Genomic DNA, 72,089 nt, shown 5'->3' with positions numbered 1-72,089 from the left:
GCTACCTGGGCCGCGGAAATGCGCCTTCGGCCACTAGCGCTGTCGGCTGGGAAGTTTACCATCAGTTTGTCCACCAGCGCCCTGTGGTATAGCATCATTCTCGAACCGCTTTCCTCTTCGGGAATGAGAGTGGAAAGGCTCTCCTTATACCGTGGGTCGAGCAGTGTGTACACCCAGTAATCCGTAGTGGCCAGAATGCGAGGGTCACGAAAAAGGCATCCTAACATGAAGTCAGCCATGTGTGCCGGGGTACCTGTACGCAACACATGGCTGTCCTCACTAGGAAGATCACTTTCAGGATCTTCCTCCTCCTCCTCCTCCTCTGGCCATACACGCTGAAAGGATGACAGGCAAGCTGCATCTGTACCCTCAGCAGTGGGCCAAGCTGTCTCTTCCCCCTCCTCCTCATGCTCCTCCCCCTCCTCCTCCTCTGGCCATACATGCTGAAAGGATGACAGGCAAGCAGCATCTGTCCCCTCAGCAGTGGGCCAAGCTGTCTCTTCCCCCTCCTCCTCATGCTCCTCCTCCTCAAGCGCTGAGATATAGACATGAGGTTGCTCTGACTATCCAGCGACATACTGTCTTCCCCCGCCTCCGTTTCTGATTCCAAAGCGTCTGCCTTTATGCTTTGCAGGGAACTTCTCAAGAGGCATAGCAGAGAAATGGTGACGCTAATGATTGCAGCATCCCCGCTCACCATCTGGGTAGACTCCTCAAAGTTTCCAAGGACCTGGCAGATGGCTGCCAACCAGGCCCACTCTTCTGTAAATAATTGAGGAGGCTGACTCCCACTGCGCCGCCCATGTAGGAGTTGGTATTCCACTGTAGCTCTATGCTGCTCATAGAGTCTGGCCAACATGTGGAGCGTAGAGTTCCACTGTGTGGGCACTTCGCACAGCAGTCGGTGCACTGGCAGATTAAACCGATGTTGCAGTGTCCGTAGGGTGGCAGCGTGCGTGTGGGATTTGCGGAATTGTGCGCAGAGCTGGCGCACCTTTCCGAGCAGGTATGACAAGTGGGGGTAGCTTTTCAGAAAGCGCTGAACCACCAAATTAAAGACATGGGCCAGGCATGGCACGTGCGTGAGGCTGCCGAGCTGCAGAGCCGCCACCAGGTTACGGCCGTTGTCACACACGACCATGCCCGGTTGGAGGCTCAGCGGCGCAAGCCAGCGGTCGGTCTGCTCTGTCAGACCCTGCAGCAGTTCGTGGGCCGTGTGGCTCTTCTCTCCTAAGCTGAGTAGTTTCAGCACGGCCTGCTGACGCTTGCCCACCGCTGTGCTGCCACGCCGTGTGACACCGACTGCTGGCGACGTGCTGCTGCTGCTGACACATCTTGATTGCGAGACAGAGGTTGCGTAGGAGGAGGAGGGTGGTTTAGTGGAGGAAGCATACACCCCCGCAGATACCACCACCGAGCTGGGGCACGCAATTTGGGGGGTGGGTAGGACGTGAGCGGTCCCAGGCTCTGACTCTGTCCCAGCCTCCACTTAATGCACCCAATGTGCCGTCAGAGAGATATAGTGGCTCTGCCCACCTGTGCTTGTCCACGTGTCTGTTGTTAAGTGGACCGTGGCAGTAACTGCGTTGGTGAGGGCGCGTACAATGTTGCGGGAGACGTGGTCGTGCAGGCCTGGGACGGCACATCGGGAAAAGTAGTGGCGACTGGGAACCGAGTAGCGCGGGGCCGCTGCCATCATGCTTTTGAAAGCCTCCGTTTCCACAAGCCTATACAGCAGCATCTCTAGGCTGATCAATTTTGCAATGTGCACGTTTAACGCTTGAGCGTGCGGGGGCGTGGCGGCGTACTTGCGCTCAAACAGTGGCGCTAGCGACGTCTGGACGCTGCGCTGAGAGACATTGCGGGATGGGGCCGAGGACAGCGGAGGTGAGGGTGTGGGTGCAGGCCAGGAGACGGTACTGCCTGTGTCCTCAGAGGGGGGTTGGATCTCAGTGGCAGGTTGGGGCACAGGGGGAGAGGCAGTGGTGCAAACCGGAGGCGGTGAACGGGCATCGTCCCACCTTGTGGGGTGCTTGGCCATCATATGCCTGCGCATGCTGTTGGTGGTGCCTCCCCAGCTGATCTTGGCGCCACAAAGGTTGCACACCACTGTTCGTCAGTCGTCAGGCGTCTCTGTAAAAAACTGCCACACCGTAGAGCACCTTGACCTCTGCAGGGTGGCATGGCGCGAGGGGGCGCTTTGGGAACCAGTTGGTGGATTATTCGGTCTGGCCCTGCCTCTACCCCTGGCCACCGCACTGGCTCGGCCTGTGCCCACACCCTGACTTGGGCCTCCGCGTCCTCGCCCGCGTCCACGTCCTTTAGGCCTACCCCTACCCCTCAGCATGGTGTATTCGCAGTAGTGCAGAAACAGAAAGCTGTAATTAAATGTGCCGCTTATTGGCCTGTGGTTGGAGGCTGACTTCGCTTACGGAACGCCAGGTAATAATTTGGCGCAAGCCTGCTGTAACACTTAGCTGGCTGCGTATGATTTTGTAGAACTACTACACCCAGCACACACAGACCCAGAACACTGAGCACAGTGACAGGCAGGCCAAATAGATTTTTTGCCCAATATTTTTTAGAAAAGACCCACTGCGTATATTTAATCAATAATATGTCTTCTGGCGCTGCCTCCACAATTCTGTCCCTGGAGTATTACTGCAGGGCGCAATGCTCTGCACGGCCAATATACAGAAAAAAAAAATGTGCAACACTGCTAAAAGCAGCCTCCACAGTACTGCACACGGATAGATGTGGCCCTAAGAAGGACCGTTGGGGTTCTTGAAGCCTACAATCACTCCTAACACTCTCCCTATAGCAGCTCCAGCATCAGCAGCACTGTCCCTGATCTCTGTCAGAACGCATCTGTGGCGAGCCGCGGGAGGGGCCGATTTTTATACATTATACTTGTAATGCCTTCCCTGTCTTTCAATTGGCCAGAAAAGCGCGCTAACGTCTCAGAGAGGAAACTGAAAGTAACCCGAACATCGTGTGGTACTCGTCACGAGTAACGAGCATCTCGAACACCCTAATACTCGAACGAGTATCAAGCTCGGACGAGTACGTTCGCTCATCTCTAATCTTTATCTCTTTTTACTATGGATCTAACAAAATACCCTGGGAAATACTTAGGGATCTCCTCTGGGTCCAGCATCCCAATATGTATACCTGTGTTCACCTGAAACCCATCATCATCCCAATCTTGTATAGGAGTCATGTCATGCAGCTGAGACATAGGTACTTCATTGACCATAGGCCGCTGGGCAGTAACCTCAGTGCTCTCAGACTGCTCGGAGGATGATGCCGCATGGCTTTCAAGTTTATTGTTTGATATGCAGTTATTAAATCCAAAGGGAAATTCTGTCAACAGCGCAGATATCTGATCAGGTATAACACTACATTCTGAATTAGATCTCATTGTGAAAGGGGAGCGTGGAGGGCTTCTGTGTCTCTATTGTCTAAGTTATCGAGACTCTTATAAGTCAGTCTATTGCAGTCAGCGCATCTGACGGGGAGCTTTCTGTCTCTTGGACTATCTGCCTAGTGGGCATTTGAACACATACTACCCCCCCCCCCCCATTTCCTGGTGAGCCTCCCATGATCCACCTGGCTATTAGTAATTCTCTGGTGTATTCCACAAAGTCATTATACAGCCTGCAGCATGTTCCATGTACGTATTTGTCTTCTGCAGGCTTTACCCTCTGTATCGTCAGCCTGCCTGCAGAATTATCATAGCAGCAACCAGCCAGTCAATATCAATATCATCCAATCCACGCACCCAAACACTTGTTCCAATATATATATATATATTCTTCACACAAGATTAAAGAACATTCAGTACAGGAGAAATCAGACTCATAAATACACGAACTCAAGCACTACACACATCAGACATTCTTCTCACTCGATATGTCCCTGCCTAAATTGACGTGTATCTAGTCTCTATACACATCAGACTCATCAGGTGGCCCGATTATAAGACAGTTTCCACATATAACGTGCTCTGGCCTGTTGCGCCTCACATGGGTCCTAATGAGAAACTGCAGAGCTCCTTATCTAAACAAACTGGTCAGCTTTTACCACAGTCACTTCTCGCAGCCTCCCCCGTTAGAGGCTCATCAAGTACTCACAGGATCATATGCCTTAAAAGACAAGTTGAGCACATGTAAAGCCTCAACATTCACTGGTACATGGCAGATTGCATCACGTTACACACCAAACCAAAGAACAGTGAGCAGAGCCCAGGAGACAGGCAGTAGCACAATGGTTACTTACCGCGGTCTTCCTGTGTCCTGGTCTCCGTCTCTGGAGCGTCAGTGGCTAGGGGTGCTGTTGTGATGCCCGCATTCTCCACCAGAAACTGTTGCAGCAAAATGCCACTAGTGTGGAAGATATATATATATATATCCATGCAAGGTGAAATGTTTATTTCACTATCTGAGCCAGCAGAATGGAATGTGCAGCACATCCAATACTGTTAGCCGTTATCAGAATATGCAGCTTGATAGAAACACACGCTCATAACCTCAGGGCACATCCTTTACCCGCACATAACCCTCAGGTGTCATTTGACGACACATTGCTCATTCCTGCCCCTGCCCCCTCCATAGAACTCGGAAAGATGGCGCTGCTTTTTATCTGAAACCATGTGATGTCGGACGTCCATGACGACAGCAACTCACGCGGAACCGGATGTAAAAAGATCATATTTGAACCACCCAATCCCATGCTTTGATTTCCAATGACGTATTGTTTCCTACATGCCCATAAAGGGCAATTAACGCATCATGCTGTGTAAGATGCTTTTGCCTACTAATAAACAGTCAGGAAGACCTTTACACTGACAGTCAGGCTCTGTGTGATCTCTTCCATTGTGCGCACAATCTCTGAACATAAATCTGGAAGGGTGCAAACATTCTTATTGATTACGCTGTGGACCACAAAATATAAATCCACAACACTAGAGGGCGCAAGCGTGGTGTTACCAGAGAAGGATGTCATATGACGGAGAAATGAAATAACGGAGCCCACACAAATATGGCTTCAGTAAAATATTCCCACCTGACCACAATCAGGCAGCTTTATTGTGGGAACACCCACAGGGAACACCCACAGGGAACACCCACAGGGAACACCTACAGATAGAACATTTTTGCTATTTTTTTCTTTCACTCATATGAATTAGTCCATTTAAAACATTGGATTTCATATTTGCACAAGATTTATGCACATCACATCACACAAAACCCGCAAGAGAATATCACTAATTCGAATAAACCCTAAAATATATAATAACACTGAAGCAGCAAACTATGTGTTGCGGAAAAATGCCACCAGAGGGCGCAAGCGTGGTGTTACCAGAGAATGACATCATATGACAGAGGCATAAAATAACAGAGCCCACACAAATATGGCTTCAGTAAAATATTCCCCCCTGACCACAATCAGGCAGCTTTATTTATAGCCCGCATACATTGGGGTGTTACAATATCATTGGACGGTTTTCCATCCCACATCTGATTGGCTACTTTAGACAATAAACTGCATTCATTGGATACATTCTGATTTTCTTGACAGAGTTTCAAGTGGCGCAGAAGACATTTCTTACAGTTCTTATCTTATCCCAAGATATGTGTCCCTGCTCATCGCTAAAACCACACGGTCACGGGGTTTATCTAGCACATTCCATGCTTAAGGCCCATTTACACAGGACGAGTGTCAGGCAAACGATGCCCAACAATTGTCCCTGTGTCTCTGCGCTCCCATGCTGCTGCACGGGAGCTAGCAGAGCCGGGTGGTTCATGGAGCAGCCAGCAGGGGGGCAGGAAAGTGCAGCAGATTTCTCTCCTCTCGCTCCCCTGCCCCTCTCCATTAAGATAGCACAGCGTCGTTTGCTACTGAACGTCCGCTGTTTAAACTGCCCGATGAGCGATCAGCTGATCGTCGATCGTTTATGCAGCCTAAAATATGAGCGATGAAGCTCATCACTCATCATGCAGTTGAAAAAGCCGCTGTTCAGTAGTGAACGGCCGCTGTGCTATATGAATAGAGGGAACGGGGGAACGCGGTAAGATAAATTATCTATACCTGTGTGGTCAGCTCCAGGCTTGTCTGTGCGTCCGTGCCCAATCCGGTCAGTCCAGACCCATCAGACAGGTATCTTATGTCTCGACCACGCTATACAGAACCTGTCATATTTAAAAAAAAGGAATGGTTTGCATACCTGTTGTTTTGAGAGTACTGGTTAATCAGCAGAGTCAACAGACTGTTCACGGGAGGGTAAAATTTATTCAATTTGTCCTGGTAGACTCTTTGCCGGGGAGAAACAGGTGGTTTCTCTGGGGAGATAGAGGGTGCTGCCAGACGATGTTGGGGTTGAAATAAGTCAACCTGGTCACTCCCGGCAGGGCACTGAGACGACCCCGATTGTACAAGAGCTCCGTCTATGTGTATGTATGTCCTGCTCAAATTGTAAGAAGGGATTGTTGTTGGCAATAAGTACACATTGGTTGGGTTATAGCCAAGATTAATGCATTGTACACAGCGGCTCGTTGTGGGTTCGGCCCACTGGTAGAGGACTGTCCTCAGATCAAAGTCTATAGGTTAAATGTGCATTATTGGATCCCTTCTAGTAAAGGCAGATTGCGAAGCTGTGTTGCTGCTGAAATGTTTGAAAGTACAGGATGTGATATATTGTGCCCGGCATTGGGAGAGAGTCCACTGACCGTTGTCTTGATGGTCAGGTGGTGAGAGAAATATGGAGAACAAGCATAGTGAAGAGAAAGGTTACAAGGCATGTGATTTGGTGGCAAAGAGAAAGGATCAATATGTGACTGTGTCACCTTTAGATATATAGGAAAAGGTGTATAATACTAGCTAGATAGATATGGATGTATATGTTTGTGTGTATATATATATATATATATATATATATATATATATATATATACACACACAAATGGTTAACTGAGCTCGCTTTAGTGAAAGATTGTTTACTTGAAGCTGCAGAGGCTGAGGCCCCCCCCCCCCCCTCCCACTCCCATTGCATTTGTCTTCTTCTCAGGGCCTCGAGGTAAGAACTGAGAGAATGTGATACTAACCTTGGAAAGTAGTTTTGGTTGCTTTAAGTAAATAGAAGCTTGTAATGAATCTAATGAATTATACTGTCTTAGATGACAGGAAAGATAGGAAATTTAAGGTACATTCTTGCTGGGGTCTGAGGTCACAAATGGACACGTCTTGGTCTCTTTCATACAAGTGTAAGAAAGTTATACCCCACTCACATCCTGAAAATGCAGAAAATGTTGCATTGTCAGAAGCTCCTAGCATATGTATTCCTTATGAGTTTAAATGCAGGGAATAGTTAAACTAAAACAACTTTGTTCAGTCTGTGTTTCATAATCACAGAGAGATAACAGTCAGAGTTATTTTGCAAAGGTGGGGGCTGTCATTTTTGGACTTCCCTCTTTGCTCAGGGTCACAGACAGAGAAGGAAAGACACTGGGGTCTGAAAGATACTTACGCATTCTAAAGACACCAGCGTTTAATATAGCATATAACAGCTTCAGTAAATAAGGAAGATAGAAAAATCCAAAATGTACAACAAAGATTATATTACATAACATCAAGACAAACAGTAGTTGTTATTTGTCACATAATTGTCCACAGATTCTCCATGAACTTGTTTCCTCTTCTTCTGCTAATATCTCAGTCACTCAGCAAACTTTTTCATACAAATTGTCAAAAATAGCGCTCATTCACAATCTCATCTCAATAGAATCATGTACTTTATGACATTATAACACTCACCTCAATGCCTTTCAACTGTGTTTCAACTATGTTTGTTTATCACACTCCTTTCCTGTGTATCTGTATGTCCTGGTACACCTTCAAATGGGGGGCTGACGGGGAAGACTTGACCGCATGGATGGATGATAGTTAATGACCCGTGTTCAGACTGTGATGAATGTAAAATGTGTGACGCAGATACTGACTGGGGATAAAAAAAATTCTCCCCCCCCCCCTTCCTCTGCATAAGACTTTACTTGTTCTGATGTAAATTTGAAGACTGTAAATTTTTAATGAACACATAAAGAAGTAGGTATACAGCCATCATCGAAGGGGTGGAGCTAGATGATGTAAAAGTACGTAATGAGTCATCCCTCTCTTGACCACAAAGAAGGGGAAAAGTTTTTTTTTGTCTCAAATTTGACGAGACATTGCAGGCAGGATCAGATTAAAAATGAATTTGCTTAACGGATATCACATTTCAAATGTTGATAGATGTTTGAAGATTATTCTGCACCAATGTAACTCATGTCTCTGTTATTGGCCCAAACATCTTATGGGCCTTATCTGCATCCATCAAATTCTCACCGGATGGATCGGTACGGGTTGAGACCTCAGGTGCTGGTTCAGAAGAGTTTTGTAAACTATCTGCTCTCTTGGTGGAGCTGGCTCATGTGTTTTCCCTGACAGCTGCTGCAGAAACTCAGCTTTCCGCAGGTCCTGACAAATTGTTGGCCACCTCCGAGACAGACATAGGAAAATTGAATGTATCCCCTATGATGGTATATTTGAAACCAGGATACACACCCTGGGTCAAACAGTATCCCCTTAGTTTCCCACAAGAAAAAAATGCTGATTGGGGACAAGTGGGAAACTTGGTTCAAATGGGGGTTTTGTGCAAGGTACACCCTCCAGCAAACACCTCTCTTTTTCAGTCAAGAAGAGACAAAAAGAGCTGTCCATGTGGACACCTACCGCATGGTCCATGACCTCTGCGAAGGGGACAAGGTTACGGTTCTGGACTACCCTCTAGTGGTCCTCACCCGACATGACATCAAGAGTTTACACACTCAAGTGCAACCCAAGCACTTATCTCTGGTCTGTCAGAGGCCCTCTTCATGCCTCATAGCATCCCTTTCCAATGTTGTACTACTTTGAACCCGGCTACTCTTCTTCCAATCGAGTATCCTGGTTCAAATGGGGGAGGAGAATGCATAGGTGATCTAGGTATTACAGATCAGCTATTTAAAAAAAAAGAAAATAATTTTTTATTATCAGCATGATTGTCTAGCATTGATGCAACAAGAAAATTCAGGTTTTAAAAACGGCTACTGGAACCCCTGTTAACAATGCATATTTTGAGCTTTTTGTAGATGGTACCAGGGTGAAGATTGACGACTCCACATCGGATATGCAGTGGTCACACAACAAGATGTCCTAGAAGCAGAAGCATTTTACAGCACAAGTGTTATGGTATCCTACCCGTGATACGCCAGCCCAGGGGACCCTAGATCTCACCCACGACCCCGGTCCCTGCCTGCTTGCCTCACCAAAGGGACAAAATGTTTCAATAATGACTTATGAAAAACCCTATGAACCCTCAATGTAGCTGGTAAATCAAGTTAATAAGCAAGCGGATTTACTACACACGTGATGACAAAGGGACCCACGTAACGCGGCGCCAGTTTCAAAGACAGAACCTTCAATTTGAGCTTTCTAGAAGACAAATATACCTTCTGTCCCATCCTGTAAGGTTCAGATACTGACAGACTCCTCCCACTACGCAACTGTATACGAGCCCCCGTTGCTTCCAGGTTCTTTTGTACTTCTTTCCATACCCCCTGCAGCGCATCTGTGGCGACATCAGCCGCAGGACAGGCAGACGGAGTAGAAATAGCTGTAAGGAAGCGAGGATGCTGACCATATAACAAGGGAATGGAGATATCCCAGAGGAAGAACAAGTACGGTTGTTTAGCGCAAACTCTGCCAACGGCAGGAATTCTGCCCACTGATGAGCCTTTTCACCAGCAAACAACTGTAAATATTGCACTAAAATAAATAAATAAATCTTGGTATTTGTATAGCGCCAACTTATTCCGCAGCGCTTTCAGGTAATTATTACTTATTACCCCCCACCAAGCTGGGTTCTCATTTTACCGACCTCGGAAGGATGAGTCAACCTTGAGCCGGCAACCTTACTCACGCAGGGATCGAACTTGCAACCTTCAGGTCGTAGGCAAGAGCTTACACTCTGCACCACACGAGGCTCATGACAATAAATCCTAGTTCTTCCGCTCAGTCTGACCATTAGTTTGCGGGTGGGATTCTGACGAGAAGGAAAGCAACGTTCCCAGGTTTCTACAGAAAGCTCGCCAAAATTGTGCAACAAATTGAACCCCACGATCAGATACAATGTTCTCGGGAATCCCATGTAGACGAATGATTTCTTCTACAAAAATCTTGGAAAACTCTATTGCAGAAGGTATTTCTTTATTGCCACAAAATGTGCCATTTTTGAGAAATGGTCTACCACAACTAGGATAGTGGTGAACTTCTGAGACTCAGGAAGATCGGTGATAAAATCTACCAATAAATGCAACCACAGACGAGAGGCCCCTCCCGATGACGCCGCCGACTTTTACTACGTGCACAGACAGAGCATCCCTTACAAAGTTGCGGATCTCCCGAGATATGCCTGGCCACCAGTAGTGTCTAGTAAAAAGATCCAGAGTCCCCTCAACCCCCTGAAGGCCTGCAAGAACAGATGAGTGAGACTCTTCAATGACTCTGAGACACAAGGTCTCTGGCACAAACCATCTGCCCTCCGGCACCCCCAAGAGAGCGTCCTGCTGACAATTTTAAAGATGAGGAACGCAATCAGATTCTATAGCTGCCACCACCACCCCAGGTGCCAAGATATTCTCAGGAGCCACTGTCTCACTTTCTGGCGAACCGAAACTCCGTGACAGGGCGTCCGCCTTCATGTTCTTCTCCCCTGGAATATATGTAACGACGAAGTTAAACCTGGTGAAAAACAATGCCCACCTGGCCTGACAAGCTGTGAGTCTCTTAGCATTGGTGAGATATACCAAGTTTTTATGATCAGTATACACGGTAATGTGATGCCTTGCCTCCTCAAGATGGTGACGCCACTCTTCCAGAGACCACTTAATCGCCAATAACTCACGATTACCCACAACATAGTTACGTTCTGAACTTCCGTGAGAAGAACGCACATGGGCTATACCCAGATCTCCAGCTGACTTCCTGAGACAATACAGCCACCGCCCCCACCTCAGACACATCGATCTCAATAAAGAACGTTCGCCGCACATCAGGCTGCACAAGCACCAGGGCAGCAGTAAACACCCTTTTGAGATGACTGAAAGCCTCTAGGGTCTCTGGCGATCATCTTACCAAGTCGGCCCCCTTCTTGGTAAGATCAGTCAGGGGTTGAGCAATAGCAGAATAATTCTTAATGAATTTACGGTAAAAATTTGCGAAGCCTGAAAACTGCTGGAGAGCTTTCAGGTTAACTGGTCTGACCCATTGGGAGATTGCTGCCACTTTATCATACTCCATTTGAATCTCCATGGGTGAAATCACATAACCAAGGAAAGAGACTTGTTTATTACCAAAAATGCATTTCTCCAACTTGACAAAAAGTTGGTACTCATGCAAACGGGTCAGTACCAGCCTCAGGTGCCGCACATGTGAATCCCAGTCTGGGGAGTACACCAGAATGTCGTCGAGATATATGACCAAAAATACCCCCAGGAAGTCATGGAAGACCGCGTTCATAAATCCCTGGAACACAACGGGGGCATTACAAAGTCCGAAGGGCATGACTAGACATTCAAAATGTCCTAACGGGGTGTTGAACGCGGTCTTCCACTCATCTCCCTCTCGGATGCGAATTAAATTGTAAGCCCCCCTTAGGTCTAATTTGGAAAAACAGTGGGCCCCTACCACCTGATTTAATAAGTCAGGAATCAGGGGCAAGGAGCACTGGTTCTTCACTGTAATTTTATTCAAAGCCCGATAGTCCACACAGGGCCTCAATGTCCCATCCTTCTTTTCTACGAAGAAGAGACCTGCCCCGGCAGGGGACCTGGATGGCCTGATATGACGTTTGGCCAGAGACTCTGAGATGTAGGACTTAAGGGCTTCATGCTCAAGCCCAGACAAATTGAAAATGGCTCTCCTAGGAATGGGACTTCCGGGGATCAAATCAATACCACAGTCCCACTCCCTATGGGGAGGCAAAGTCTCAGACAGTTTCTTGGAAAATAGTCATGAAAATCAGACAAATACTCCAGGATAAATATGGTATCTGCTGAACACACGGATATAGTAGCTAAGTGACTATGACAGGACAACCCCCCAATGTGTCAATTCCTGAGTGGACCAATCAAATCGGGGATTGTGCAGTGCCAACCAGGGCATACCAAGCACTACATTAACGGACATCCTTTCCATTACCAAGATCGACAGATTCTCAGAATGGAGAACACTCACATGGGCAGGGGCGTAACTATAGAGGATGCAGGGGATGCGGTTGCACCCCGGCCCAGGAGCCTTAGGGGGCCCATAAGGCCTCTCTTCTCCATATTGGGAACCCAGAACTATGAGTAAAGCATTATAGTTGTGGGCCCCGTTACAAGTTTTGTATCGGGGCCCGGGAGCTTCAAGTTACACCTCTGAACATGGGAGTCCTCCATTGTACAACCTCTGCAGATAGAGGGGTAGAATCAATACTAGTGAAGGGTATGGGAACCTTTAATGCTGAGATTTCAGTCATCAGAGGTCTGACAAAACTTAAATTAATCAAATTGGCGGCCGCACCCAAATCAGTAAAAGCTTGACCGGGCCGAGTGAAATTCAGTAAGCCAATCTGACAAGGCATCAATAACTTAGGGAGTACCTGTGATCCTAGGTGACTATACCAAAAATCGCCTAGGATCTGAAGTTTTCCGCCGGTTCAGACTGATGTTGCAGATGCTTCTGAGGACAGGTCGCTACACGATATCCGGCTTTCCCACAATAGAAGCAGAGACGATGAGTCATCCGGAACCGTTGCCATTCCTCGGGACTTAGCTGGTCCACTTCCATAGGCTCGGCACCAGAAGTTGGCATGGGAGAAATGGGAGCGGGTCTTCTGGATTCCCTAGCTTTACGGGCCTGACGTTCCTCTTTTCTAAATCTCAGCCTCCTGTCAGCTTTGACCGCCAATTCCATCGCATCATTGAGTGTCAACGGGGCGGGATGAGAAATGAGTAGATTATTGACAGTGTCAGAAAGACCCAACAAAAACACATCTTTTGGGGCACTATTGTTCCAAGAGGTTTCACCTGCATACTGTCTAGATTTAGAGCAATAGTCCTCTACCCACTGCTGCCCCTGACGTAGAGACATGAGATGAGATACCGCCAACCCCGCACGGTCCGGCCCATCAAAAATACCTCAAAGTTCCCGAAAAAACAAATCAACTGACTGCAGGCAAGCCGAACTCTTGGGTAAGGAGTAGGCCCATGTCTGGGGGGGACCCCAAAGTAAGGACATAATCAATCAAACTTTCAGGGATTCTGAGCCAGATTAGCGGGGCCGCATCCGAAAATACAATCTACATGGCTGCTGAAAAACAAAAAACTTGCTCCTCTCTTCCAGGAAAACACCTCAGGAAGAGGACACTTGGGTTCAGGAATAGAAGGGGCGGAAGGAACATGCGCTGCTCCTGGGCCTTTATACGACCGGACAGGTCTTGTATTATGACCACCAAATCCTGCAACTGACGTGCGAGGGTACTTATGGCCTCCATTGGAGAACAAAAAACCTGCTGAGCAATTTTTAATGGCCAGTTATTATGTTATGGTATACTATCCTTGATATGCCAGCCCGGGTGCCCTAGATCTCACCCACCACCCCTGTCCCTGCTTGCCTGCACTCCTGGCTAACCCCAGGTGGGCAACTGGGTGGCGGTCACTACTCTCACTAGGGACTGAGAAGGGACGCTGGCGTACCTGATGGAAGAGTAGAATACTGACAGAAAAGGCAGATGAAAATCAACCAACACAAACAAACTAATCAGAACCGAGGCAGATGGAATGACCTAGCAGATGGTAGCAACTGTAGCAGGCAAGCTGATAGAGGCAGGGGACCTACAGAGGCAGACTAGCTAGCACACTGAGGGAAACCAATAACTGGCAGTGACTGCAAGTCCCTGCCAGACCTTTAAACAAAAGCCTCCGCCCAGGGGCGGAGAGATGAAGACAGCCCACTCCCAACAGATCATAATGAAAAGGAGCTCGTGCATGGCGGCTGCACTCACAGGTGCTGGCGCGCACGGCGCCGCGCGCCCCCAGCACCACGCCGGCTAGGCACCCGTGACCCCGGCAGCCAGACAACAAGCCAGGGGGATGCGTCCCGGGATGACCAGCAACCACTGCATGGTAACACAAGTTGTATATGCAATTTCTGGTGTTTAATAATATTGCAGACAACCACATGCCTGAAAGTAAATGGTGTTCCTGTCATTTACTTACTTACATGTGTTTGTCTTATTTCATTACCAGGCACTGGTGTAATGATCACCTAATTGCACTAGTCATCCAGATCCTGTCACATACCTTCAACGGTGCGCAAGATTACAAAGAGCATGCTACACTTACCGCCACTGTGACACAACTCCTCAGCCACTTCTTAGAAAACGCTCAGTGAATGCAAGCCTCTTCGTAGTTGTTGCACCTTTCAGGTATTCCTTCCTCCTACTTCTGTAATAACAACATGTCATTGTCCCTGAGGCCCTGTAGCGTCTGTTCCAGTAGGCAGACAACAGTGATGGTCATACTGATCAGTGCTTCATCACGACTGACCATTTTGATTGCTTCCTCAAAGCAGACTAAAACAGCACAAACATCTTTGATCTGCAGGTTCTCTACAGGTGTCAAGTGACCAACCTCCATACAGTGTCTGCTAATGGCAAACACAATCTGGTATTCCATAATTGCTCTCTGCTGCTGGCTTAGCCTCTGCAACCTATGCAATGTGCAATTCCACCATGTAGGCATGTCACATATGAACAGTTGGGTGGTAGCCCGAGTTATTGCTACACCTCTGCCAGGCGAGAAGCGGTTGGATGTGAATGTTCAAGGTGTGAGCACAGTTTTGTGGCATTTTTAACACTCGGATGTAAACCTCAGTTATTGTTTAGCAAGCATTGCACAACCCGGTTCATAATATGTCAGGTTCATCACATGGGCCAGACAAAGTATGTGTGTGAGATTGCCAAGGCAAAGGACTGTCAGTAGTTTGACCCCATTGTCACATACAACCTTGCTGAGCTTCAGATTGTTCAAGGTCAGCCATTTGTCAGCCTGGGCCTACAAACCACCAGCAGCTCTTTGGTCATGTGGCTGCGATCCCCTAGACATCTGAGTTTACTCCATACAACACTGTTTTCGGGTCGGATTTTGTCACATACGGATATCTGTGCTGATGTGGAGGGTGTTGAAAGTTGATATGAAGAGGTCGAGGAAGAGAAGTAGGAGAAGGGGGCTTGAGGAGGGGACAGACAAGGATGAATGTCCCACAACTCTTGGAGTATCATAAAACATGGACCACCACTTTCATCCCCTTGCACCACCTGCAGAACATTAACCCATTGTGCTTGTAAGGATATGTAACGCCGGTGGCCTAGCCTTCACCAGGAGCTCCTGATCTATGTAAATCTTCCTCTCGCTATACTGCTACTATTCCAGTCCCTAAGGACTCCCTAATGTCATGCAGATTATTCTTGTGCCCCCAGGACTGATTGGGAGGGCCATCTGAAGACTTTGGTGGGTGTCTGCAGCCTAGTTGGATAATGGGTTCCGGTTCTCTCTGTGTCTGCTGCCTGCACACCGAAAGGAGTCCTGAATAAACTCACTGGAGCCCTGAGTGGAGTATCCTTTATCTGGATGGGGGTCTAGTGCCTCGGCTGCAGAATCTGCTGTCCTACTGCCAAAATCTTGGGCCTTGATCTGGATGTCTCAAGCAGTGTGTTCATATCCTGGTGGTTGACCATGATTGCTGGAATCACCCTTGGCAGGGGCACTGGCTATGCATGCCGCTGTACTCTCGGCTCCTTGATGCAGACTTGTCTCGGTGAGCGCTGGTCCTATCTGCTCTCCACTTTCCTCCTGCATGACCCTGAGATTGACTCTGACATCATCTGGTGCCTACAGCTGCTGCCGCCACTGCCTGCCTCTGAGATGACTGCTGGAGCACCCATATTTGTGAGTAGGGGCTGAGCTTTAAATTTTTAGAACCTGTAGTGTCCCAGAAAAACCTTCTGGTCCCCTCCATAAATATCATACATATGTTGTCTCATGTGGATGCACTATGCAAATCTGTCATGTCATTTTCTGTATATGTGTTGTACAGCTGCAGTGTCTGAAGGGTTAACTCCCATAAAATCATTGCCTGTCAGCTCTGCTGCTGAATGTATTTTTCCTACTGTGTCATGTGGTACAAGTGAGGTTATAAAAGTGAGTGTCTGAGAGCGGGAATGTTGAGTCTTCTTCCATCTGTGTTAGGGTAGGTTTCCATCTTACCTGCTACAGAGTGCTAACACAGAGCCACATGGAAGCACCTTCAGCTTCCATGTAGGTGAAGTTGGAGGAAGAGGAGTGACTACCCTGGAGAGTGGATGTGAGAGTAGTGATTCTCTTATAGAGAGAGCGCACTACCCCAGTTCACTGAAAGCAGGCACCCATTCACATCACAGGCGTCTTTTTCCTGTCCGGCCATCCATCATTAGGATCACCGTACAGAGGTAATTAATTGTGACACCAACGTGGATGTTGTGCAGGGTGCATCAAGCTAAGCCGTCTTCTTGAATAAATTCTGCCTGCCAGAGTGAATGTGGAGAGACCCCTACCCTTTTCCTCCTCCAGAGTATACCCAATTTCCAGGACCGGTGACATATAGATAACGTGGAATATAGGGCTGTATTGTTCCTGTGTATCATCCCTACCTCTGAGCTCCAGTCTGTAGTTTCTGCAAGTGAATGATACCTGTAAATGGCTGTTTATTAGGGATGAGCAAGTATACTCGCTAAGGCACTGCTCGCTCGAGTAATGTGCCTTAGCCGAGTATCTCCCCGCTCGTCCCGAAAGATTCGGGTACCGCCGCGGGGCGGGGAGCTGCGGGGAAGAGCAGGGAGGAACGGAGGGGAGATCTCTCTCTCCCGCCCACTCTGCCCCGCTCCCCACCGCAACTCACCTGTCAGCTGCGGCGGCCCCCGAATCTTTCGGGACGAGCAGGGAGATACTCGGCTAAGGCACATTACTCGAGCGAGTAGTGCCTTAGCGAGTATACTCGCTCATCCCTACTGTTTATTCAAGTTTAATTCAAGTAAAGTTTTAAGGGGCCTTTACTGTTCCTAAGAACCCGAGGTACTACACACAAGTCTGCGTGTTATTACTCCACCACCATAGATTAATGGTGTGTGGGTTCTGGTGGCGTCATGAGTGATATTGACTATAACCCCCCTCATCCCCTTTATTGGCACTCTCAGCCAAAGGAGTGTCGAAGCTCACCCGGCAATCTACACTGGTCTTGGAAGTGTGTCATCCCTCCGGGACCAGAGCCTGGTAAGTGCCACCGAGACACATCAGCACTTCACCCTCCCAGCTCTTTACGTTAGCCAGGTGCTCAGGGTCACCCCTCTGGGGCGTTGTAGACCTTTCTAAAAGGGTCTGCTGAACTTATAGCTAATTTTTCTCTGTGTACAATGTCACAGGACATCCTTTGTGTTTTTGAGGGGACTAGCTTTCCAATTTTTCTATGGAACAGCACCCTGTTCTATCATTGTTCTGCCGCCTAGTGGACATTTTGTACTGGCACCTCTATTAATTGCCTTCTTTTGTCCCGGAGAGGTGAATAGCCTGTTGCACATGGCTCTCGATATGTGGGAAGGTTCCTATGTCTTCTATGTGGCTGTTTGAGACTCTTGTGGTGATGGGATAATTATCAAACTCTTTTAGTGAACTCCCCTGTGATGTCACAGGCAGAGGGGAGATCAAAATTGCAAAAAAGCCCTTTACAGAATACAACGGCCTAAAAGCAAATTTTATTGATAAAAGTTTTAAGATGGAGCTACATAACGGACAGGAACGACAAAAAATGACACCTATAATAGCTGGATGTGATGGAGCATAGAAATCCAATATCTAGATGGTTAGCTAATCCTTAAAGGTGCAGCCAAAAATGTAATATTCAGAATGATACGTTCAATTAATAGATGAAGCCCTGGCCTATAGCCAAATGCCGATGAAGAAAAAGACCGTATAGTCTGTTAGCTCCTAGAGGAGTGCTTGTATTAAATAATGAAGAGTGATACTAGCAGTTTTAGGAATACGCTGGCAGGAATTGAACGTCTATATTTAATAGCCACGCATCATGCTTTCAGCAACAAATAGTATTCCAGAGCGTAATGCACAAAGGTATTGAAACTACAGGACATTATGCTTCCAAGGATAAAAAAAATAGTATTATACTCCCCTAAAGGAGTATTTACATTCAATAATGAACCTATAGTCAGAGGTTTCGGTTAAATAAAAAATCCCTCGACTACCCTGATCCAGTAACACCAAAAGCAATGTCTCAACATTCAGACTGAACACTCAAAAGAGCCGCCATATACAAATGGACAGACAAAGTTAACCCCTGATTTAGGAATGAGAACCTCAGAATGGCAGGTTGCCAATGAAGGCAGCCATGGTATTTACAAAAAAGATAACGGAGTAGCAAGGCGCAAAATAGCCACTAATAAGGCCATGAGTGAGATCAAAACTAACAAAACAGAGCAAACCGTCAGCCCCGATAGTGGACTGACGGCATCAAAGAGCATCTGCAAGCATCCTCTATTCTCCAGTTTAAATAGCCACTAAGGACCACCCCTAAAAGGAGCTTAGCTATGAGGTCCACTCCGACAATGAACATGACAGGGGCACAACCATACAGGGCAGAGTTTGAGGCAGGGACTGGAAGGAATGCCCACCACTGACTTCACCCACACGTTCCGACGTCATCAGCGTGGTGACACTTCGACCTGCAACGTCAGCGCCTCAAGGGAATCCCATACTTAGTGCGCTGAACCTCTGATAGTATGCGATAAAGGCTACAAAGGAGTGTGTGCACATGACGTCAGCGTATTATATTTGCTCCGGCCTGTTGCTGCCCCTCCTTTCTTTCTTTTTGGTTCTGTATTTCTCTGATAGCTCCAACTAAACAGACTAAGCTTACCAATAAATTACAGCAGTTTGTGTGACCTAATGCCGTGGCGGATGCCCTGGCCGCTGCATGTAGAGACTCGCCACGTTCCCATTCCAAAGCTGCTGTGCCATCTGCACTTCCTGAGATGGCAGGACTAACAGGGATGTTATTAAAGCCATAGCAGAGTGCCACTCCGCCCTTACCCAAAAGATTGATGCTCTGCAGTCAGATTTTGGCCTACTGTGTGCGGATGTTCCATCCCTGTGAGAGCCTACGGCTGCTGTGGAAGCCCATGTCCCTGATCTAGAGAATACTACTGTGCCGCTGACTCTGGACACCGCTATGCAGCGCAGCAGAAAAGGGTAGATGATTTAGAAAACCGCCTGTGTAGGTGTAATATCAGGCTAAGGGGGCTACCTGCAGGGGGAGAGGAGGAAAACACTTGTGATTTCTCGGAAGCACCTCTCAAAGAAACATATGGCTCCGAGTCCTTCTCACCTCTCTTGTGTAAGCATGCTAGAGTTTCTTTTACTGGAGACACTCCACGTACATTTATTTATATCATGTCCTTTTGTGGCCCCTCAATGGGAAGTTCCATGTGTTACAGTCACGTCCGCTTCAAATGTGCTGTAACGGTAAACCAAAAATGATCCCTCTGTTCACATCACAGTACCAGGAAAACAAACTATAAGTGGTAATGAAAAACAAAGGCTAACTTTCCCTACAGGCTCTAGAAGGTGACAGTCCTTACCTGATAGTGAATGGCCCATTCTGATAACATGAAAGCAACTTAAAGGCAACTTTAGGTCCCAACGTCACAGAAAAATTTGGGAATATAAATTATTATCATTTTTTTTTTATACATTTTTATTGGTGTTTCAAGGACATTATAAAGAAACAGAAAAAGATTTCACATATATAATAAATTTGTGTATATAACTTTTATGACTTTGTAACAAATTCTTATTTTAGCTTCTTTTCATTTACTAATGCATCTGTTGTAGAAATCTCATTTCCTCGAACCACAGATCATACCTAAAGGTTGTCCATAATGTAACGAAAAACAAAACTGGAATAACATCTTCTGGCATATTCTAATCTCTGTTCAATTCTACATTAAAGGGGTTGTCTCGCGAAATCAAGTGGGGTTATACACTTCTGTTTGGCCATATTAATGCACTTTGTAATGTACATCGTGCATTAATTATGAGCCATACAGAAGTTATTCACTTACCTGCTCCGTTGCTAGCGTCCTCGTCTCCATGGTTCCGTCTAAATTCGCTGGCGGCTTGCTTTTTTAGACGCGCTTGCGCAGTCCGGTCTTCTGCTCTGAGCACAAGCCGCTTCAGTGTGCTCGCCGCTACAGCTCTTCTGCGCATGCGCAGACGAGCTGTATCTTCTCGGGAGCGCGCTGGAGCGGCCATTCTGCTACCATCCTCTGTTAGAGGAAGGTGCAGAAACTGGAGCCGCCCAGCCGAGAAGCCCAGCCCAGCAGCCCAGCCGAGAAGCCCAGCCCAGCAGCCCAGCAGAGCCGCCCAGCCCAGCCGCCCAGCCCAGCCACCCAGGTAAGTGATGGGTGACGGACTGACGGGGGTGACGCGTGACTGAATGCCGATGTGGCCCCGGAGCCTACCGCTGTGGCCCCGGAGCCTACCGCTGTGGCCCCGGAGCCTACCGCTGGGCCCCGGAGCCTACCGCTGGGCCCCGGGGCCTACCGCTGGGGAGCCGGGGCCTACCGCTGGGCCCCGGGGCCTACCGCTGGGGAGCCGGGGCCTACCGCTGGGGAGCCGGGGCCTACCGCTGGGGAGCCAGGGCCTACCGCTGGGGAGCCGGGGGCTAGCGCGGAGGAGCCGGGGGCTAGCGCCGGTTACCTGCTGCCTGGCGGTGGGTGACTGGTCGGCCGCATTCAATCCCGGGGTCCGGTCGGCAGCTGCGGGGCGTCTGGTTGTCAGGGAGACACAGCTGGTAGCGTCTCGGGAGCGCGCACGTCGGGCTACAGCAAGCGACGGGAAAAGAGCCGGCGGCCATCTTGGGGAAACTTTTTATAAGTTGCTGAAACGCTGGAACTGTAAGTACAAACCAGCTAGAAAAGTCATTTACAGGGGGGCTTAGTAATGTATGCTTAATTAGGGGGACTGGGCAAAAAAAAAATTTCACTGCTTCCTCGAGTCAACCCCTTTAAGGGTAATTCAGATTATAAGTATCAACAAGAGAACCAAAAATAATGGTCTCCATGATTAGTTGTGACGTGTTATATGGGAAAGGGATAATGTGAAAGCCAGGGATTTCATTTGACTAAGAATGAATCTTATTTGCCATTTTTACTTGCTAACATCTTGGGACTTTTCCAACGTCGTGCTATTGACAGTCAAGTTGCCGATAGGATATGACAGATGATGGTTCTAAGGTTTGTTGGGTATGTGTCTATCCCCAGCAACAAAAGGGCCAGTCCAGGTTTGCTTTTAGCTGTTAATGGGAAGAAGTTGTTTAACAGTTGGAACACCTCTACCCATAGATGAGAGATTAGGGGACACTCCCAAGAGGTATGTAATAGTGACCCTCTGTGGTCGCATTCTTTATAACACTCTGGTGATGTGTTCGGAAAGATGCGTGATAGTTTTGGCAGTTTGTAGCACCATCTAACCAAGGGTTTGTAGAGCTGTTCATAATGGGAAGCACATGCCATTGATTTTGAAGCCCAATTTAAGGAAGATTGCCACTCCCGTAGTGAGAAGTGGTCTGATAAGTCTCTTTCCCATTTTGTGAGGTATGCGTTTTCCCTGAAGAACGGATCATTAGAAAGGTACAAGTAGATTTGTTTTGTGTTATTTTTATAAAGGTCACTTAACCCAAATATTTGGCCCCTTAATAGAGATGGTAAGTACATTTGTGTTATTGGTCGTATGCGTAGGAATTTCCTGATTTTAAGGTATGTATAGACTTCAGAAGGTGGTATTATATACGACCTCTGAACATTTGAAAAGGGCATTAGCTGACCATTTTGAAAGAAATTAGCTATTTCTTTGATACCAGCATTTGCCCAGACAGGGGGGTCTAATTCTCAGATGAAGTACATGAGTGTAGAGATGGGTATAGGGGTTAGCTGGCTATCCTGTGTCATGATCTCTTTCTTGAGGCCTGATTTCCATGCTGGTATGGTCGCTTGTATGGGTAGGGTGTGTTAGGGAAATTCAATCGTCCGTCAATATGCTGTGAGGCTCCAAATCACAGGTGGTTATGGCGGCCGCTGTGAGAAAGCAATGGACACAGACATCATGACCGTGTCTTAAAGCAATCTGCCTTTATTTCAAAACATCTTCCTTTATATAGTATTTTTAAAGAAGAATGGTCTATTGTCAATAAGTGTACATTTCAGCCAGTCATGTGCTTTTACATAGATAGCAGTTAATTATTAAGGCCTTGTCTTTATTGGACACTATTGTACATTGACCTTTGAACAGTGTAACAGAAGATAAGGAAGAATGTAAGATATATATATATACTTTTGCTAAGTACTATTCTCTATTTCTAATTCATGTAACAATGCAATCTTGCCATGCAAACAACACATGGATGAACAAGCGTATATCAAAGATGTTCATAGGAGACAAGATGAATTATATATATATATGTATATATTTTAGGCCCATAGCCTTCAGAAGCGTATATCAAAGAGGTTCATAGGAGACAGGATAAAATATATATATATATATATATATATATATATATATATATATATATATATATATATATATATATGTTTTATGCTCATAGCCTTCACAGGTGTGACTTATATTTTCCTGATCTCGATAGCTGGACACAGCCATAAGAAGATCTCCAGTAGAGATGAGCGAACACGTTCGGCTCCGCCCCTTTTTCGCCCGAACACCGAACTTTGCGAACACTTCAGTGTTCGGGCGAAAAAGTTCGGGGGCCGCCGTGGCAGCGCGGGGAGGGTGCGGCGGGGAGTGGGGGGGAGAGGGAGAGAGAGAGGGCTCCCCCCTGTTCCCCGCTACTGCCGCCCGCGCCGCCGCGCATCTCCCCGCCCCCCGGCGGCACCCGGACACTTACGCGCGAACACTGCAGTGTTCGGCAAAGCCGGTGTCCGGGTGCGGATGTGTCCGTAACGGACACGTTCGCTCATCCCTAATCTCCAGTCATTTATTTGTGACTATTGGGATTCCAAGAGGGGCTATGTTTTATTAGAAAGTGCAGCACAAAGGAATTTTACTTGATCTATTAGGAAGGAGCTGTGATAGTTCTGAAGGTTTGGTAAGCCTAGGCCACCATGTTTTTTTATTTTTGGACATGTCATGGAATATAAAGTGTTAAGTTTTAGAATGCAATAAGTGTATGTTTCTTACCTTGTATTGGACTATTGACCCTTAAATAGAAGACTAAAACCTATGCTTTGTAGTGTCGGGAACTAGGATTTTAAGATAAGAAGTCAACAGACAAATTAAATAAGGCTAAGCTATGTTAATAGAGAAGATACACAACTAGAGCCAAAATATTGTCTAATGTAACAGCAATATTCTGACTTAAGTAATTCTATGTCTGAGATGGGCCTTAAAGGGGTTGTCCCGCGAAAGCAAGTGGGGTTCAGCACTTCTGTATGGCCATATTAATGCACTTTGTAATGTACATCGTGCATTAATTATGAGCCATACAGAAGTTATTCACTTACCTGTTCCGTTGCTAGCGTCCTCGTCTCCATGGAGCCGTCTAATTTCAGCGTCTAATCGCCCGATTAGACGCGCTTGCGCAGTCCAGTCTTCTCCCTTCTGAATGGGGCCGCTCGTGCCGGAGAGCTGCTCCTCGTAGCTCCGCCCCGTCACGTGTGCCTATTCCAGCCAATCAGGAGGCTGGAATCAGCAATGGAACGCACAGAGCCCACGGTGCACCATGGGAGAAGACCTGCGGTCCACCGTGGGTGAAGATCCCGGCGGCCATCTTCGCAAGGTAAGTAAGAAGTCACCGGAGCGCGGGGATTCGGGTAAGTACTATCCGTTTTTTTTTTTTAAACCCCTGCATCGGGTTTGTCTTGCGCCGAACGGGGGGGGGCTATTGAAAAAAAAAAAACGTTTCGGCGCGGGACAACCCCTTTAAGAGCTCTGAGACTATTTGGTAGATGTCAATAAGTCTTATGATCAATAAGTATTTTCACCTTTGTAACAGTAAGCTATGTAACACTAATCTTTGTACCAGGCAACATTTGGATATGCCTTCTTCTTTCTGTATAAGAGTTGGCAATGCTCATAATAAAGTAGAATTCATTGAGTTCTCATGGAGAAGTGTCTTGACATAACATGGAGTGATTTCATGCTATTGATAGATAATTGCTAGCAAAATCTCCTCATCACGGGCTTCAATATCTACCAATTTGGCACCTGGCAACGAGGTCATCAGATCGGTACCGGTGTGGTCCAATAACAGACATAATTGTGAATGCCACTCAGGGTCTTGCATTTTGCCATATGAATGTATTCATTTGTTTCTGGAATGAAGCAAATGTTGTGTTTGGAATAGGGAGAGCTCTCAAGTAGTAAAGAAATTTAGGGAGTATAATCTAAAGAGTAATTCTTCCCATCCATCCCTTCTCCAGGAGTGCCAGCCTACCCAACTCTCCCTGGATTGAGTGTAATAAGCATAAGAAGTTGGTTTGGGGTAAGTTGTTAGTATCTGATGTTAGCACTGTGCCCAAATAAGGAATTGAGCTTGGCCTCCATCTGAATGATGAAAGGGGTTGTTTTATTGTTTTCCCTACATTGATCCCCATCATCAAGGACTTAGTAGAATTCAGTCTATAATACGAGATCAAGCTAAAACTTTCTAATGTGTTGATAACTGCTTTAATTGAGGATTCCAGGTTAGAAATTGTTAGGATTACATAATCCGCAAAGAGGTTGATTTTATGCATTTCTGCACCTACTTTAATACTCCCAATCTCTGGGTCGTTTCTGATTTTTTCAGCTAAGGGTTCTATGGCTGGCAAAAAAATTAGGGGAGATAGAGGGCATCCTTGCCTAGTGCCATTTGTAATATTAAACGTTTTCGATGGTATACCATTAATCAGTATCATGGTGGAAGGACAAGAGTATAAAGCTTTAGTATCTTGTAGGATCGGGCCCGCAAACCCAAATTTTTGCAATATTTGAAAAAGGTATCCTCAATGGACCCTATTAATCGCCTTTTCTGCATCCAGAGAGATTATCAACGAGGGCTTTTTTTGTTTTGCGGCTACACCTATTGGATCTATTAGATGTCTGGTGCCTTCTGGAGCCTTTTGTTAATCCCACCTGATCATTCCTCACCAGCCCAGACATCAAGGGGAATAATCTAATTGCTAATAATTTAGTGTAGCGTTTTACATCAGTATTAAGCAGTTATATTGGGCAGAAGTTATTAAGGTTTTTGGTTCTTTGCCTCGTTAGGGGAGGGTTATAATGATGGCTTTTAAATTTTCCTCAGGGAATGTGCCCCCAGCCATTGCCAAGTTGTAAAAGTCACATAGATGTGGGAGGAGTATGGAGTGGAAAAGTCTTATATATTCATTTGAAAGACCATCAGGCCCTGGAGATGTTCCCAATTTTAATTTAGGGATGCCTGTACTTAGCTCTTGTTCTGTAAAAGGTTTATTGAGATCCATAAGCTGATCTTTTGATAAGGTAGGTAGGCTCAGTCCCCCAATCATTTATCGCTGCTTCCTGGGACTGTGGAGAGCTGGAATCTAGCTTTAAGTTATATAGATTGTGATAATAGGTGACAAACTCATCAACTATGGCGTGGGGATTCAAGACTTTATTGCCAGAGCTTTGGGATTTAATGTGTTGAATTCTAGTTTTATTTCTGCCTGTTTTTACCCGATTCGCCAAAAGTTTACTTGCTTTATTATAAGAGTTGTAATAGTTTATTTTTAGTTTTTTTGCCTTTTTTTCCAAATCAAGGGCCAGGCGGCTGCAAAGAGAGTTGCGTGCTTCCTTAAGACGTGAATGAGTATGCGGTGAAGGGTTGCACTTATTTTCTGTCTCTAGAGTGCTAATGTTATTTAAGAGAGCTTGTATGTTTTTAAATCTTTCTTTCTTGAATCTTGCGGCTTGTTCTATTAGTATGCCTCTTAGGGCTCAGTCAGACGGGCATATTGTTTTTTTGCGCCAAACGCATGTGCACGAAAATTCACGTGACCGAAGCTGGCGTCACGCTGAAAAAAATGCGCTTGGCTGCATTCAAAATTCACACATAAAGTGGCTGAATTTAATAAATGACTGAGAACTGCCTCTGATTGGCTGAGCGCAGGGACCAATCACAGGCAGCGCTTAGCTGTCATTGAATGGCTGAGCGCTGCCTCTGATTGGTCACAGTGCTCAGCCAATCAGAGGCAGCCCTGTCAGCAGATTTTAAATCCCCACCTGCTGAAAGCTCTTCAGAGCAGTTCAAAAGGACAAGAGGCTGGATGCACTTGAGCCCCAGTGTGAGTAAAAGAAATGAAAAAGGAGGGTGGAGCAGTGAGGGTGGTGGAATATTTATGGAGTACAAAGAGCTTTCAATGATTGAGTATTTTGAATGGTGGAGGTGCTGCCAACCAGATGACGCTCCACCAGTGTGGGCGTGAGTGTAGCGAAAAGGATGTGAAAAGAACTGGTATGGAGGCGCAACCCTCTAAGCTACTAGAAGATGTAGATCAAAGTCCAATGTGTGATGGTGAAAGCACTTCTTTTTTATTTTTTCACAAATTAAAAACCAGCAATAGAATACGCGTTTCGGGGAAGAACCCCTTCGTCAGTTCGGCTGGATAGGACAACAGGATGCCTGGGGGTGACACGACTCTAAAGATGTATTGGATGTGTCGGAGGTCCTGTGTGCAGGAGGGCAGGGGGGAAAAGCATGTTTACTATCAGGCAGCTTAGAGCTATAAACCTGCCTTTATTATTATTTAGGTTAGATAGACTTTGATGGCTATTAAGACTCCTGCTTTCTTTTTTTTTTGGGTTGGAAAGGTATATGTCGGGGAATTGGGGATTGGAGAATTTTGGTGGCGAAGAGTTTTTAAAGTCTGTCTCCTGTAAGCAAATTATATCTGCATTCTCTTTTTTGACCTCCTTCCACAGAAGCGAACGTGTATGAGGGCTGTTTAAGCCTTTTGCATTTAGTGAAAGTATTTTCACTGACATTGAAGTGTGTAAAAAAGCGTGCGCTTCGCCATGTGGTTGTCCTGTTCATGTCTGACACCCATCGATGCCAAATGAACAATTCCCCTATGTCTTGGCTGTGCACAGAAGGAAAACAAAAACAGCTTAAAAACAATCAAATAACATGTTAGGAATGTTCTGCTTAAGAGCTCATGCCCACGAACAGAGCGGAATTCCGCCGCGGGAGCACCGTGTTCTTAAACAAAAGTGACAGCGGTTCACAGCTGTTAGTCACGTTTCTCCGTACGTATTTCTGCTGTGCAACAGCGGAAAAATGCACGCGGGAAAAAAACGCAATCTCCCCTCCTACAGTAACCGCTCCCTGGAAAGTTGCCCAACCCTGTGGAAAAATGCATATAGAACAGACAGAGCCCAGTATACAGTGTCTTTGTCTCTCAGATACTGGACATTACTGGAAGCAGTCTCTCCATTATGTTTTGCTTATTTCTTTTCCCAGCATCCAAATTTTTTTTAGTTAGCGTTTTCCTTTTCTAATTTCTTTAGGTAGGGACTCGCAAGAGATGAGGACCCTTGACGCGGGTTGCGGGCTTATACAATATGGCCGTACTTAGCTGATTTACATTTGTATCAGCTACATATGGCCAGATTATAAACTAATACCTCATTACCAGTGTTCCAATATCTTACCGACACAAAATAAAAATCTTTAAGAGTAACGTCTTTCTTTTTTTTGTCGTTGGAGAACACGGGGTCACTGCCTGGATCATCCAGTACGGTTACCACTCCCTGTTTCGTTATCCTTCTTGGAATCCAAGTGGGATACGGGAATAGGAAGAGGAAACCATATGGGAAGATCACCCCTTGTTCCAGAAGTGTTCGGCAACACCCTCTTCCCGTATCCTTCTGGGAATCCTGGTGGGATATGGGAGGAGGCTGTTGGAGAACACTAGGGGTTGTTCACCATATAAAGTAATGTGGATTATTGATGTGTGCGTTGGATCCTGACAGTGAGCAAATCCCAAAAGTGCTTTGAAAAAATTTAAAATTTTATTGAAAAACCAAAATATATTACAAACGTTTGGCCCAATGGAATAATTATTTTTTTTAAAATAAGAACACAAATAACTAAATATACACTTTTAAAACATAGAGAAACTGTTCAAAAACAAAATCTGATATATTTTAAAGATTCTGAAATCTAGGCTCCCGAGAAGGCATCACGTTGCCCGATCCAGTATGGCTGCACTCGCTGGGGTGATGCTCGGGTGTGGCACTAGGTGCTGCTCGGAACGGCGATGATGAAGATGAATGAGGTAGTGGTGTGGGGTACCCCTGTCCTAGAAGATCGTAAATAGCATTCAAAGCATCGACATACGGAGCGCTCTGCAAGTATTGACCCCGGTGATGTTGCTGCAGGAGTTGTGAAGGCGCTGCATGTCGGAGGACATGGCATGGTGTTTGCAACTACACACTGAATGTGATTATGATGATAGTTGTCTATTACAGCGTGGAGCTGTGCTGGTGAATTTGGTGGAGTTGCCATCTGAAGCAAGTAAAGCATAAATGCTTGTTTCCTGGCGCTGCTCTACCGGTACATCGCAAACCCGTTGCAGCTGTCACAGGCAGCATACAGCTGCTGCAGGAATTCCAGCACCTCCCTCTATAACTGGATCGTTAGGTTGGTCCTGTCCTGCTGAGCGGTCCTTGCCCGTCACCCTGGAGCGCCACTGGGAGTCACTGCAGTTTGCACCTCTAGAGGGAACGGACAGCTTCCGACTGCTCCCCCTCCTCTGTCACTGCATTCTCTTCCAAACTGTCACTTACACTGTTGAGAAAGAAGTTGTTGACCCTTGCTACGCTTATCAGCAATTTCTATCTCATTCACCTACCAGACAATACTGCCAGGGGGAAGGGGAGACAGTCTGGGTGGGGGGTGATATGAGAGGGTCAGATAAGAAAAGCTGAGTCTGACCATTTAGCATATGTTCAGGGGTGGGGGGTGAAACAAGGCAAGAAACAACAGGGAAAGGGGAAAAAAAATCAGTTTAGTTGCCCCTTGTGAATACAGCTCTGCTATTACCAAGACATAACGCATTCAGCTCTTCTGCGTCAATAGCAGAGCTGTAGCAGCAAGCCCGCCGAGTACGCTTTTTTGGCTACACACCCATTGCCAAGGTATTAGTGTATCTTGACACCACCGGAAGCTAGGGGTTTGACAGAAGAAACGCCCCTGTCACACCCCTAGCTCCTGATAGGGCCAAGACTGCCTGGTGCTGGTTGTATAGTGTGGAATAAATGTCAGCGTTGCATGCAAGTTATGTTACCCTCACCCTCAGGTCCCCCGCTCACAGCTCCCGGAGTCACCGCTTGGGCTGCGCTGCGTGCATTGTCACCTCCGTGTCCGACGCTCTCCCGGTCACAGCTGGTGTCCTCACTGTTTGTGCTCCACAGCCGCCAGTGTGAGGTCCGTGGATGATGCTCCCTTCCCCCTGAGAGATGCCGCCATCAGCGCTTATTCTCCGCAGCCGTCAGGACTGTCAGATCTGTGCCATGCGTTCCCCCACTGACAGCTGTCCACCTCATCACTTCTGCTCCGCCGCCGGAAAAGACGTATCCGGTGGGGGGTTCGTGGAAAGGCTGCGGCATGTGGTCAAGCTGTGTCCAGCCGCCGGATAACACTGTGTGTGTCACCCCAGCCTTGTTGGCTCCCTGCAGCCGGCGGCAACTAACATAGCTTGGGGGTGGGTTTCACTGTTGTGGAGCAGCGCCACGCCCGGCGCGGCAAAAAGTGCCACAATATAATCTTGCCTCAATGCAAAAACCGTGAGCCATGCTGCGGCTAGTGTCTCGGTGGGCAGGAAGGGTGTGTGATCTCTGGCCGTGCCGTTGCAGCAGGCACCGCTGGATGTATTTGGCAGCCAACTTGTAGTGGCCTTGCAGGACCTGTGTGTCAGCATGCTGTGCAGCCAATCAGCTAGAGGGGGCGTCACCCCCTGTACATCTTGACTCTACCTGGACTTAATGGTGGCGTCAAGATACACTAATACCCATTGCCAATACAGCTATGCTATTCCCAAGACATGACACATACGACGGAAATACGCGTCGAAATACTATATGTGGGCATTGGAACCTGAAAACTATAGAATCTAATAGCTGCGTCCTTTGGCATTTGCCCTAAAGGAAAAATAAAAACATCTATACTCACATGTGCCTTACTGGGCCATTCACTGGGAAGCTGCTGCTCTTCTCCTGTCCCTCCGGCAGCCATCTGATCGCAGAGCAGAAGCTGGCAAAGTTTCAGCTTCCGCCACTGCTTCGACCACTACTGGACGGCGAGTACTGCTGCCCAGGTCAGTGGTTGATGCGTCACAAGTGACGCGTTGCCCAATGATTCGACTGGCCGCGTCTAACCTCCAAAGTCCTCGGAGAGTCGACAACGAGTGCGCATGTGCCCCCCTTCCCAGCGTGCTTGCGAACTCACCGTTGACTCTCCGAGGACATCAGAGGTTAGATGTGACCAGGTCGACGAGAGTGCACAGGAGCCGCTGGAGATGACCCCTCATGCGGCAGTTAAACAAGGGAGGGAAGAAGCACACTTCGACCTCTGCCCCGTCTCCTCTCCTGAGGATGCTTCTGCATCATGCAGGGACACTTCTCTCTCTGCCCCCGTCTCCTTTCCTGAGGGTGCTTCTGAATCATACAGGGACACTTCTCTCTCTGCCCCCGTCTCCTCTCCTGAGGGTGCTTCTGCATCATGCAGGGACACTTCTCTCTCTGCCCCCGTCTCCTCTCCTGAGGGTGCTTCTGCATCATGCAGGGACACTTCTCTCTCTGCCCCCGTCTCCTTTCCTGAGGGTGCTTCTGAATCATGCAGGGACACTTCTCTCTCTGCCCCCGTCTCCTCTCCTGAGGGTGCTTCTGCATCATGCAGGGACACTTCTCTCTCTGCCCCTGGCTCCTCTCCTGAGGGTGCTTCTGCATCATGCAAGCACACTTCTTCCCCTCCCCCCTCTTGTGTCCCAGAGGTTGCCTTCCTCTCCCGGCATGTATTTATCACATACTTGTTTTGATGGGGAGAGACATCACTGCTATGTGCACAGTTCTCTCCCTGCCTCCCACATGGTCCAATAGAGCTGTTCCTCATAACTTTCTGTCTCCCAGTTTCAGTTTTCAGGGAGGAGGGAGCGCCCACCATTTGCTTGTGGCTCCTGTTCTCCTCCTTGCTCTTGCCAGCAGTGCCGCCTCTCCTCTTTCTCATAGTCCTCTGGTCCAGAGCTCTCAGCTGTACTGGGTTAGTGATGAGTACAGACGGCTGGAAGGCTTCTTTTTGTTGCTTTAGGGCTAATGCCCACGGCTGGATTTCTGCCACGTGAAACACGGTGGAAATCTGCAGCATTATCCCACAGCTATAAGGGTCTATTGAACCTAATAGCTCAATGTTCTACCCCGGAATTCCGCAGCATGCTCTAATTGCTGCGGAAAAACGCGTGGTCGGCTTCCATTGTAGTCAGAGGAAGACGACTGTCACGTGATACTTCCGCTGTGAGCACAGCGGAAGTATCGCGTTATTACGTGTCACGGCCCACTGCCGGCCGCATGGTCGCCCACCGCTGGCACGTCATGCACTGGACTATGCTGGTGCACTGAACGGGACTAGAGCGGCGGATCCGGAGAGGTGAGTATGGGGTCTTTGGGGGGCGCCGTGATGGACCCCACTGCCATATTCCGCTGGTGTAGTCCGTCACCGTTGTGGGCATGAGGCCTTAGTAGACACCTGGATGGAGCTGGCTTACAGTGCAGCCATCTTGCTCTGCATGCTGGACACGTTCCTCTGGGAATATACATTTATAACCACCTTTGATACTATCAGTAACGGTATGAATCTCGGAGGGGGTCTCTGAATCAGTGGAGATTGTGATTTTACACTGATGAGGGGCAGACACCCCGCAACAGCTGTCTGTGGATGGTTTTACTTGTTTAAAAGCAGGTCATACATGCACAATTCTAATGGCCAAAGGCAAAAAATACCCATGGGTGATATCCCCTAAAATCTAATCTAAATACTTTATTATTCAAAAAGACAACATGGAATAATATAATAAATAAAGGGGCAAATAGTGGTAGTAATCAAATGTGACCATCAGTCATCAATTAGTATCACGCGTGTAATTGTGCATATACACGCTAAAACACAGGTCTGGATCACCAACTTCCAAAAGCCTATGTAGAGATTACTAAATAAGCACCACCAAAACCCTATTAAAATCTAATCTATAGTCTCCAATAGGTGGCGCTGCAGAGGTATTGTTCCATCTTCCTTATTTGGAGATTAGGAGATATGAGAAATCCAGAGCAGAGGTAACACGCTGACCTATACACTTTCACTTTCCTTGTCACTGGACTATTTAGGCCTCCGGCACACGGGCAGGTTGGATCCCCCATGTGGGATTCCTGCAGCAGAGTTCGACCCGGTGCCCGGCCGGTGACCTCAGCTTACCTGTCTGGCGGCTTCTGCACACGCTGCAGATGTGCTGGCCGGCACTCCATTGCACGTGCGCAGCAGCTCCTCCCCCCTGCCCCGCTGGGTGGTGACCCATATCCCGCGATACTTCTGCAGTGTTCACTGCAAAATGCCGGCTGTGCGTAACCCGTGCAAAATCGCAGCATGCTGCGATTTATTCTCCACAAGCGGAAATTGATTTCCACTTGTGGAGATAAAATGGGGTTTTGCTATTGAATAGTATGGGCTGTATTTGCTGCAGAGTCCGAAGGCCTGCTGCGGACTCTGCAATTCAAATACACCTGTGTGCAGGAGGCCTTACTGTTATGCTCACCCCTCCTTGGTGTATATCTAGGTGCTATTAATCACATCTATGCCCTTTTATCCTGCCTGTGTTTTTTTATCTAAGTGTAAATTAAGTTCACCATGTCTGTGCCCTCCCATGTGATCATGTGAATTTTTTTTATATAAATACGTCTTTAGATCTGTTCTATTATGCCTGAGGAAGGACCTTGAGTAGGTGTGAAAGCTCACTATAACTCATGTATTTTTGTTAGCCATTAAAAGGTATCATATCTACAAGATTACTTGGTTTCTCTTACTGGGAACAATCACAATCTTCAGTATAACGCTCCTATTGTTTTCATTGGGGCCTCGCGGACATGTGTTCGACTTTTGAGCGCTATCTGCTCCATTTTACCATGTTTAGCGCACCTCATTACCTATCACAATGATGGGATGCGCTAAATCCCGTTGTTGGAGGAAGGAACCTGCGTCCAAAAACTCAAGTAAAATCGCGGGAAAACAAACTTGCAGCGTTTTGCCAGTTGCATGTGTGAGAGTGGCCTAACTGACTGCTGGAGCACAGTGCCGCTACCACTATACTACCGGATTTAGGTATCTGACCTTGCTTACAGTAAACGGTCACTGGTGGCAACATGTATATCTTGGGGCGTGTAAGACTGTGTTTGGGGGTGATTTATGCTCCTTCCTGCCACAAGTACAGGATAGCAGGAGTAAAAGTCGGTGAACCCCCTGCAGTCGCGGCCATGTCATGCGCTGAGAAGGCCTGCGTAATCACAAGCACTTAGGGGTTAAAAAAAAGATGTTAATACGGCTCAAAAGGCGAGAAGGTAAATATCCATCTAGCTAACTGTAGTTTTTATTGGTACCATTTTGGGTGCATATAATGTATTGTAAAACTTTATTAACTGAACGCTTATTTTTTTCCAGCATTAATATTGCAGTCTAAATTACATTTTTTTATTTGTACTGAGGGTCGGTACAATTATATATATATTTTTAGGTTTTTCCACTCTTGCAGATTAAGAACCCTTTAAAAAAAAAAATTAATGCATCGCTGCGTTCAAAATCCCTGGGGAGCAGTCTGTGTGAAAGACGGGAAAGAAAGGGGGAGCAGTGTATATGAGAGACGGGGAAACTATGGGGAGCAGTCTGTGTGAGAGATGGGGAAACTATGGGAAGCAGTGTATATGAGAGACGGGTAAACTATGGGGAGCAGTCTGTGTGAAAGATGGGGAAACTATGGGGAGCAGTCTGTGTGAGAGATGGGAAAACTATGGGGAGCAGTCTGTGTGAGAGATGGGGAAACTATGGGGAGCAGTGTATATGAGATACGGGTAAACTATGGGGAGCAGTCTGTGTGAGAGATGGGGAAACTATGGGGAGCAGTCTGTGTGAAAGACGGGAAAGCTAGGGGGAGCAGTGTATATGAGAGTCGGGGAAACTATGAGGAGCAGTCTGTGTGAGAGATGAGGAAACTATGGGGAAAAGTCTGTGTGAGAGATGGGGAAACTATGGGGAGCAGTCTGTGTGAGAGATGGGGAAACTATGGGGATCAATCTGTTTGAGAGACGGGGAAACTATCGGGAGCAGTCTGTGTGAGAGACGGGGAAACTATAGGGAGCAGTCTGTGTGAGAGACGGGGAAACTATGGGGAGCAGTCTGTGTGAGAAACGGGGAAACTATGGGGACCAGTCTGTGTGAAAGAAGGTGAAACTATGGGGAGCAGTCTGTGTGAGAGACGGGGAAACTATGGGGAACAGTCTGTGTGAGAGATAGGGAAACTATGGGAAGCAGTCTGTGTGAGAGATGGGAAAACTATGGGGAGCGGTCTGTGTGAGAGATGGGGAAACTATGGGGAGCAGTCTGTGTGAGAGGTAGGGAAACTATGGGGAGCAGTCTGTGTAAGAGATGGGGAAACTATGAGGAGCAGTGTATATGAAAGAAGGGGAAACTATGGAGAGCAGTCTGTGCGAGAGACGGGGAAACTATGGGGAGCAGTCTGTGAGAGATGGGGAAACTATGGGGATCAGTCTGTGTGAGAGATGAGGAAACTATGGGGAAAAGTCTGTGTGAGAGATGGGGAAACTATGGGGAGCCGTCTGTGAGAGATGGGGAAACTATGGGGATCAATCTGTGTGAGAGACGGGAAAACTATAGGGAGCAGTCTGTGTGAGAGACGGGGAAACTATGGGGAGCGGTCTGTGTGAGAAACGGGGAAACTATGGGGAGCAGTCTGTGTGAAAGAAGGTGATACTATGGGGAGCAGTCTGTGTGAGAGACGGGGAAACTATGGGGAACAGTCTGTGTGAGAGATGGGGAAACTATGGGAAGCAGTCTGTGTGAGAGATGGGAAAACTATGGGGAGCAGTCTGTGTGAGAGATGGGGAAACTATGGGGAGCAGTCTGTGTGAGAGATGGGGAAACTATGGGGAGCAGTCTGTGTGAGAGGTAGGGAAACTATGGGGAGCAGTCTGTGTAAGAGATGGGGAAACTATGAGGAGCAGTGTATAGGAAAGAAGGGGAAACTATGGAGAGCAGTCTGTGCGAGAGACGGGGAAACTATGGAGAGCAGTCTGTGTGAGAGATGGGGAAACTATGGGGAACAGTGTATATAAGAGACGGGGAAATTATGGGGAACAGTCTGTGTGAGAGATAGGAAAACTATGGGAAGCAGTCTGTGTGAGAGATGGGAAAACTATGGGGAGCAGTCTTTGTGAGAGATGGGGAAACTATGGGGAAAAGTCTGTGTGAGAGATGGGTAAACTATGGGGAGCAGTCTGTGTGAGAGGTAGGGAAACTATGGGAAGCAGTCTGGATGAGAGATGGGGAAACTATGGGGAGCGGTCTGTGTGAGAGATGGGGAAACTATGGGGAAAAGTCTGTGTGAGAGACAGGGAAACTATGGAGAACAGTCTGTGTGAGAGATGGGGAAACTATGGGGATCAGTCTGTGTGAGAGACAGGGAAACTATGGGGAGCAGTGTATATGAGAGACGGGGAAACTATGGGGAGCAGTGTATATGAGAGACAGGGAAACTATGGGGAGCAGTCTATGTGAGAGAGCAGGGCGTCTTATAGAAGCAGGTGAAGATCAGCATTCTTGGAATGATCCTGCACACTTATTTAAAACAGACACTCAGCCTCTGGATGTGAACAAGAACATTTCCAATTTATGCAATGGATGAGCTTTACTTCTATAAAATGAGTAAACATACAATAAATATATATATATATATATATAACACGATCTTTACATGTAAATCACACATTTACAAATTTTTGTGGACACACATATGGGCTCAACGTTGCAGAAAATTTGGCCATAAACATGCAGTAACTACTAAAGTGGCCATACAAATCATTTCAGATGCTGAGATTGCTGTAAGAGTTCAGAGCTCCAGTGAGGTACTTCTTTTACTTTGAATGGTGGTGACATGAGATAAAAGTGACCGACCGTGATAAAGATGGCCAAAGCATAAGACATGAATAGAACCACCATTAATCAAATCCCCCCGCTACAGTCCCCTCCTCCTCCTCCACCTCCTCAGTCCCCTTCTCCTCCTCCACCTCCTCAATCCCCTCCTCCACCTCCACAATCCCCTCCTCCACCTCCACCTCCACAATCCCCTCCTCCTCCTCCTCCTCCTCCTCCACAATCCCCTCCTCCTCCTCCACCTCCACAATCCCCCCCTCCTCCTCCTCCACCTCCACCTCCACAGTCCCCTCCTCCTCCACCACCCCAGTCCCCTCCTCCAACGGCCAAACCTCCAGCAAAGCCTCCATGAGTAAAAAATCCAGCATGGTTGTCGCTAGAAGTACCCCAATTGGTGTCGGAACTTGAGTAGCTGCTCCTGGAATCCTGATTTAGTCTGTACATCTATTCAGAAAAATGAAAAAAAAAACCATAATATTCAATTAATAAGTGACCAACTTCACATCTTATCATCTCAGTCTACATGGATGGGGTTAGGATGATAAAATCTATTGTATGTGGATGTAATAGTTCATCAAATAAGGGTGATTATCCTGTACCCCAAGTGTCTGTGTCATTTTTCTGGACCCAAAGTGTACCCTGCGTCAATGTATGACCATCGTATACTGCTATCTCACACCCATATCCCACCATTAGAATGAACCCTGTACAAGGTCCCTGTAAGCTACATGAAGTGTTGAGCCATAAACTACTAATGTTAGTAAATGAAGCAAAAGCCAATATCAAACAGTAACACCCCACCAGCATCTGATGAAAATCTTCCAATACAGTAGTCATTAGAGAGGTGCCTCCATCACTACCGCTACATGTAGATGCTAGAACTATATAACTACAGGGTGGTGATGGAAGAGCTCATGAAGCATCTCGCTGATCTTTCCTAGGACCATCCGTGGTGTCCACAACTCACCATGTACAGGAACATAGCCAAGATAGCAGTTTTCAATGTTGCCTCCATGTCCATCGGAAACTGGAAGATGACTTTAGAAGATTTCCTTTTTCCCTCTGTGGTTATTTTGGCCACCGGACAGGATCCATTTACACTGATTATCTAATGAAAAGTCAACATTGTGGACCATTATGGTTGGACCAAGACATAGAAGGGAAGTTAACCACATAGCCATACAACCTCACAATGGAAACACACAATCCGACACATCTCTATGAAAGGATTAGTCAATATTCTCATTGGGGCTCCCTTTGCATCTCAGGGAGCCAATTTTATAAGACACCAACTAACCTATCCAGATGTTAGGATGAAACCAGAGAACCCACAGGAAACAAGAACTCGGGTGAACATAGAAGGCATCAATCAATGGTCCTTGATGCATCCATAGTTTAGGCCTCACCTCAATAATTTTCTCCGGATGGGATAAGGGCAGCTCAGCAGTGAATGCAGGCTCTCCATACCTCATCTCAATTGAGGCATTCATTTTACGAGAAGAGTTCCAAACTTTGACGAAACCTATGGTGGACGTTGGAAGGACTGTGATCTTTAGCTAGAGAACAAAAAGGAATTTTGTTAAAACTTTTGTATCCCATCACAGAAAGAATCTAAGGATTTTTTCATGAATTTGCTCTAGCTACCACCTCAAAGTGGCGGTCTTTCTTCCGAAAGCCTCGGACATCAGTTGTTTTTGCTGGCGGAAGCTCCAGCCTCTGCAGGAAAAATGAACTAATACACTCCGAAACATTAAAATTACAACACCAAGAAGGAAAGTTTGTGGAGTTATGGAAATCGCAGGATCGATAGATGTGTTAATGATATGCAAATGATGAAAAAATGGAAACAGAATATTAAAAACACCTCCATTTATTCAGTATCGGGTAAGAGCGCCACAAACAGAAATTCATTCACTTACATACCTTGGCATGCTACCATTGAAATTATTAATGGTTGTCAGAGAAATGTTCTACTTTACTGAATGTACTTGGGCATGTAAATCATCAAGATCCACTGCTGGCAGCTCCATTTGCAATTGCCAACCAAAGACATCCCAGATGTGCTCAATGGGAATTAAGTCCGGAGACACTGCAGGTCGTGGTAAGAGGTTTTTGTCATGCAAGCTGCTCACAGTTGCACAAGCAACATGAAGCCTGGCGTTGTTGTGTTGAACAATGGCTCCTAGGACACTATGGAGAAATGGCGGTATCGGTGGTTCCAAGACCAAATCAACATAATGCTGAGCTGTTAGTGTACCTAGAATGGAGACTAGAAGGGTCCAGCTACCATACATTATGTCACCCCACACCAAAATCCTGGAAGTAGAACTGGTATGGCATTGCCCACATGGTCTCCAGACCAATCTCCAGCTATCATCGCATCTGAGGCAAAAGCCAATCTCATTGCTGAGAAGAATAGACCTCCGTTCCAGCGCGACTGCCGATTTGCTTTGCACCACGATAACCTTTAAGGGGGTGTGGCCTGAGATTAATGGAACACCGGTTGCTGGAATGGCAGACCAAGGCCTTCCTGTTCAAAGATTCTGTCCCTCTTAGTTTGCCACAAGTAGTGATAACTAGTACGATAACGAACAGGCAGTATTATACAATCATACCACAGGACTATCTGATTTTTGAGGTTTTATGTTGTTGAAACTTGCTTTTGATCTGGCTTTTATACCATTGAAACCCCTTTTATACCATTGAAGCTGCCATAGATTGGAGCTAGGTGCTTGGAAATGTAATAATTTGCAAATCTTAGCAACACCTTCTAATTCCTCGATTTGCATAACCTTATAGCTTATCCTTCTTGGTGTTACAATTTCAATGTTGAGGAACGTATATACCAGCCAGCCGAATGAAGGGCTACCAATAGAACATATGGATGGTCTGGGCCCATAAATTGCAAAGCACCAACTTCGATGCGTTTTTGACATTAGAAAGTCCCATTGACAATCGCGTGAAAAAAACGCAGCGATATCGCAGCGTTAAAAAACGCAAGTGGGTAAGATCCCTTACTCAAAGAGCGGTCCAGAACAGGTGACACCAACCAACATACCCATGTGGCTGTCATTATGGGACAACATCTTTACAAAGCTACAAGGCCATTATGTTTACATGGCAAGATCTGCATCTAGTGTGCATTTTGATTGCCTGTTCATTGTCTCCCGTTCTTGAAATACTTTGTTAAAGGCGTTGTCCATCTTACTTTTAAAGTGGGATTGTCTAAATTGTACCCCTGCTGGGATTCCCAGAGATTGGCTGAATCTGTGGGGAAACCTTGAAGTAATCATGCAATTTTCCTGCAGCGCCACCACAGGAGAAAATAAGCATTGCACGGTGTCCATTCAAGTCAATAGATTGTTATAGAAATGTAGAACAGGATGGGAAGTCCAGAGAGAGAGATGCTCTTTGTAACCGCCCTCCACTTTGGTCAAGACCAGAGGATGCTGAACAGAAGAGCCACTCTATTAAAGGGATTTTAACACCAAAGAAATGGAGTCCCTATCAATAGCGTAGGGGTAAATATGTGATCGCTGGGGCTCTGAGCATCAGTACTCCCAGTGATCTAAAGAATGGAGCCTCTGAATGACCCACTTAGATGGAGCGTCGCTGTGCATGTGCCAAAACCTCTACATTTACTTCTATGGGATGGAGGGAGATTGCTGAGGGCATCGATCTTTGCTCTGCCATAGAAGTGAATGGAGCTGTAGTCAATCATGCACACCACTGCTCTATTAATATGGGGCATTCGGACCCCCGGCAATCAGATATTTGTCCCTTATCCTGTGAATAAGTAATAAATGTCTTTGGTGGTAAAACCCTTTAAACGAAGAATTCTATATATGAAAATGGGTTTTCCAAACTAGCCAGATATTAAAGGGGTATTCCCATCTTGAAGATCCTTTTCAATGTGTTTGAAATCGCAAAACAATGCACTCCCAGATAAGATGCTAATACTCAAAATGCTCCGTTCTCCAGATATTGATTCCTCTGCCCCCTTCTTGTTTAGGGCTTGCACCTCATCTATAAGTCCGCCTTTTCTGCTAATTCTTTCATGGAAGAGAGAGTCAGTTTTCTAGGCAACAAGCAGTAATCAACCGGAGGACAGAGGAATCAAAATCTGAAATACCTGGAGAACGGAGCATTTTGGAAATAAACATCTTATATGTGAGAGCATTGTTTTGTGATTTCAAAACACATTAAAATAAGATGGAAATATGCCTTTAAGCATGGAGTGATCATTCAAGCATTCATATAATGTGACAGGGCAGCACTTAGAAAATAAAATTGTAATCGTGCTGTAAAGCAGGGGTGGGGCTTTGACTACCTCCCAATCCCAATGTAAGAGTGGTTGGAGTATTTGGAGCAGTCAGGATCTTACATCAGAGTCTCCTCCTCCACAGCAGTCATCTGTAGACATCGTACACAGTGAAACCACATCTCTCATTTTACGATTTCCGAATCTCAGATTGAAGGATGGTCCACAGCACTCCGACTCATGGCGTATCATGAAGATTGTCTGCCCAGATCTGGTGTAGAAAGCTAAAACAATAATTTCAGTAAGACTTGCGAATGTGAAAAGTGATATCTCAAGTAGCTTCGCACCAAACCTGGTGAATATTTGGTGGCTTTAGTTGGATTGTGGAGGAGATACTTTCTTAAAGGGTTTGAACAAAAATTGCAAATTATCCCCTATCCATTGACAATCTTTAGAATTGGACTCCCGTTTCCCACTCTGTCACCCTATAGTGACGTCACTGGTCAGCACGCCATTCATTTCAATGGGAACAAGGGAAATACCCGAGTGAGTACCGCTCAGGTATCTCGGCAGTCCCACTGACAGTGAATAGGGTGGTGGGGCGCATGCACGACCAGTGCCTGATTCATTTTCCATAACTGGAGGGCAATGCAGTAGCCCCACAGTAAAGAGGGTGGGGGACACAGGAGTGAGATCCCCACCGATCATCAAGTAATTCTATGGATAGGGGATAACTTGCAATTTTGGTTCAACCCCTTTAAGGAAAATGGGAACAATTCTGAAGAATTTTCCACCTTTGCTGAAGCTTGTTCCTGAACTTGCCGCTTACTCTTTACCAACAGTTACTAGTAGGATCCATATACATACTTATCCAAGCCTAAGGACTAAGCCGACTGGACTTGAGAAATGTATTGGATTTTGCCTCTTTGTATTCCGGCGGTCATAATTTTTCTTTCTCTTTTGCTGTCTGCGTGGCTGTATGAGCCCTCTTTCAATGAGCCACCGTTCACGGAGCTGACCTCTGCTGGAAGCACATAGCTTCCTTCTCACTGCTGTGGCCCCGCTTGGCTTTGTGGGCCAGTTCCTCATCACATAACAGAGGTGATAGAAGAGATACACGTATTAACCAGTTTGCGCCATGTTACATACATGTACATTGGATGTACGCGGAGTTTGTATAGAACAGGACTGCCGGCCAATATACGCTTCCATCTGAGCAGTCCCTCCCTTCCCTCCCCCTCACCGACTCTCTGCCTCTCTCCTCCACTCTGGCATTTGCAATGGTAGGGTGCCAGACAGGGGCGGAGCTAAGCTCAGCTCTGTCCCACCCACTCCCACTGCTGGCTGTGGACAAGATACAGGGAGGGGCGGGGGGTTAGCTCCACCGCCATCCCACCCACTCCAATTGCAAACCGCTCAGAGGGGAGGAGAGAGGTGAGGGGGGGAGGGAAGGGGGGGGCACTGCTAAGATGGAAATGTGTATCGGTCAGCCATGAAAACGCCGGCCGATATACGCTTGGGTAAATAAGCCCTAAGAACACTGACTTTTTTTTCCAATTTTGGTTTTTCCTCCCCACTTTAAAAACATCATAACTCTTTTATTCATCCAGTGTCGCCGCTGTCTGACGGCTTCGTTTTTCGCGGGGCGAGTTGTATTTTTTAATGGTCTATTTAATGTAACATATAACGTACTGAAAGACTTTTTAAAAATTCTAAGTGAAGTGAAATGAAAAAAAAAACACAATTCCACCATCTGTGATTGCGTCTTGGTCCTACGGCGTACACGCTGCAACAAAAATGAGCTGATAGCTTTATTCTAGTACAAATACTACAATACCAAATTTATATAGGTTTTTTTTTTCCTGTACAATTTTTTTTTCAAAGATATTTAATTTTTTTAAATTATTTTCTGTCGCCATCTTCTGACTGCCATAACTCTTTAATTTTTTCATCGACCTACCGTAGCTGTGCGGGGCTCATTTCTTGCGGGACATCCTGTAGTTTCCGTTGGTACCATTTTGAAATACATATGACTTTTCGATCGCTTTTTATTACATTTTTCTTGGGGATAGGGGGGGGGGGGGGACCAAAAAAGCGCAATTCTGGCCTTCTTTATTTTTTTTCCCATGCAGAGTATATAATGCATTACTTATATCAATCTGACTTTTACGGATGCAGCAATACCAAATAGGTATTTTTGTTTTATTATTTTGATTATTTTTTTTATAAATATGGCAAAAGGTTTATTTTTTTACTTGGCCAAGAACATGTGATGCTTTGATAAATAAAAATAAGCCCTAGCTTATGTAAAAAAAGAACAACAATATTCACCTAGCAGCCGGCGTTTGGGTCCTCGCGCTGGTCTCCGTCGCTGCTGCAGCTTGCCGTGTCCTCCTTCACGTGAATGAATGATGTCAATGAATGGCTGTGATTGGTTAAACCAGCGGTGGCTTTCATTGGCTGACGTGGTGCTGGATTAACCAATCAGAGCTGTAGCTTGCTGGAGGCGGGGTATTCAAGCCCCACTTCCAGGAAGAACTGCTCTGTTGGTGTGGAGGACACGGCAGGCTGCAGCAGCGATGGAGAGCAGCGCGAGAACCCGAACGCCAGCTGCTAGGTAAGTATTAGACACCCCCGAGCCAGCCCCCCGTGTATAAGGCGCAGTTAGACTTTTAACCCAAAAATGGGCAAAAAACTGCATCATATACATGGAAAAATATGGTAGTTTTAGAGGAAAGGGGTTGTGTATCCCTAAATAACAGTTTAGCTTGGGTGCTGTGCCCAGCTGGCTGGTTAGTTTCCTGTGGGCAGGGCTCCCAGGAAGAGTACCAGCTCTGGGCTATAAAGGTGTATTCGGGCCAGCGGGAGCACGGTCAGGGGCAAAGGCCAAAGATTGGTTGATGAAAAAAACTGATTGGTAAGTCTTCTCACCAGTTCACCCGTATCAAAGTGCAGTGTGATTACTTAAGGTTTAAGAGAGGGTGGGAAGGGTTAACTGCGCAAATCTTCAAGCCCCTATTCAAGTATTTTCACTGTGTAAAAGTAGGGAAAAAATTGTATTGCCATAATTGTACAGAACGACAGAATAAAGTTAACGTCATTTATATTGCATGGTGAACGCTGTGAAAAATTGAAAACTAAAAAAAAATAAAAAAATAAAAAATAGCTGCATTTTCTATTCCTCCCCCAAAAATGTCTAAAACTTTTTAAATAGATCCCAATAAATGGTGTAATCAAAGAATGTAACTCGTAATATTTGGTGACGTCAACAGAAAAATAAAGTTTTGGTTCTCAGAAACTGCTGATGAGAAAAAACAAAAATAAAAGCACAACGTCCTGAAGATGAAGACGGACTGCGGGGGTTAAAAGATCAAAGAAATATTGGATCCAAAAATGACACTCTGATAAAAGGTGGAGATTAGAGATGAGCGAACGTACTCGGATAAACACTACTCGTCCGAGTAATGTGCTTTATCCGAGTACCGCTGTGCTCGTGCTCAAAGATTCGGGACGCGCTGCGGAGCGGGGAGCTGCAGGGGAGAGCGGGGAGGAACGGAGGGGAGATCTTTCTCTCCTTCTCTCCCGCCCGCTCTGCCCCGCTCCCCGCTGCGACTCACCTGTCAGCCGCAGCGGCACCCGAATCTTTGAGCACGAGCACAACGGTACTCGGATAAGGCACATTACTCGGACGAGTAGTGCCTATCCGAGTACGTTCGCTCATCTCTAGTGGAGATTCAGATTAGATTGTCGTTAGGGCTGATAATTGTATTTTCTCACCATTTTCTTCTAGCGTGACCTCGTCAACCTATGGAGAAAAGAGAAAATAGTCTCATAAATGCAATGACTTAAAGGGGGTGTCCTTACCAGGACCTGCAGTCTCGGAACCTGCACTTCTGTCCTGGTCCCAACAATGGTCACTTGGTCTGGACCCTCTCTGTGCCCATCACATCATCGGAGGGGGGTGGCTGTACAGCTTATCTTACTAGCCGAGAGTAAAAAAAAATATTTGTAACAGCAAGGAATGTCCAAAAATAATAAAAGAAAAAATAAGCCATACTTACCGGCCAGATGTCATTCCCCTCTCCCTTCCCCCAGGTCCAGTGCAGGAGCCCTGATCCGCACCAATCACAGGCCTCAAGGGGTTGTCTGGGATTTTTGATATTTTTTCCCTTGATGACCTATTCTCAGGATAGGTCATCTACGGATGATCAGTGGGATTTTATCCCTCGAAATCCCTGCCAATCAGTTGATTCCTGGTGCGGCTGTTCATAGTGTAGTGGCCCAGGCTGGTATTGCAGGCACAGTTGGCACTGAATTAAATGTAAACTGAGCCTGCAGTACCAAACCAGCCCACTGCAATGTTGACAGGGATATCTGCTTCTAGCACTGACCACATATGCAGTAGTGCTGTGAATCAGCTGATCAGTGGGGTTTCTCAGTGGCTGACCCTTACTGTAGTGCTCCAGAGTTAACGGGGCCCCTCAATAATGTATGCATGCATTTGTCTTGTGCCTATGTGTTGTCAGTGTCTTCTATGTTGTATGAATACGATGTGTATTGCCTAGCTGCAGCACTGAATGGGTTAACTGTCTGGTATGTGAGATGTTTGGAAAATGTATCTTGTTGTTTGTCACGTGATCGTGCCAAATGTATGTGATTGTAAGAGGTTCTGAAAGAGAGTCTGGTGTTCTGTTCTGGTCTTGCAAGAGTGAGGAGCGTTGGTGGAGCTGCAAGTGAACCACACAGATACCATCAGTTCTGTGTGGGCTGGAATGGAAGAGGTTGAAAGGTATTCTCAACCTTCCCTGGGCCTGTTTTACCCAGGAGATGCCGGTGATATCCTGAACCACTGATGGATGGAGAGAGAGTGGAACTGCCATGCAGCGTGAAGTGCCTGCCTGCCAAATGTGAGTGCCGACCGGTAGAGAGCTGGAGCGTGTAAAGGAGAACTGGGACAGAACCCCGCAGATAACTGGGACTGTAGCTTCTTCTGCTATCCTGTGATTTCCTCCCTGTTGCACCACTTTGTGATTTTGCACTGCTTTCCTGCTGGCGTGAGTTTATGCCTTTTGTTGGATTGCAAATATTTTTTAAGTAAGCGAGCTCTGAAGACTGTTCCTGGCTTTGCTCCTTAAAAGTTTCCCTGTGTGTGTGGACCACTTTTTTCATCATCTGGATTTCACCGCAGAGGAAGGAACGGTGGTGTCACCCGTGACAGGACTGTTGAAGGTAAACCACATATTGGGTTACCCCCGTGCAAGCCCCCCCAGCGGTAACTTAGACGGGTCCCGTGCTACCCTCAGGGTGGGAGATGGTAGAGACCCATGACAAGGCCCAAACTCTACCCTGCTGTCTCCTTGGCAGTGGACCCGCTCGTCGGACGCTGCACTGCCAATTATCTATTGATGGCCTATCCCAAGAATAGGTCATGAATAGAAAAAATCCTCTAAGTCCCATTTTTTTTTTAATGTTGAAAAACCCCTTTAATTAATTGACCCTTCCTGTATATGGAGGTCAAAGAAAGCTCCTAACCCTGGTGATACTGACTATATGACATTATATCCCTCAGGATAGCCCACCTTGACATGTATATTGATTATGTGATACATTGGTTCTCTTACCTCTACAAGACACTCAAGTCCCGGAGGCACCACTGCCCTGGGGTTGTAGAGCTGCTTCCCCTGGAAAGATTTAGATGTGTTCTGCCACTGAGGTTGGGTTTTGATGGGTTCAGCTTTATTGTCCCCGGAATGTCCTGTATAAATCAGCATATATATATAAATATCTCATATACAAAAGGTTGATATATACAAGATATAGACTCTAAGGAAGATACATGGAGCAGAGGTGAAGAGGATGCCCATAGCAAGAAACATGCCCAAGGCTGGCTCATTCTGTACTTATCTCTATATAGGGTGGGAGCAAAGCTTATTGCCTCTCCCATCCCTTGTAGAACAGAGCCACGTGGCCTCCAACTCTAGATAATTCCCCTTTCCTTCATTGCTGTAAATGTTGGAGAGGCAGCCCAATAACATGGGCGATGGGCTGTGCCTCAGGTGCTGGGTGCCGGTGAGACCAACAATAAGCATTTTGTTTGCACGGAGTATTTAAATACCGGGGGGGGGGGGGGGGGGGGGTCGAAAAATGAATCTTTGTACCGAATGCAGGAATGCCACGGTATGACTGCGTGTTAATGTAATTGAGCTTCGCTTCCTAATAATCTGAATCTAATCTGAAGTTTACGATCCGAGTGACTTAAGGCCCATTTAGACACAACGATTATCGCTCAAAAGTCACTCAAAAGGCATAATCGTTGTGTGCATTTACCCGGCAAGATGATCGCTCAAAATTCGCTTAAACGGCCATTTGAGTTACAGTTTCGAGCGTTCACTTTGCATAAGTGTATAAATGAAGGCTAATGCTGTATGCAGAAGACAAGAGGGACCGCTATCTTCTGCATACAGCTCTTGTCTTCTTGGAGTGCTGAGCTAGTATCCAGCTGAGCGCTCCGAGTGGGGTATGCAGAACACAGCTGGAGAGCTGTCTTCTTCATACTCCGGTTGTGTTCTCCGGGCGAAATACAAGCTGAAACAATAGTATCAGCAATATCCCGCTGAGAACTCGGCGTGCTGCACTGATAAGGCTGATAAGGCTCATCGTTCTCTTTCAGCTAGCTGAAAGACAACGATGAATGACTCGTTAATGAAAACTGCACAATGTCCATGCAGTTAGACCCAACGATTCTTGCTCAAAAGACAGCTTTGAGTGATTTTGGAACCTAAATTGTGAAACCGAGGCTTTATTCCCACGAGCGCATATACAGTACCCATGTGAAGCATTGGTTTCCAATGCAGCCGTTCACACGAGCAAATATACGGCGCGTAAATACACCAGTAGTGCGAAAAATAGAATATAGACACGGACGGCACATATACGCTCAGCCAAAACATAGTTCTGGAACTATGTTTTGGCCAATATACGCCGGCTGGTCCTAGAGACTCGTATGGGAGCAGGAAAAGAGAAGGGAGGGGGAGGCATTTATGCAGTGTTCAATGAGGATTTTGGCAGAGTGAGGGTTTTCTGGGGTGCGGTGTATTTTTTCACTGAAACCGACACTCGCGGTCATGTGAATGGACAAGAAAACGCTGGCCGTGATCACGCCCATTCAGGCGCTTACACAGAGCAGACATGAAAATGTAAAAATGCCGTCGCCGTATGTGCCCTCGTGGGAATAAGAAATGTGAGGGATATCGTTCAAAGGCCCTCAGAAACATGAAGATCTCAGGATGCAAATGAGAGCCCAGAAGTTAGAGGAGACCCAGTTGAAGAAAAGTTTGATGAGAAAGCTAAAAGCACATGAAGCCCAAGTCCAGGAGCTTGGACAGAAACATGCCCAAACTGTGGAGGAACTGTATGAACACCTCAACCAATTCAAAAAGGTGAAAGAAAATAGGGAAGAGGCCAACAGACTCTGGAAAGTGAGCAGAATGACTTGACCAAGGAGGTAAAGGTGCTACTGCAAGGCAATGGAGAACACAAGAGAGAGAGGGTAGAGTCCAAACAGAGCTATCTGAGAAGATGAACAGATTGAAGGAGGAAACTCATCAGAAGCTTGGCCTTAGTACAAAACAAACACATGGAAGATGAGAGAAATGTGTTCCTGGGGCAACTGGAGGCTCCTGAGAAAGAGACCATAGCTCCTTCCTTGACACACACCGGAAGAGGCCCATGAAATGAAGGCGGAATTAGAAAAAAATCAACAAGCAATTGTGCAAAACTTGGTTAGCTCCAAGAAGGGTGCTGAGAAGAGTTCTGGAACTGGAAAAGTACAAAAGTGTCCCAACAGCTGGTAGAAGACATGAAGACCCTGTTGGAGGGTCTTAAAGATGAGTTACAAGCAACAAGGTATGCCAAGTTGTGCTTAGAAGGTAGCCTGGAGGCCACATGTGAGCAGGTTGTGAAAATCATGATAGAGATGAAGCTATCCAGAAACTGCATGAGGTGCGGAGCAGCTGGAGGACGGCCAACGAGAGCTGGAAGACCCTAAGGCATCCAAAGAGGACATGAGGGGTCAGGATGGAGAAGGTGAGAAGAAACCGGCTGCTGCTCTCAAGCAGGTGAGCAATGCCATGTTGTAGGCTGAAAACTACAAACTACTTGTGGACCAAGGAGCGTCGGAAGCAAGAGCTGGAAGACATGGGCCAAAGGGGGGAGCTCAGCCAAAAGGAAGAGTATATTGAACCACTGCAAGAAAAGGAACACCTCTTAACTGAGGGCTACATGAGAGAAGCTTATCGGCAGACCTTGAGGCCTCGGCGGAAAGTGAGTGAAGGAGGCGGACAGAGAGAGCTGAAATATGTGCTGGAGAAGAGCATGGAGACTAGCGGTGGTCTTAAGTTGGAGCTGCAGAAGAAGATTATAACGCAAGTAGGCCGCCCTCACAGGCGCTTTTTACTGCTCTAATCACGGTACAACACTTCCATTGTTTTTAGTGGGACAGCTCAGACAGCTCCTCGCAGACACTCGATCGCGGTGCAGCAGCGGCAGGGACCCGGACGGCGCCTGCTAGGTATTGCTTTTTTTTCCGATCTTCCTTGGCTGTGTTTTGAGAACCGCGTGTTCAAAACCGCACGACAGCGCTGCTGAAACCGAAGTAAATGCAGGCATTGAACAATGCAGCGTTTTTGCTAATGCCTGTATAAGGGAGGCCCAATGGAAGTCCAACAGTCGGAGGTCTCTGATGGGGAGGCAGGGAGGGTTGCTGCTTCAGTTGAGATGCAGGAAGACGGACAAGCCAGTGATGCTGGAAGGGAGGAACGTACGGAAGAAGCTCCTACTGTGCGATGTAGACGGAAGACCATGTGCTTAATGTGCAAGAGAGCTGCAGCGCTAAACGGACGCCGGCACATGATGATCCCAGCGCGGTGCTTTAACCCCTGAGGTGCCATGAAAAGACATAAACAGAAGGAGGGGGGGTGTGGCAGTGTAGTAGCACAGATGGCCTCACGAGGGCGGTAGAGCAGTCATTCTGTTAGTAAATTAGATAAACCCCTGGGTGGGTGCGGCAGACAGGAAATAAGACCTCCGTCCCTGCGCCACTGCGTGTCTCTGAGAGACTGTAGCTCCGAGGAGCGTGGAGCCAAGTGCTGTCTGGCAGCCATGACCCGGGTATAGCAGAGTCATTACCAGCTCTAGCCTCCTTCTTCCAATGACTGACCCCGCACCCACCACATCCCGCATAATGACACTTATTCATTTTGGATAATTTGGTCACAGTAGCCATTTTATTACAAACCATTTAATTAACCCAATTTAACCATAAAACTCATTAATTAAATATTCATCATCCACCAAGAGAGGGGAGGTCCTTGTAACCCTAAAATCTGTCACCTCACCATTTAAAGTGAAATACCTTAATTTCTGCCAGCCGTACTCGGAGACCCACTAGCCTTTACAAGCCCATCTCTGCAAGAACCACCACCTGTCAGAGCCAAGAGGCGATAGACCCAACACACGCCATCCAATGAGAGAGGGGAAGGTGGGTATCCACCCCCGCCTCCCCCCTCGACCAACTTTATAACCGACTCCAAAGACCCCGCCAACCGCTGCCATGACATGTTATTAACAATGTCCCCCCTCCCCATTCTTCACATATTACATTGACCATTTCACTCCCTTGTAAGGAAGCATTCACAGGGCAGCAGGGGGCGTCATCCTTGTTCTCCTGCTGGTCTCTCTTCTCCTCTGATGTTCTTTCCCTGCACTTTTGTAACTCCTCCCATCCCCCTGCTACCCCCCCCCTTGTTTACTTTTAACCCTTTCCTCCCACTTCCCTGTTAGCCCTGTCACCTGGGCCTCTGTTCCAGTCCTTCTGACAGGGGAGGACGCCCCTAGGATGACACCCTGCTGGGTGTGTCGTGCGCATTTAGGTTATAGTAAACGTGATGCGCGGCACGCAGCCACGCCCCCTACTGTCGTTTTTTAAAAAGTGGCATGGTTTACACAATTTGGCGCAACCAGCAAAATTGTGAATTTTAACTGCAAGTATTCCAGTACAAACAAGAGGTTAATATGCCCTATCCTCTTCACGCTGAAATGGCTGATAACTGGGAGCAATAGACTGCAAGCAACGGGGCACATTTCTTATGGTGTAAATTGCGCTTTTTTAAATGCAAATCAGTCTGGACAAATTTACTATTGATTTGTGCCAAAATGCTGGGATGTTCCGCCTCTCACTCCACTCTGCAAACATGTCTAGAAAAGGGGCGGGGCTTAGGTGGGTGGAGCTTCTTAGATATTTTTGACTTATGACTTTTTTAAGTATTGTGAACATTCACTGCATATTTACGCCATCTAATTGGCTTTAATGGGCAATTTTAGCCCAAAATATGGACCAAAATAGGACATACTGTGCTGATTTACTTATTTTTCCCCCTCACATGTGTAAAACGTGTCTGAATATCGCAATGCAAACCCGTAAAAAATATAGACGGAATATAGAGTGCAAATACCCCCCTGTGAATGGGCCCGTAGACGACTATTTGAAGGCAGCCAGAATGCTATGTGGCCCCCGGTGACAGCAAGTGCCCCCTCCCTCCCCCGCTGTATATTCCATCCATGTATAGAACCAGACTGATAACTGCGACGACCCAAAACTGCATAGAAGAAGCTGCAGCACACTGGTAACAGAGAGTAATAGTCCGCGGCTGTCCTCTCCTTCACACACTGAGTGCTGGACTGAATTCCCACTCTGCATTCTGTTAGCTCCTGACCAGTCTGAAATGGCTGATACCAGGGAGCAGCAGCCTGCCCTTATCTATCCTACAGCCAGACCGTAACTGGCTGACAACAGAGGACAATAATAAATTGCCCTACTGTCATATTCCGCAGAATGAAATGACTGATACCAGAGAGCAATAGAGGGGAGGTTACAGAGAATACACAATGTAACTGATGTCCATATATGAGTATTAGGGCTCATTCACACGTGATACGCAGTGAGTAGGGCCCGTTGATCTCAGTGGGTTCCTCTACATGGGCGTGGTTTTTCATGGATGACCTATCTGGATACACATTTGCGCCATGCAAGAGCCCATTGAAATCAGTGGAAGTGCATAAATGCGCATGATATACGCAGAAAACTTCCATATTCGCTGCGCATATACGCACAAAACAAGGTGATTTTGTGCGTATTTTTTGTGTACATGTAATTTGCGCACACAAATACACGCTGGTGAAATACGCAAAAATAACGCGTATTTATATGGCTGAAATGCGCTTACGCCGTGGGATCGCGCCCTTAGATTGGGGTTCTCCAGCTGTGGTTGTCGGACCGTTGCTGAAAGCGATTCTCACAGCGTAAGTAGCGGTGCGTACATGAAGGTAGGTCACTTACCTGCAGGATATGGATCCATGTCGGGATGCTGCTCTGGGATGAGTGAGGAGGAGCAGAGCCGTGCGGATGACACACTCCTCTCACCACACCCAGATTAGATTCTCCCTATGATTATTTCCTGTTGCTTGAGGATTGTGTAAGCAGGAATTGCCTCCCCGACGGGGCTTTCCCGGCATCTATAGGGCAAACTGCAACCAACTACTCCGAGGCTCCGCTGCTGCTGGCCAGATTTCACCCTGAGGGCAGCATTAACCCCTTACTGACTGAGGCAGTGGTGGCACTGTATGCTGCTGTGTTGCCCGCACGTACAATCCGCCTGGCACACTTGCTGAGATCCAGATCTCGTGAAGCTGAGAGCTTGGAACCGATCCCAAAATGACTTATTACTGCGAAACGCTCTGCTGGCAGAGTATGATACGCAGAGGGATAGCGCACGCTGCCATTTATTTCTCTTCATATGGATACGCTTTCACTTTCTCTATTCACCGTGTATCATACTGTGTAGCCCACTCGTACAATCCGTCTCACACACTTGCTGACATTCCAGATCTCGTGAAGCTGAGAGCTTGGAACCGATCCCAAAATGACTTATTACTGCAAACCGCATTAGACGTCTGTTGTAGCCAAACAGGTTTCAGCTTCCGTGTTCTGCGCGGCCATCACCAATGTGTCACTATAGGGTGGCCATAGACGTCAGATAGGAAATCCCCAGAGACATGGATGCTTGGCGTGGTCTCATGAGCAGATTTCTTCTCAGAATGGAGGAGGGGGATCAGCTGCTGCCAGACTCTGCTGTTCCCCTTCAGACTCCGCTGTTCCCCTCCAGACTCTACTGTTCCCCTTCAGACTCCGCTGTTCCCCTTCAGACTCCGCTGTTCCCCTCCAGACTCCGCTGTTCGCCTCCAGACTCTGCTGTTCCCCTCCAGACTCTACTGTTCCCCTTCAGACTCCGCTGTTCCCCTTCAGACTCCGCTGTTCCCCTTCAGACTCCGCTGTTCACCTTCAGACTCCGCTGTTCCCCTTTAGCTTCTGCTATTCCCCTCCACACTCCGCTGTTCCCCTCCACACTCCTCTGTTCCCTCTCCACACTCCTCTGTTCCCTCTCCACACTCCTCTGTTCCCTCTCCACACTCCTCTGTTCCCTCTCCACACTCCGCTGTTGCCCTCCACACTCCGCTGTTCCCTCTCCACACTCCGCTGTTCCCCTTCAGTCACTGCTGTTCCCCTCCATATTCCACTGTTCCCCTCCACACTTTGCTGTTCCCCTTCAGACTCCGCTGCTCCCCTCCAAACTCTGCTGTTCCCCTCCAGACTCCGCTTTATTCCTTCAGACTCCGCTGTTCCCCTTCAGACTCTACTGTTCCACTCCAGACTCTGCTGTTCCCCTTCAGACTCTGCTGTTCCCTTCCAGACTCCACTGTTCCCCTCCAGACTCCGCTGTTCCCCTCCAGACTCCGCTGTTCCCCTTCAGACACCGCTGTTCCCCTCCAGACTCCACTGTTCCCCTCCAGACTTTGCGGTACCTCTTCAGACTCTGCTGTTCCCCTCCAGACTTTGCTGTTCCCCTCAAAACTCTGCTGTTCCCCTCCAGACTCTGCTCTTCCCTCTCCAGACTCCTCTATCCTTTCTAGACCCATTTGACCATGGGTGTAGATAAATGCTCATGATCCTCAGTGCAAAAGTTCATCTTGGGCCCCCAAACATCTATTAGGTTTCGTGCCGAGGGCCCTATGTGTAAATGCCGCAGGTCTCCCACAGCGTTCTACACATCACCGCCCATACGCTCTGCCGGCAGAGTATGATACGCAGAGGGATAGCGCACGCTGCCATTTATTTCTCTTCATATGGATACGCTTTCACTTTCTCTATTCACCGTGTATCATACTGTGCAGCCCACTCGTACAATCCGTCTCACACACTTGCTGACATTCCAGATCTCGTGAAGCTGAGAGCTTGGAACCGATCCCAAAATGACTTATTACTGCAAACCGCATTAAACGTCTGTTGTAGCCAAACAGGTTTCAGCTTTCGTGTTCTGCACGGCCATCACCAATGTGTCACTATAGGGTGGCCATAGACGTCAGATAGGAAATCCCCAGAGACATGGATGCTTGGCTTGGTCTCATGAGCAGATTTCTTCTCAGAATGGAGGAGGGGGATCAACTGCTGCCGGACTCTGCTGTTCTTCTCCAGACTCCGCTGTTCCCTCTCCACACTCCGCTGTTCTCCTCCAGACTCCACTGTTCCCTCTCCACACTCCGCTGTTCCCCTTCAGACTCCGCTATTCCCCTCCAGACTCCGCTGTTCCCCTCCAGACTCCGCTGTTCCCCTCCAGGCTCCGCTGTTCCTCTCCAGACTCCGCTTTTCCCCTTCAGACTCCGCTGTTCCCCTTCAGACTCCGCTGTTCCCCTTTAGATTCTGCTATTCCCCTCCACACTCCGCTGTTCCCCTTCAGACTCCGCTGTTCCCCTTTAGATTCTGCTATTCCCCTCCACACTCCGCTGTTCCCCTTCAGATTCTGCTATTCCCCTCCACACTCCGCTGTTCACTCTGCACACTCCGCTGTTCACTCTGCACACTCCGCTGTTCCCTCTCCACACGCCGCTGTTCCCCTTCAGACTCTACTGTTCCACTCCAGACTCTGCTGTTCCCCTTCAGACTCTGCTGTTCCCTTCCAGACTCCACTGTTCCCCTCCAGACTCCGCTGTTCCCCTCCAGACTCCGCTGTTCCCCTTCAGACACCGCTGTTCCCCTCCAGACTCCACTGTTCCCCTCCAGACTTTGCGGTACCTCTTCAGACTCTGCTGTTCCCCTCCAGACTTTGCTGTTCCCCTCAAAACTCTGCTGTTCCCCTCCAGACTCCGCTGTTCCCCTCCAGGCTCCGCTGTTCCTCTCCAGACTCCGCTGTTCCCCTTCAGACTCCGCTGTTCCCCTTTAGATTCTGCTATTCCCCTCCACACTCCGCTGTTCCCCTTCAGACTCCGCTGTTCCCCTTTAGATTCTGCTATTCCCCTCCACACTCCGCTGTTCCCCTTCAGATTCTGCTATTCCCCTCCACACTCCGCTGTTCACTCTGCACACTCCGCTGTTCACTCTGCACACTCCGCTGTTCCCTCTCCACACGCCGCTGTTCCCCTTCAGACTCCGCTGTTCTCTTCCAGATTCTGCTATTCCCCTCCACACTCCGCTGTTCCCTCTCCACACTCCGCTGTTCCCCTCCAGACTCCGCTGTTTCCCTTCTGACTCTGCTGTTCCCCTCCACACTTTGGTGTTCCCCTTCAGACTCCGCTATTCCCCTCCAGACTCCGCTGTTCCCCTCCAGACTCCGCTGTTCCCCTCCAGGCTCCGCTGTTCCTCTCCAGACTCCGCTTTTCCCCTTCAGACTCCGCTGTTCCCCTTCAGACTCCGCTGTTCCCCTTTAGATTCTGCTATTCCCCTCCACACTCCGCTGTTCCCCTTCAGACTCCGCTGTTCCCCTTTAGATTCTGCTATTCCCCTCCACACTCCGCTGTTCCCCTTCAGATTCTGCTATTCCCCTCCACACTCCGCTGTTCACTCTGCACACTCTGCTGTTCACTCTGCACACTCCGCTGTTCCCTCTCCACACGCCGCTGTTCCCCTTCAGACTCCGCTGTTCTCTTCCAGATTCTGCTATTCCCCTCCACACTCCGCTGTTCCCCTCCAGACTCCGCTGTTTCCCTTCTGACTCTGCTGTTCCCCTCCACACTTTGGTGTTCACCTCCACACTCCGCTGTTCTCTCTCCACACTCCGCTGTTCTCTCTCCACACTCCGCTGTTCCCCTTCAGACTCTGCTGTTCCCCTCCACACTTTGGTGTTCCCCTCCACACTCCGCTGTTGCCCTCCACACTCCGCTGTTCCCTCTCCACACTCCGCTGTTCCTCTTCAGACTCTGCTATTCCCCTCCAGACTCTGCTATTCCCCCAACACTCCGCTGTTCCCCTCCACACTCCGCTGTTCCCTCTCCACACTCCGCTGTTCCCTCTCCACACTCCGCTGTTCCCTCTCCACACTCCGCTGTTCCCCTCCAGACTCCGCTGTTCCCCTTCAGATTCTGCTATTTCCCTCTAGACTCCGCTGCTCCCCTCCACACTCCGCTGTTTCCCTTCTGACTCTGCTGTTCCCCTCCACACTTTGGTGATCCTCTCCACACTCCGCTGTTCCCTCTCCACACTCCGCTGTTCCCCTTCAGACTCTGCTGTTCCCCTCCAGACTATGCTGTTCCTCTCCAGACTTTGCTATTCCCCTCCAGACTCTGCTATTCCCCTCCACACTCCGCTGTTCCCCTCCACACTCCTCTATTCTCTCTCCACACTCCGCTGTTCCCCTTCAGACTCCGCTGTTCCCCCCAGACTCCGCTGTTCCCCTCCAGGCTCCGCTGTTCCTCTCCAGACTCCGCTGTTCCCCTTTAGACTCCACTGTTCCCCTTAAGACTCCGCTGTTCCCCTTCAGACTCCGCTGTTCGCCTCCAGACTTCACTGTTCCCCTTCAGACTCCGTTGTTCCCCTTCAGACTCCGCTGTTCCTCTTCAGACTCCGCTGTTCACCTTCAGACTCCGCTGTTCCCCTTTAGATTCTGCTATTCCCCTCCACACTCCGCTGTGCCCCTTCAAATTCTGCTACTCCCCTCCACACTCCGCTGTTCCCTCTCCACACTCCGCTGTTCCCCTTCAGACTCCGCTGTTCTCCTCCAGATTCTGCTATTCCCCTCCACACTCCGCTGTTCCCTCTCCACACTCCGCTGTTCCCCTCCAGACTCCGCTGTTCCCCTTCAGACTCTGCTATTCCCCTCCAGACTCCGCTGTTCCCCTCCAGACTCCGCTGCTCCCCTCCACACTCTGCTGTTTCCCTTCTGACTCTGCTGTACCCCTCCACACTTTGCTGTTCCGCTGCACACTCCACTGTTCCTCTTCAGACTCCGCTGTTCCCTCTCCACACTCCGCTGTTCCCCTGCAGACTCCGCTGCTCCCCTCCACACTCCGCTGTTTCCCTTCTGACTCTGCTGTTCCCCTCCACACTTTGGTTTTCCTCTCCACACTCCGCTGTTCCCTCTCCACACTCCGCTGTTCCCCTTCAGACTCTGCTGTTCCCCTCCAGACTAAGCTGTTCCTCTCCAGACTCTGCTATTCCCCTCCAGACTCTGCTATTCCCCTCCACACTCTGCTGTTCCCCTCCACACTCCTCTGTTCCCTCTCCACACTCCGCTGTTCCCCTTCAGACTCCGCTGTTCCCCCCTGACTCCGCTGTTCCCCTCCAGGCTCCGCTGTTCCTCTCCAGACTCCGCTGTTCCCCTTCAGACTCCGCTGTTCCCCTTCAGACTCCGCTGTTCGCCTCCAGACTTCACTGTTCCCCTTCAGACTCCGCTATTCCCCTTCAGACTCCGCTGTTCCTCTTCAGACTCCGCTGTTCACCTTCAGACTCCGCTGTTCCCCTTTAGATTCTGCTATTCCCCTCCACACTACGCTGTTCCCCTTCAAATTCTTCTATTCCCCTCCACACTCCGCTGTTCCCTCTCCACACTCCGCTGTTCCCCTTCAGACTCCGCTGTTCTCCTACAGATTCTGCTATTCCCCTCCACACTCCGCTGTTCCCTCTCCACACTCCGCTGTTCCCCTCCAGACTCCGCTGTTCCCCTTCGGACTCTGCTATTCCCCTCCAGACTCCGCTGCTCCCCTCTACACTCCGCTGTTTCCCTTCTGACTCTGCTGTACCCCTCCACACTTTGCTGTTCCGCTGCACATTCCGCTGTTCCCTCCCCACACTCCGCTGTTCCCCTTCAGACTCTGCTGTTCCCCTCCAGACTCTGCTGTTCCCCTCCAGACTCTGCTGTTCCCCTCCAGACTCTGCTGTTCCTCTCCAGACTCTGCTGTTCCTCTCCAGACTCTGCTATTCCCTTCCAGACTCTGCTATTCCCCTCCACGCTCCGCTGTTCCCCTCCGCACTCCGCTGTTCCCTCTCCACACTCCGCTGTTCCCCTTCAGACTCTGCTGTTCCCCTCCAAACTCTGCTGTTCCTCTTCAGACTGTGCTATTCCCCTCCAGACTCTGCTATTCCCCCCACACTCCGCTGTTCCCCTCCACACTCCGCTGTTCCCTCTCCACACTCCGCTGTTCCCTCTCCACACTCCGCTGTTCCCCTTCAGACTCCGCTGTTCCCCTCCACACTCCGCTGTTCCCCTCCACACTTTGCTGTTCCCCTCCAGACTCCGCTGTTCCCCTTCAGACTCCGCTGTTCCCCTCCACACTCCGCTGTTCCCCTCCACACTTTGCTGATCCCCCCCAGACTCTGCTGTTCCCCTCCAGACTCTGCTGTTCCCCTTCAGACTTAGCTGTCCCCTCCACACTCCGCTGTTCCCCTCCACACTCCGCTGATCCCCTCCAGACTCTGCTGTTCCCCCTCCAGACTCTGCTGTTCCTCTCCAGACTCTGCTCTTCCCCTCCAGACTCTGCTCTACCCTCTCCAGACTCCTCTATCCTTTCTAAACCCCTTTGACCAGGGGTGTAGCTAAAGGCTCATGGTCCTCGGTGCAAAAGTTCATCTTGGGCTCCCCAACTTCGCTTAGGTCTCGTGCCGAGGGCCCTATGTGTAAAGGCCGCAGGTCTCCCACAGCATTCTACACATCACCCCCCACCCCCCCCCACCCCCCACGCTCTGCCGGCAGAGTATGATACGCAGAGGGATAGAGCACGCTGCCATTTATTTCTCTTCATATGGATACGCTTTCACTGCCTCCATTCACCTTGTATCATGCGTATGTGCAGCGCACGTGACACACGGTGAAAGCACAGTTGTGGACATTAATGACTGCAGTCCTTACAGCTAAGATCCCACTATTGGCATTATTTATTATTATTTATTTTAATGTTGTTCACCGTGGGGATAAATAATGCAATGTTTTTAATGATCCAGACTTAAAGATGCTGCAGAAGCAATTATGGTCATTTTTTATTGTTTAGAATTTTTTCGGGGAAAAATAATTATTTTTAGATTTTATTATTTAGTCTTTATTTTATATTTTTCAAACACTGATGCCGTAGTACAGGAGTTTATTGAAACACATAAGAAGCAATACCTCCCATCATGGGGCTCGGTCAGCTGACCTAATAGGGGTTTTTACAAGTTCTAGATAAATATTTGAGAGAGCAAAAATAGTTAAAAATAACTAAGCTGTACTTACTGCTCTGGACCACCACTGGTCCAACACCACTGCACCACTGACCTCTGCTTACTTGCCTGTGCAGTGGTGACATTCCATGGAGAGGACATGAATGGTTGTGCTGGACCAGTGAGAGGGGAGGACAGGAATGGCAGTGTTGGACCGGCAGAAGGGGAGTACAGGAATGGCGATGCTGGACCAGCAGTAGGGAAGAACAAGGATGGCAGTGCTGGGCCAGCAGTAGGGAAGGTCAGGAATGATGGTGCTTGAGTGGCGGGAGGGGGCCAAAGGAATGGTGGTGCTGGATCGGTGATAAGGAAGGACAGGAATGGCGATGCTGAACCAGCAGAAGGAGAGGACAGGGATGGCAGTGCTGGAGTGGCAGGAGGGGAGGACAGGAATGGCTATGCTGGGCCGGCGGTAGGGGATGACAGGGATGGTGGTGCTGGACTGGCGAGAGGGGAGGACAGGAATGACGGTGCTGGGCCAGCGGAAGGGGAGGGCAGGAATGGCGGGGCTGGAGTGGAAGGAGGGGACCAAAGGAGTGGTAGTGCTTGGCTGGCAAGAGGGGAGGACAGGAGTGGCGGTGCTGGACTGGTGGAAGGGGAGGGCACAAATGATACTGCTGGACTGGTGGAAAGGGTGGACAGGAATGGCGGCGCTGGACTGGTGGTAGGGGAGGACAGGAATAGCTTGCTGGACCGGCAGAGTGTCAAAAAAACCTTTTATTATTTTAAACCATTTGCTGCCCTATCCAAAATGTTTCTAGATCTTGGAAAAATGCCTTTAAGTGGAGGGGAACAAATCTGACCACCAGAACCACTGCTGCTAACATCTGGAAACATTTCATCCTCAGCTACAGATGTCCTGACCAAATCCTTTCTGACAGAGGACCAGCCTTTGAGTCACAACTGTTCCAGGAGTTATGTAACACCTATGACTGTAGGAAATTATGTACCACCACTTATCACCCCCAAGGAAATGGACTCTGTGAAAAGGCAAACCAGACCAAACTGGAGTTTCTCAGAACCATCCCATCCAACAAAGTGAATATTGGCCCACGTTGCTACCAGAGTTAATATACACTTACAACAATACTCCTCATTGCTCTACCGGATACACCCCATACTATTTGATGTTTGGCCGCCAGGGAAGATTACCCTCTGACTTAAAGCTGGGAATCCAAGTAATTGATGATCACAGCCCAATGCCCAAATCTGACTGGATCCAGGATCACCAAAGAGGACTCAAAGAAGACCAAGAAATTGTTGACACCTGCTTGGAAGAGAAAAGAAAAATAGAAGCTTGTGAATTCAACAAACATGCCCATGCACCAGACCTACAAATTGGAGACCCAGTATGGTTGAAGAAAGAACATCATTCTGCAACTGCCATTCCATCAACAGAAGGTTTGCCAAGAATCAAGCTGTTGTTGTTGCATGTTTTCTCCTGGAATATACATGCCAAACTTTGCACAGGACTCAAAAGTAATGTTGTGCTTGCTTGTTGTCTAACCAAAAACTCCTTTCCTTACAGGTTGCCTGCCATACAGTACATTTCTCTGATGTTTGATTGCATTGAATGTTATGCATTTTTCTGTGTGCCTTTGAGGAGAAGCGCTATGTAGGTGCCCCATAGCAAGCTGAGAGCTAGGATTCCGTCCTAACCCAACCAAAACTCAAACTTTATGTACTGTCACATATATCCGGTATGCACACCTTTCCACCCCTCGCAGCTCAGTACAGCCGAGGGCGGCTGTGTTATTAAGTAGGGGGGAGCAGTAGTGGCCTAGCATGTACTACAGAACACTAGCAGCTCACTTAGTCTTGTCTCACATGTCTGTATGCTGTCCCTGGATACAGAAGGTGCCATCTGTGGGAGAGACCATGTGTCTCCCCTGGCCTCTCATTGGCTGACACTCGGGTTTAATCTAACTGGTGCAGAGCTCCAAGGGCAGGAAACATTGTTGTTCTTAATGAGGTTTTAAATATCTGGTTTTATTGGTTTACCTAGTTTTATCACTGGTGCACATTGGTTATCGTTATTGTTGTCAGTTTCCAGGACAACGCATCAGGCTACTCCAGCACTGTGAAGTTCCGCCCGTCCCACGTCATGACGTCATCACGTTTGATGACACATGGACGTTCAATATGATCATGTGGCCGGGGTCACATGACAGGCGCCTGAGATTGCGCGACAGATACAGCTTGATTAGGAGGCTTTATAGAATACTTCAGTCTGTCTTATCATGGAGACTTGCATCGCGATCATGTGACCAGCGTCACATGATCGGCTTGCCAGACCGCACGTCATCCATAACGCGACTATGATGCGCTCGTGATCAGGATCATGTGACACAATGACGCGATTTGCGTCATCAGCTACCACCCCTCCTTCCAGATGCCGGTCTCACAGCAAAGACAACACATGTTAAGGGTATGTCTACATATGTTTTATATATATATATATATATATATATATATATATGTACTGTATATATATATATATGTTCTTGTATGTATGGCTTGAGAAAGGTGCTACATTGTGCACCGAAACGCGTCGCGAGAATAAAGTATCCTGTCTACTATACATCATGGAGTATATGTGCATGGTTACTTGTGGAGGACACTCAGAGGAGGGGGCATCTGTGCATCATACCCCCCTCCTTTTCAGACAAACATACAAGTCCCTATGCAGGTGGGCGGGTAGAGAGAGAAGTGATAAAAGGAAGTGACACAGAACAGTTAGCTGACTCAGCCAGGAACATATGAGGAGAGGTTGCAGTTTCCATAGTCGGTAAGGAGGTGTGTTCAGTGAGTTATCTTCAGCCAAGGTAGAATGTGGTGTACAACCCGCTCCCTTGTGATTCTACAGCAGACTCCAGAAGACCCTTTCAGAGGTGCATTTTCATCAAACAGTGAGTTACAGCTACCAGGTGAAATCAAAGCCAGGATCAGCATATCGTCACTAGACTCTCTGCTTCACAAGTATACCGTTAGTTAAATCCAACTCAAACCTGTTCATCTAACTTCACTAGTGGGGAGAATTGTCTAATCCAATCAATCTTCAGTTAATATTAGAACGTTGAAAATCAGAGAATCATATCAATCTTACTGTATCTTGCCTGTCTTATACTGCACCCTTGTTCAGCTGAGACAAATCTCTTCACCGAAAGTTGTAAAGTTAACCTGTTATTTACCAATCTCAAAGTTAGTAAAACTGCTCACTCTCACTTTACTGAACTAGACTGGACTCCGTTATTTCTGCATCATCATCATCCAGAGTGTCCTAATATAGTGTGGCGTCACGGTGACAACCAAAGGCCTCTGGCCATACCAACTGTAAGTGTATTGGGGTGTTACAAACGTCATCAGAAAAAAAAATACGCCAGAATTGCACTTTTTTCCTCACCTGATCTCAAGAAAAAATGTAATAAAAAGCAATCAAAAAGTCATATGTACTCCAAAATGGTACCAATAGAAACTATAGGACGTCCCGCAAAAAATGAGCCCTATGTTGACAAAAAAAAAGTTGTGGCTGTCAGAAGATGGCGGCAGAAAATGTTAGTTTTTTTCCAAAGATATTTTATATTTTAAAAGGATTGCAAAAAAAACCCCAAACTATATAAACTTGGTATCTTAGTAATCAAACGGGCCCATAGAATAAGGTTATCATGTTGTTTTTTCTGCAGTGTGTACGCCTTAGAAACAGGACCACAAAGATGGTGGACTTTTGTTTCTTTTTTGTTTCAGCACATTGCATAGACCACAAACAACAGACAGCTGCGCTGATGGATAAATAACAAAGTCTGGGAGAGTCAGCTCAGGTAGAGCGCGGGGTTGCAGTGTGAGCGGCAGTCAGAGACCAAGACAGAAGGTATAGTCGAAATACAGGCTTGGCCTGTGTCTTTTAGAAAGTTCAAAAATAAACAAAACACAGCCTTAACTGCAGGCATAAATAAAAATCCTGCTTCTCCAGCACTTACTAAACAGAGTCCTTCCCTGACTATATGTGGACGGCTCGCTGCAGCCGCGCGAACACCAAGAGTTTGCAGAAAGTCCAGATTTTCCTTGGTCAGGAATAAAGCGTTACCTGAGGCCAACAGCCTCCAGCATACTTAGCTGCTCCTGGACCTCCTCCCTGTCTGCATAGCTGCAGACTTTATAGGCTGGGTTAATTACCCAGCCTCTACACCTGGGGAGCTAATCCCCCCTAATAAGACCTGGAGTGGAGGGGGTGGAATGGACATCCCCAGGGGCGTAACTATAGAGGGTGCAGGGGATGCGGTTGCACCCGGGCCCAGGAGCCTTAGGGGGCCCATAAGGCCTCTCTTCTCCCTATAGGGAGCCCAGTACTATGAATAAAGCATTACAGTTGGGGGCCCTGTTGCAGGTTTTACATTGGGGCCCAGAAGCTTCCAGTTATGCCTCTGTGCAGAATGGTTTAGGTATGGGTACGGGTACAGAAACAGATAGTGGGGGGGGGCAGCTCACCTTTTGCATCAGGGCCCCTGAGCCTTTAGTTACGCCCCTGGACATCCCCACTACCAAGCCTGCCATCCGTTTAAAAAAAACAGACGCAAACATTTTTTTACAAAAACATCTCCAGCAACTAACTTTGCTGGAGATCCCGTTACCCCTGGTTTTTCCCGTGACTTACGTAGCGAGACACAAACTTCATCCACCTAACAGGTGTAATACCTTAATCCAGGGGAAACATAGCGACCGTCTAGGATTAACTCCTTCAGTGTCTCACAAAAGTTATGATTTTTTAAAAGTAGGGAGGAAAAAATGTAAATTAAAAAGACAAAAGCTTGGGTCCTCAGGGGTTAAAACATTAGTAAACACCTTTAATGTAACACTAGGCCGTCCTTCTGCCTGAAGCAAGACAAACTCCTTTTTGGGTACGATTTGCTGCAGGTTTCACCCTTTCAATTTGAATTCAGTTATAAAAATGAAGTCTGCTGCAGATCTGCACCAAAATCTGACACGTGTCGTATTCTAGGCGGAAATATAGCATTTTTGCCGCAGCGAAAAACCGTGAGATTTTCACCAGGCAAGCCCAACTTCAAAACCTGGCTTTGCCACATGTTTTTTTGTTGCGGACGGCTCTCCCATAGAAGAGAGCGTAGCTGCAGCAGAAAAAAAAAAATGACCTGCTTTGTCCCGGTGAACTGGATGGTATTTTCTCAAGCAGGTTTCAGGGTATTCTGTAGCTTCCTAATTGTGTTGTATGGCATGCGCACTCCTCATAATAACCAAGTCAGACATGAGCTTATGTCTAAACTGGATCTTGGTGGTACATTGCTCAGACCCTCATTTTATTGAAACACATAATACCTGCCCTTTATGGGCGTATAACACATTATATCAGTAACATATAGAATTCCCCACACCTCTCTCAAGTCCAGTGTATGAGCCAGTCTTTGTCCCCCTCAACATGTGCTCAGGCAAAAGTAGCTTCTTTGTCTCAGAAGTTTAGGGTGGGGGAGGGCTGGGAAGACGCCCAATGAGGATACAATTCTTCAGTATAGGAATGTGACTTTAACTCTTAGAGGCTGCAGAGGAGCTTTATATTAGGCTAACGTTATAGCACACATCTTTCACCATGCCATTGTCCAGCAATTACCATAATGAAATTATGTGGCCATTAGTGTCTACAGAGTTAAATCACTACAGCTGCGTGATACATTTAGTTTATACAAATCAATAGACATTTTACGCTAACTAATCATCATGTCTACTACAATCCCCCCTTAAAATGTCTATTCTCTAACTTTCCCTGGTAATTTTCACAGTCCTCTGCGGGTGACCCTATAACTGGAGCGCGTTGAAGATTGGATTTAGGGTATTCAAGGGGGTGTAGGACTTGTCCACTCCTTCTGGGGATGCATCCAGCAAACTCATTGTGGGGGCGGCTTTTTCAGCCGCAGTTTCACAGTTCCTTCTGACACAGGGGATAACACAGCAGACTAGAACGGAAAAGATAATCAGTGCACATACAACAGCGACGCCCATCTGAGCCAGGATCCTTTGCCACCCACTCATCCATGGAAAGTACTGGTCCCAAAGGTTAGCTCTTCTTAGTTAGTGCGGTCAGCTTCTTAATGGCAACTGTGTCTTTACCCGTGGATCGCATATTGTCTGGGATGTAGGTACAACAAGTTTCCCCTGTCTTACAGACACTCCCCTTTTCAGCTAAAATCGTATCTAAGGCCATTCTATTTTGAAAAGTCATAGTCGAGGTAGGTCCTATTGGTCGACTAGTCCCTGTAAGGCATCTCTAGTATAATTTATAAACTGCTGCTGATTATAATAAATATAATTAATCCAGTCAACATTTTATTTACCATAATGATCAGAAAAATGGACTCGAATCTAGCTTTAACTTGGTCTCTAATTTTAGAACTCGTCAGGTACCCCCCTTGTCTGTCCTATGACGTCAATGTACACGTGTAGATCAAAACTACCACCAGGAGCCTCTCTTCTCACTCTAGGGTAATGTTACAATACTAGTAGAGTGCACAGGTAAGCACGGCACGGGACTCCCTAACCTTCACCCACACCAATGTCCCTTCAGGGGGATAGCCCTAAAGGTGGACAGGTGCAGGCAGCCAACACTGACCCTATGCTGCCTAGTGGCAAGACAGGAAGGAACCGCTGCAGAAGACAAGGATAGTCCAACATGACAAGAAAACCACGGAACACAGGCAGCGTTAGCCTAATGACTGGACCTGGTTCTGCATCCATTTCCCTCCTAGTGTACTGTAGGAGGAGCAATGCCCGTTAGTGAGTTCCCCAAAAATCTTCTCCCCAGACATTATCAGTGGCGCAAATATATTGTATTCCCTAGGTATATAAGTCATATAACCAGCTGGACTGAGCTAAATCTGGCCCGCGGTGGGATTTTGCGCCTAGACACGGGACCACAGTACAATAGTCGATGGAATATGCGGCCACTTGAGTGTTGGACGAGTTTTACCAGAAGGTAACCGTACCCTCATATTCTTCCGATTAAGGATTCCAGTTGCCACCCTCCTCTCTCACTAGCCCTAACCAGAGTAATGTCCACAGCATGACTAAGATTGGTCTCCCAGATCTTTCAGCTAGTTTCAGAGCTGTGGCAGTAGTCAGAAGCACTTGGTAGGGACCATCAAATCGAGGCTCAAGAGGGTGCTTCCTGAGAAAATTCTTGACACACACCCAATCCCCAGGCTGCAAGATATGTGTCCCAGTGTCTGCCTCTGAGTCTGGAAGAGAACACCTGTGCATAGGCTTTGGTTAGTGCTTTAACAAGGGAAATCACATACTTGGTCAACACATCAGATTGTAATTGTAATTACTGGGAATAGCAGCAACCTAGCCTTGGGGCTAGCCCAAACAATCTAGTAGGGAGATAATGCATGTTCCCCCCCTGGGTTTATATCTAACACTGAATAGGGCTATTTGATGACGGTCTTTCCAAGGTAGCCCCATTCCCGGCGTCATTTTAAGTATCTTACTTTTTAGCGTGCCACTAAGTCTCTCCACCTTTCAACTACTCTATGGGTGGTAGAGTGTGTAAAAGTCCTGGGATACACCCAGAGCAGACATGATGTATTGCATTATTTCACCTGCGAAGTTCGAACCCCTGTCTGACTCAATCACTTCTGGTACCCCATATTTGTAGATTACCTCGTTCATGAGCTTCTTTGTGGTTACCTACTTGTTTGCCTTGGTAACAGGGTAGGCCTCCAACCTAAAAAGACATCAACAACAACAAGCATATATTCATACTTCCCAACAGGTGGGAGCTGAATGTAGTCAATTTGCAATCCCTGAAATGGGGAGAGTGGTCTAGGCAAGTGTCTTTGGGGCACCTTTTCCCTTCTGTCCTGTCTCACCTATGGCATAGATCATGCTAACTGGACAAATGATGCAGCAGCTACAGAGAACCCAGGAGTCACCCGTCCTCGTTCAAGCGTCGACGTAATTGCTGCTTTACTAGGTGTATCTTTCCGTGCATCAGCTGGGCCATCATGGGATACGGGAACCATGGTAGGCAAGTACTGTTGACTGTTCACCATACGCTGTCCTGTTTCTGCTGCTCCCATTTTTAGTCCATTTATCCTTTACTTCCTTGCTGGCTTGTAGTTGTAAAGTCCTTAGCACATCAATGTCCGAATTTTTGCCTCTGACTTATGCTGTCAGTATCTTTTCTTCTTTCTTCCATGGCTTGAGGGCGGCTGCCTTTGCTGTGTAGTCAGCGAGGGTGTCGTCTCTCGCTTCTCCAGTGTAGGAATTAGTGTGAGCTCTCCACTGCCAGGTAGTAGTAGGGCCTCCATGAGACTCTGCACCGCTGCACCATTCTTAATTGGTTGTCCTGCTAAGGTAAAAAACTGTCTGGCCTTCCATATTGGGCCGTAATCATGAGCTATGCCAAATGCATACCAGGAGTCAGTGTAAATGGTTGCCATCTTACCTTTTGCCACTTTACACGCCTCAGTGAGGAACTTCAGTTCTGCCTCTTGTGCTGAGACATGTGGAGGCAGAGCTTCTGCTTCTAGGACATCTTGTTGTGTGACCACTGCATATCCGATGTGGAGTTGTCAATCCTCACCCTGGTACCATCTACAAAAAGCTCAACATATGCATTGTCAACAGGGGGTTCCAGTAGCTGTTTGTTGCTGCATCAGTACTAAATAATCATGTTGATTTTCTATTTCACATAGATCAGAATCTTGTAGCAAAAAAATTAATCATTTCCTTTTTGTTTAATAAAAACCCAATAGCTGATCTACAATGCCCTAGATCACCTATGACCTAGATCACCTATGCCTCCCCCCTTTTGAACTGGGATACTCAATTGAAAAAGGAGTAGTCGGGTTCAAAATAGTTCAACGTTGAAAAGGGAAACCAAGAAGCACAAAAACAAGCACTTTGTAGGTCAAGGTGACATTGTGTGCAGCAAAGTCTGAGCGAAAATATCCTTTTGATTTTTTTTTGTCGCAGTTAGCATTTCTAACACAAGGGGGTGCAACAGAAGCAAAATTAACAGCCACCCAGTCGAAATGGCATTCAGGGAATTACATTGTTTGACTTTGACTATCCTGTCTGAATAAAATTATAGCTTCAGTGGAGACTGACACTAGAATATACAAAGACATACGCGAAAAAAAACTAAAGAATGTGGATGAATTGACATCCTACTCGGAACAATTAAGTCCCTCTTTCTCACATAAAAACCCAGACTACTTTGGCAAATTGCGTGAAAAAGTTTGCTGGGTGACTGTAGGGAAATTATTCCATCTGTAGGAGCCTTCCTTAACATCATCTGTCTGAACATCCATTGGAGAAGCAGGCAGTGGAAAACAGAGCCCCTGGGAACACACCATGAGAGGGCGTCCCCTGCTCATGGGTCCCTGGCCTCTGTCCTCTATGCATCAACTCGAATCTTCTATACTCTATAAACCAGCTTAGTCATCTACTATGTGCTAAGCTGCATCTTTGCAAAGAGCAAAGGTTTGTTTCCCTGAAATTATCACACATCCAAGGTTGCTAAATTTAGGAGCGTAATAAAGTCTGGTCAAACAAGACCTTACTTCAGACAATGGTGATGTTAGAACTTGATACAGTGGCATTGGGGAATGTAGGCCTCCCGAGTGCAGCAAGATGGCCGCCAGAGGCAGAAAGGGGTGGGGCTACAGATCTTCCAGGTGAGGCAAGATGGCTGCTGGGGAGGAGGGGACGGGGCTTAGTCTTGTCCCGGATTGGAGGGTCCGGAAGTGACGTCACACACCCCGAAAGTGAGCACATGGGAGGAAGTAATTTCAGGATGAGGGCAGGGCTCACCACACTTGCTGCAGAGTCACACTATGTGGGGTTTTAAACATTGCAAGTGCAGCCGCCATTATAGGGATGGGCTGTAGTCAACACAAAGGCATTGCATTGTTCATGATACAGGCAATACACATCCCCCACTACCCTCTCACCTCCTCCCCCACCCAATTCTGCTCGTGAATCCCTTTTCTACATTATACCACCTTTTAGCAATCTGAAGCACCTTTCTGTCTGCCAGGGCCCCCCTGTTTATCTTCTGAAAACTTTTCTGCAGTCTGCCTACAACCCAACCACCCTCCATTATTCTCTTTTCCCAACATTCCTTTCTTTCAGCAACTAAGTTACATGCTCTATGCCCCTTATCTTTGCTTGCTTTGTTCCCCATTCTCTGGAATTCCTGGACAACCTGGATCTATGCTGCATTCTATTCTGCCTGCTCATTCTATCCTATTTGAAATTTCTGGACACAGTAAAACTCCTTTACCAGTTTCCACCTTTCTCAAATCCTCCCAGTAGAATCTCTTTTGTCCTCGCAAATCACAATGCACATTAACTCTATAACACAAAACAAAAGAAACAGACGGGTTTACTGGGGAATGCTCAGTGACTTAAAGTATACATCTCACCTATCTGTGCAACAGCCCACTCTCTATTAGCAAAATCCCCAGTAACAAACACTGCACACACTTTAAACAAGACATTTAACTATACACAAAGACTGACTATTATATTCAGTGACCAAGACCTCAACCGTATCTGGAGTATCCAGCCGTCTCACACCACGGCTATAATTCATGCATATCCCTTTCCACATATGAGAACATACCATGCTCAATCATACAAGTGAATACACCTATTTTAAATTTTCCTGGCGCTACTCTCCAAGTATCATCAACATACATAGGAGAATACACCCCGGGTGCGCTCCCTCAAAGCTTATGCAGCCAAAGTCCGCCCTTCTTAACCCTCACAGAACCTGTCTCTTGGTCTTGTGTACACAATCTTTAACCGTCTCAAACACAACATTCACGGTATACAAAATACCCCTAGACAAGTTACACAATGGTAATCTCGAGTAGACAGAACTACATTACCTGCCTTTCAGTGATTTGTTTGGGGGCGTAGGGGCAGGCAGATAAACAGGCAGAAGTCAGTTCACTCTAAAGTAATCTTACCATGTTCTGTAGATTTTCGGGCCCCTGAGTTCTGCGTGTTATCTGCCAGTCTCTGTATTTTCCAGACTGAAGAAATCCCAAATCTACTCGCCCACCAACCAGGGATGCCAGCTGAACTGGATGGTAATTTCTCCAGCAGGTTTCAGGGAATTCTGTAGCTTCCTAATTGTGTTGTATGGCATGCACACGCCTTATAACAACCAAGTCAGACACAAGCTGTAAGTCTCATGTCTAAACTGGATCTGGGTGGGGGCGGAGCCTGACCGGTGATGTAGACGGCCGCATCTCAGAGCAGCTCCGCAAAAATCGTCTAAAACATCCTGCTAACGGGACCCAGAACCAGCGAAAAGCCGACAGATACAGAGTGGGAGCACAGCGGAGAGCACCGGAGGCGAGGCAGGCACCCGTGGAGAAGATGGTGCGAGGCAAAGAGCGAGGAAAGGGAGAGGAAGCCGGCGGCCGGCAAAAACAAGATGGCACCGGCGGGAGAGAGCCGCGAACACTCATACCGCGCCCCAGCACAAGCAGTGCAGACACGGCAAGAAAGCTAGCGAGGTATGCCAGGGAGGAGGGGGGCAGAAAGGAGGAAATCACAAGCCCTAAACAGCAGAGGGGAGACATAGAGGAGCAGAGGAGCCCACAAAGAAGCACGCAAATGGCGGGAACAGGAGGGGAGGAAGAAGCCACATATACAGGAACTACAGAAAGCGAGAGAAGCAAAGACTGGACAGACAAGGCAGGCACAGTAACAAACCCTAACAAGCACAGCCAAGGTAAAGACAGGCAAAGCAGCTCACACACTGTGCAAAATACTGACAACAACAGACAAGAAGCCACAAGTAATGCAGACAGCCCCAACCGCAAAAAAGATGGCGCCGATAACGCCAATACAACTGACCACCACAGACGAGAAAGCATTAACAGCACAAGTAACCCAGACAATTGTGCACATAGCGCAAATTATGCAAGCACACCAGATAACCGTACATGGGATGCTTCCCACAATACAGATGATTCTGCCATAAAAGACCGAAGACAAGAAGATGCAAGGAGTGCCAGAGAACCCACGCTGAAAGAAATCTTCGGTGAAATCACCAAATGTAATGCATCGCTGAGTAACCTCAACATGCAGATGGGGGCGATGCAAAGTAATGTAAACCTGCTACGGCAAGATGTGCGAAAAATATCAGAACGTCTGACAGCAACCGAACAACGAATAAGCGACATAGAAGACGTAATACAGCCAATACAACAAGATGTGGGAAAAAACCTGCACGATATACAATATCTACAGAACAAAGTCGACGATCTAGAAAATGGGTCAAGAAGGAACAACGTGCGGATTGTGGGCCTCCCAGAAAAGGCGGAAGGAAGAAACCCAGCAGAATTCTTCAAAACGTGGCTGCCCGAGCTGTTCGGAAGAAATACCTTAACTACGATGTTTGCAATCGAAAGAGCCCATCATGTACCTTCACGACCCCTTCCCCTGGGGGCTCCCGCTAGGCCGATACTCATCAAAATACTGCACTACAGAGACAGGGACATCATACTCCAAAAGGCCCGCGAAAAGGGTGAAATTCAATATAATGGCGCGAAAGTCTCCTTTTTCCCAGACTTTTCTATGGAAATACAAAAGAAGCGCACAACATTTATAGAAATAAAAAGACGGCTGCGAAACCTGCAAGTGCCCTACGGAATGCTGTACCCCGCCAAATTGAGAGTGGCGGCGCTGGGTACAACACACTTCTTTGAAAATCCAAAAGACGCCAGCGCCTGGATAGATCACAATGAAGAACAAATCCGGAGGGGAAGATCGCCGCGTAAATCA

General features: G+C 47.5%; 1 protein-coding gene across 1 annotated transcript; it reads right to left on the bottom strand.

The window, feature by feature from the left end:
* Positions 1-31,963: 31,963 nt before the first annotated feature.
* Positions 31,964-52,696, bottom strand: LOC136610333 (uncharacterized). The gene is made up of 8 exons (XM_066589562.1): positions 52,095-52,696; positions 46,321-46,454; positions 44,477-44,504; positions 40,823-40,983; positions 37,845-37,994; positions 37,406-37,546; positions 36,717-36,882; positions 31,964-32,157 (listed from the first exon to the last, which is right to left on the bottom strand). Exons 1-8 carry the CDS (start codon positions 52,111-52,113, stop codon positions 31,964-31,966), a joined length of 993 nt encoding a protein of 330 aa, XP_066445659.1. The 5' UTR covers positions 52,114-52,696.
* Positions 52,697-72,089: the final 19,393 nt, after the last annotated feature.

Source organism: Eleutherodactylus coqui, chromosome 2 (genome assembly GCF_035609145.1).
Source record: "Eleutherodactylus coqui strain aEleCoq1 chromosome 2, aEleCoq1.hap1, whole genome shotgun sequence".
NCBI classification, from domain to species: Eukaryota; Metazoa; Chordata; class Amphibia; order Anura; family Eleutherodactylidae; genus Eleutherodactylus; species Eleutherodactylus coqui.
This window is presented reverse-complemented; position numbering and strand designations above follow the sequence as displayed.

Excerpts from the sequence above, each read along its gene's own strand:
- LOC136610333 (XM_066589562.1), bottom strand. Across the intron at positions 44,505-46,320 it reads GACTTGAGTGTCTTGTAGAG|GTTGACGAGGTCACGCTAGA; the intron begins GTAAGAGAACCA and ends TTTTCTCCATAG. Across the intron at positions 32,158-36,716 it reads AGGAGGAGGGGACTGTGGAG|ACAGCTGTTGCGGGGTGTCT; the intron begins GTGGAGGTGGAG and ends AACCATCCACAG.